This window comes from Liolophura sinensis, chromosome 6 (assembly GCF_032854445.1).
Source record: "Liolophura sinensis isolate JHLJ2023 chromosome 6, CUHK_Ljap_v2, whole genome shotgun sequence".
Taxonomy (NCBI): domain Eukaryota; kingdom Metazoa; phylum Mollusca; class Polyplacophora; order Chitonida; family Chitonidae; genus Liolophura; species Liolophura sinensis.
This window is the reverse complement of record NC_088300.1, coordinates 72,864,398-72,936,486: the sequence shown is the minus strand read 5'-3', so window position 1 is coordinate 72,936,486 and position 72,089 is coordinate 72,864,398. Positions and strand designations below refer to the sequence as shown.

The window sequence follows — 72,089 nt, the reverse complement described above, 5'->3', positions numbered from 1 at the left end:
TAAAAGCCTCGTAAAATGCATTTGAAAAGTTGGATTCTACGGTGGCCTTTTCAGACAATATTGGGACGAGTAACGTCACATCAGATTTTTGCCACTTAAGGCACATAGGCTATGACGTCTGTAATATCGACTGGTACACTACAGATTACCGTAGAATCTGATTTTTAAAACGATTTTACTCGGGTGGAAAACTTTTAAATTATAAATCGAACTATTTTCATGGACAGGGGTTAATGATCTTTCATCTGATATCTACTTCATTTAGTCTTTTCTTTGCCTTAAATATTTATATTCTTATTCGTGAAGCTTGGGCAGTCTGTTATCATTCCTATCAAACCATTATTCCCCTTAGTAACCCTGGTACCAATTACATGGATGAAAATATTTTTCAGTGACTTGCAAAGAGCAATTTGTATTGGTTAAAACATAGGTTTAAACTACTTAAGTCACAAATGAAATATTGAAATCTGCAAGAATGTGCGGCTGAACCCCAACACTTTTCGTTAATATTGTACACGACAAAGAAATTTCAGTTATAGCCTGAATATAGCATGTCTTTTAAGATGTCAGCTTATGAAGTAAAGGCAATTGACATAAACCTTTGTTAGGGAGAGTTATAATGACTGTAATAAGCCATTACAACCTGAATCCTTACCATTCACTCGGCCTTATGGCTATGTCGGTCGTTCACAAAAAGCTTTCGACATCTAACCCGGTGTACATGGTCACATACATATACTTCTGGCAAAATAACACCAATTGCATGTGTACAACTTATATTGTTACATACCATACACAAAAATGATGACAGCTCACCATGAATTTTATTTGATTCGTGTTGTCGATGACTAGCTAAAACGGAAAGGCCCTTCGTATCATCAGCTGTTTTCTTCTGTCGACCTGTCGGAAAAATCGTATTGATCATGTTAAAAGTTTATACTTGAAAGGTTGGACAATCCACATTAGTGGTGTTTACGTGGATATATTCATTTACTTAATTACTATTTCACTTCTGTGTTAGTGGAGAGGAAACCGGCTGCAGTCAATCCTTTTCAATGAGTGCTATGGCCAAGTCTCTATCATCTGCACTAGACGCTGCATCCAGTTCGGTGTCATCCGCAGCCAAGTCGGTGTCCTCTGCAGTCGAGTCAATGGTCGTTCGTCCTTCCTTGAGTTGCAGCCAAGTTTAGGCTTAGAGTTAGTTGCTGCTGCATTTAAAAAAGCTACCTAACCAGCGTTTTGTTGCAAGTTTGGACAGTGGACATCTCTGCTTCAGCAAGTGATTGATTGATTGGTGACATCCTGATTTGAAGCCGCAGTGGAAACAGCGAGAGCTGAATTCAAACACGCGACCCTGGTCAGTTATCGTCACAGCGAACCAGCACCTCACCCAGCTGAGCCAGCGAGACTTGCCATCCTTTAGCCGGTGGCCATTTTTCTTCACCATACGATTACTCATATCGTTTTTGTTTTAAAGGCACATGGGGCTGGCGGCATATCTGGACATCAAGACGCAGTTGACTGTACGTGTAAGCACTTGACATTATAAACACAAAACGAAAACATGGGACTAAACAACCCGGGAAAGGGTAGGGCATCTATCTCACTGATGGTGTTAACTCACTTGAATTCATCACCTATGGCTTTAAAGTCACAGATAGCCGTTGTGCGTTATTTATGGCATAATGTAACCTTTAACTATGTGCCAGAATCACCCTGGTTCCTCACTGTCTTATCTCTTAACATCATTTGACGACGACTATTCTGATCTTAAGTATGGCAATCCATATCGCAGGAGCAATGGATTTATTTATTTGATTTGTGTTTTACGCCATGCTCAAGAACATTTCACTTATACGGCGGCGGCCAGCATTATCTGGAGCAGTGGAGGAACACATGAGCGAGTAAATTATTTTGAAACACGGTGACAATCTAGTCTTGGCATTGTACAGAATTAGTACTCAGGCACATAAACCACCCGGTGAAAGCTATACCAATGTCAGTACCTTTTTCCGACCATACAATTGCACATTCGAATAGGAGCATGGTGGATACAGTGAATAATTGGTTGTTTATTTTCTATACAGAACCTGTCAAAGTATGACCACAAATCAACAAACCCGAATCAATGTTATAAACTTTAAAAGAGATTACAGTATGAGGAATTCAAAGTTAATTTTATACTGCAATTAAAATATCGAAAGGATAGATCATTTGAGTACAAAGAAAATAATTAACTGTGCTGAACTCCTTTAACTTCCGTACGTCTGAAATCAGGGGATACACGGAGGCGGCTCATCCCAATTTATTCTAGGGGAACCAGGAAATTAGGGATGCAAAATACTTTATACAGCTCATATGCAGACCAATTCTTGAACCCATACGCTTACTACTAATTAAAGGTTTAATCCACGCAATTGGAGCGCTTTGCTACTATTTAAAAGAAAAGACAACAAAAGATATAACCAATGCTAGTGTTGTCTTTTCATTGGAATATTTGCCTAAACTTAGAATGAAACGCTAACGTAGGTAAACTGGTATTACTGGACATGCCGTAGTCATTTTCCCAGACCCTAGATGTCAAGATAGACCAGTGGTGTCTAATCACATTTGCCTAATATTACACTGTCGTCGCTGCTTTGGCTTTTTTCTGAGCTGTTGTATTTTATATTGGATGTAGATGGCAAACAATTCTTTACTGTGGGCTTATCGCCGCTAGTGTGCGAATACTTTGCGACGTGACTATGCGTCTAATATTCGCTCAGTAGCAGCCACTTGACACCACGTGCATGCAGGTTAATAAAGCAAACTACAAACACAGTGTATCGAAAGACAATATTGAAAAGAGAAAACCGTCTGCCATTGAAGGGTTTGTAACATCGGAAAGTGATTCAAGGTCGATTGTCATCGAAAATCTGATTGGGTTCCAGTACATTTTAAGAAGGGGTAATTTCGCCATTTATAAGGAAACAACGGAAACCCATCAAAATATGGCTTTCAATACTATAAGCAACGTCTGTAGTTTAAGGAGAGTGGGTGCAGCTATGCAGGCACAAACCAGGGCATTGTATGCTTTTGTAGCGTGGAGATGTGCGTTCACATTCTAGGGGATTACTTTTTACAAGTCTGATTGTTGGCTTCAAGAAAATTTCTTTGGGTTTAGCTTGTGAATAAAGCTAAGGTCAGACAAATAAGATGAAATTGCTGGGACTGGGCATGATCTCATATATGTTCAAAACGAGAGAGTGCCTTCACTCCAAATTTTGCAGTGAGTATTATTTCTTGTAAGTAAATATGCACAGAGCTCTCAGAATCTGTGGTACTCTGCTTCATGATTGTGTCTAATTCCGTTTAACCAGGGACTAGGAGCCGCAGATTCTTCGTGTTGAATTAGATCGCCACTTTGGATATATGCACAGTTGCAATCCAAGCGCAGATGAGATACATATTTAGTTATGGACAACTGATAATCTAGAATGGTACGCGATCTGAACACTGATTTCACTCAGTCGCCTAGAACACACCTTACGTCTTTCCAACATCATTGAAAACTGTTAACTTCTTCTCTTTGCGCGATTCCATCCTACTTTAGTACATTATATACTCTCTTACTTCTTTGGTGGTTTGTGTTATGCGTCGTTTTCGGGAATTGGCCTTGCAATTATTAACCTGGAAGGTTCTTATTGGTTGACGGCTAGTACACGAATGTCTGTTTCCACGCATAGATTAAGAGCTAGCAAATACCTCATCAGATGGTCCCATTGTATTGTTTTAATGCTAGTGTATGTTAAATGTGATGACAACAAGACTAGTTGGAATAAAACCTTAACTAAAGCAGACTGACTAGAGGTCCTATTTCACCGTTAATACCTGTGATGATTTTGATAATTGGTTATACTGACAAGGCCGCCAATGCATATCATGCAAAGGAATGTATCACTAAGGGGGTTAAATTAATTTCAGATTTTAGATACTTGAGCTCATATGAATTAAAGGTAAATCCTACTCATCGGATAACGACTTCTATCTTCGTGACAACAAAATGTCAACAAGAAAATAAAAAAGGGTCAGAAAGAAAGTAGTTGAGCCCAGTTTGAATGTTTCCATGGCGTAAAATCCCTTCCTGTCGAAATCATACGCCCCTATCGGAACAATTGTCTGTCACGAAACTTGTGGCACAGAAAGAGACAACATTCTGAGCTGTTAACCCCCTTCAACTTCATACAGTACTGGGATTGATATTTTAGTTTGTTCATTATATACCTGGGACGCACAGAGCTTTATTAGGCATACCTAAATAGGTGGATGCTCTGAAGAATGACAAGTGACAGAGCAGCTTATTTTGTTACAGCGTTTTTACCTTTCACATCTCAGAACTAACCTCTTATTTTATAAAAATCAACAGCCGGGGATTAATTCCAGCGATCCTAGAACCAAATAAACGTATGATGTGTCAGAGCATAGACCAATGAAAGAAGACACTTGCAGTTTTTTATTTGATTTTCATTAGAGTGGGTGCTTGGGGTTTAACGTCGTACTCAACAATTTTTCAGTCATATGACGACGAAGGAATCAGGGTGCATGTACGTGTAATGTGCCTCCTTGTTGCAGGACGGATTTCCACCGCTCCTTTATTTAGTGCTGCTTCACTGAGACGACTATACCGAAGGAAAGTAAGCCGCCCCGCCCGAGCCATTATACTGATACGGGTCAACCAGTCTTTGCACTATCCCCTTCGTGCTGAACGCCAAGCGAGGAAGTTTCAACTTCCTCTTTTAAAGTCTTCGGTGTGACTCGATCAAGGATTGATCCTGGATCTACCGGTCCCGAAACGGACGCTCTACCAACTGTGCTATCCGGGCCGGTCGATTTGCATTCAAAGCTGTCGGTATGTTTCCTTACTTGTATTCTTGAGAGCACGATTTACGACTAACATTTGTTTAACTCTTAAATCTGACCAAGTGAGTTCTATAACGATTTTCTAATATGCTTCCGCATTAAAATGTAGGCACGGTTGTTCTGCTCCGCGTATATTTTATCAAGCCTGAATAATTGGAACAATGCCAAGATACACGTATTTTATATACTAATTCAATGTGGTTAGCTCCTTCTGTAAGACTACAATTCATCGTCATGAGAGCTAATGTTTTATAGTAAACTAGTGGCGATATTTTGTGGCAGTAGATGTGGAGCCCTTGTCAATGAATTACTTATGGATCTACATTGCTTCCTGATACTATATGACTTGTTCTACACTGCAATGTACTTTAAATGAATGAAGTTTCCGGTAAAAACAATTCAATACCAAGTTTACAACAAGTTTAAAGTAAGATGCGGTAACGGTCTTCCAAACACTTAGCGCTTCTCTATTCATAGTAAAAGAGCTCATTTCATGAATTCTAATTTTGCTTTATTTTTTCATTCAAATCAGACCCAATGTTTTTTAAAGCAAGAACTTTATTTCTCTAATACGCAGGCAGCATACTGAAAGGTGTTCATCCATCACGAAACTAGTTCTCTCTTTGCTTTTAATTTCAAGTTTAAGGCTAAAACAATGATGGGGTGTTTGTAAAGTTTTTATGGAGACGTAAATACCATAAAATTCCACAATTATGATTCCGCCGGGCTAGTTTTGAAAGTGTTACGCTATACCTATCAACAAGTAAGTGACATGTTCGACACATCTGTGATAACCAGATCCAGCCCTGCTGGGTTATTGTTTGGACAATACACTGCAAACAGAGCGTTTAGAAATTAAACGTTCCCTTAACATGTTGTATGTTAAGAAATGCGTCCTTAGCTAAAGCACGACTGACCTAAACATGTTAGATATGGGAACGTGCTTAGTTTCTCTCCTAACCATTCTGACATCCAAACATGTACGTATTTAGAAACTGAACCTATATTTGGCTTCGGGTTTTATCTAAGCGCATGCCTAAACTTGTTGAATGCTATATATGTTCAGGGTTAAATATGTTCACGGACCCTACGACTCGCTACCTACGACTCAATCCTTCATTTCCAAAAAGACCGTAAGGGACATTATATAATCTATCACAACTCGTTGTTAATTGGAACTTAAGGTAAATATGGAATTGTAAATCATCTTAATTTCGCCTGTCAGAAACTAAATAGTATTGTTATAATGCACGAATCACGAAGAAGAAAACAGTGTTTAGTACAGATCTGTCTTTTTAGTTGGTGCTTCAAACAATAATTTCGAGTGTCCGTAAACACTTATATCAAGCAAACCATCACAGTTTTGTTAATCGCCTTTCAAAAATTGGCTGCTTGACGGCGGTTACGAATTTCGGCACCTGCATATGATCAACTCTTCTTTTTCAGTGCTTACTGTTTGGCTTTCTGTCCTTACAGTTGATAAATTACGAACACATTTAGGCTAACAAAAAATATTATTTAAAGGCGTTTGTATTCCATGACCATGCACGTGTGTCAGCTGTCATTACACCTTCACCGGTGGATATATTTTCTATATATGCTGAGCTTACTAAATTAGTTAATAGTTTATAGAAGGGAAATTTGAAAAATTATGATATTAGACTTACTATGGTTGAGCACTCTTCCAGTAGTTTCAGAAGAGTGAAGGACACACTGGTGTTTTCTTGGTAGTCTTAATACATACTTTTGTTAACTAGGATATCAGTTTTAATTGTTGAACTATCCTCACAGATGTCCACTGTTTGCTGTGTCCTATTGATTTTGAATTTTAAGATAAATTACTCTGATACATCAATGCAAGTAGTTAAATATTTAAACATTTACCACAAAGATTAGTGACCTTGACCTTTGCTTTTTGTCTCTGATTTAATAGGAGGATGAAGTGGGAAATGGTCTTGATACGGTAAATATGAGCAAATTCGAGCAGGCCGTGACCGCCGGTGAAGCTCGCCACATAGTGGAAGCAGGAGCCTGAGCTAATGATAGAAGTAGATATAAGTACTGCTTTTTAAGTATGTAAAAATTTCATTGTGTCCCCAATCCTTAATTAGAGTGTCTCATTGTAGTGTTTTCCTTACGTGTTTATGATTTGATATTCTTCTGTTTCTGTAAAAGGATTATATTAATTCTGGCTGATATGATAACTTAAATATTTGTGTTTTTTGTGCACTCACCCATTGCGTTATTTTGTGCCCCCAGGTGAGGAAAGCTGACTTGCAGAGCCGGCAAAAAAGCCATCATGCTATTTTGAAAGGTGGACTCGTGCAACATGATCTGGCATGTAACAATCCATACAGGAAGTAACTTAAGCTTTTCCTTATACCCTTTAATAAGGGAGTATTACCTGTTTCATCTACATCATACCCAAAATGCTACCAGCTCTTTGGTTTTCTACAGATGGCTGTTCTTGATGAAAAATTCTCTTCACTAAGGCTCACTTTTTATTTTTACATGTGTACAAGTATACAGTGACCGGGAAAATGAAATACATAAAAGAATATAGTTTTTTCATGGCTGGTTATTTTAAAATTGACTTGTAGGAATCGCTGTAAGTTATTAATTTAATCAGACATCAGTACCCAAAATTCCATTCCAGCTGTGCATTTATTTCTCTGGTATTGTATGCACTGGGCCATAATCCACTACACTGCCTTCTGTGAGAACTGAATGTTTTTTGTTTAGATTTTGAACTGTTTGTATATCTGAAAAAATGTCACATTTTTAATTAAATACTACGTTTTATGATTACAGTATTTTTTGTTATTGTACTCTGAACTTGTCTTAATGGGTTTCACATTTTGTTAAGCCTGAAAAAAATGTCTGCTTTTACTTTTTTCTTTTTGTTTTTCGTTTAACTAAATGTTCATTTCAACACAGTGTATTAATATAGGCCGCTGTGAACCACAGAGTGTGAATGTGACATGAAAATAAATATATTTCGTTTCCTAATTTTGTCTTCATTGGTCCTCCTTAGATAGACTGGTTTCTTTTGACATGACCAAACATGCTGAGGAGTACAACGTATTAAGGATGCAAACGTGTAAAAAATAACGGACAAAATATGCGCTTAGATTTAGGCTCTAAACGCCGTTTCTGCAGTGTACAAAACAGCTATTTTATAACCAATGAATGCCTCTATTCTATTCTTTAACTACTCTTTGTGGCATGATAGCTCAATCTATAAATTGTATTATTACTGAGATTAGATTGAGATAATTACCTGTAGAATGATCAATTTTCAGTCATCTTGAACCGTTTTAGTCCAGTTATTGCTAGCTAGGAAGCGGTCTTACCTCAGGTGGACTGTGAGGTACTTGGCGAGATGCGTTGGTTTCTCCAATGCTGCCCAGTCTCATCCAGGTCCAGGTCACTTTCATAGAAGTAGATTTTTTCAGCTGCTTCTCTAGAGAGTTCCTTCTAATCTAAGTGTCCAATCCGACATATGTACACCACTCATGACGCATGAAGGGACGATCAAAGTCAGTTGTACCAAAATCTATTTCTAATCCAACCAGTAACACCGGTTCTCAACGGAATAAGTAAGAAATAATATAGGAATGATTGGTAACCTTAAAGTGAGAAACAGTCGATGATTGAAACATGGCGAAAAATCAGAACCAAGATAAACAAAGGCCAGAAGTAGGTCTATACGCTCTATTAAACTAGACTCGAGCTTATGTAATCTGCAACATGAAATATATATAGAAAATCACCAAAAATGTTGTAAAGAAACTCTGAGCTGTCAACTTAACAAGGGCTTAAGAAAAAATAAAGATTTTTTTTTTTTTTTTTTTTTGATTGGTGTTTTACGCCGTACTCAAGAATATTTCACTTATACGACGGCGGCCAGCATTATGGTGGGTGGAAACCGGGCAGAGCCCGGGGGAAACCCACGACCATCCGCAGGTTGCTGGCAGACCTTCCCACTTACGGCCGGAGAGGAAGCCAGCATGAGCTGGACTTGAACTCACAGCGACCGCATTGGTGAGAGGCTCCTGGGTCATTACGCTGCGCTAGCGCGCTAACCGCCTGAGCCACGGAGGCCCCGAAAAAATAAAGAAAGGTCTTCCGAATTAAAATGCTTTGACGCGTTTTAAACTCACGTGGGATAGGTGCCATCGATCCGATCAAGAGAGGCGAATATAAATAATGACATTGTAACAGCTAGTCACAGATTGATCCCTACCAAAAGTAGGGTTAATCAACTGAGGTCAATTAAATCAGTACGACTGCTTTACAGAATAGCGTACGAGCTTGTCTAGAATGAAAGCCTGACAGCTGTAAAATATTAAGTAGTTAGGGAAGTTCCACTTCATAGTCCAGACCGTCACCAGTAAAAGCAGTTTCCAATTCACAGTCCATACCGTCACCAGTAAAAGCAGTTTCCAATTCACAGTCCATACCGTCACCAGTAAAAGCAGTTTGCAATTCACAGTCCATACCGTCACCAGTAAAAGCAGTTTGCAATTCACAGTCCATACCGTCACCAGTAAAAGCAGTTTCCAATTCACAGTCCATACCGTCACCAGTAAAAGCAGTTTCCAATTCACAGTCCATACCGTCACCAGTAAAAGCAGTTTCCAATTTACAGTCCATACCGTCACCAGTAAAAGCAGTTTCCAATTCACAGTCCATACCGTCACCAGTAAAAGCAGTTTCCAATTCACAGTCCATACCGTCACCAGTAAAAGCAGTTTCCAATTCACAGTCCATACCGTCACCAGTAAAAGCAGTTTCCAATTCACAGTCCATACCGTCACCAGTAAAAGCAATATACACTGTCAGATTTCCAAAAACCAGTTTTATTAATAAAATTATCATCACAATGTCTAAAATATGTGTAAAACGATATCAGTAATATAAATTAGTTAAGACGGAAGATAGTTGGAAGTAGAAGTATTAATTTCCGATGTGTCGGAAAGACACGTGTTTAATATCCATACGTCAAATTCAGTGTGTAGACTGCATCACTTTATGTTAGAATAGGAAAAAGTCCATGAATGTATTAATACATAATATCATGCCATAAAGCCAGAAAAAGTACAAAAGTATCTCTGTTACGTTTTTATTGCAAATGTTCATATAAACATCGAGGTAACATCAAAACTCACCCCTAGCCGCCGGTTAAGCGGAATTAGATACATACCTACAACGCGAGGCGCCATAGATCCTTCGCATTGGTAAGAGACTCCTGGGTCATTACGCCGCGCTAGCGCGCTAACCAACTGAGAAACGGAGGACCCTCCAACATCAATGAAGACTGTTGACGGCTTCTCTTTGAATTATTCCTCCCTAATTTTGTACTTCGTATACTTTCTTCGTTCTTTTCATTTGGTGATTTGTGTTAAACGTCGTTTTGGCTACTTACCAGAAATTGGTTGACGGCTGGTATACGAATGTCTGTTTCGATGCATAGATCATTTCATCATTGTCGTTCCAGGAAGGGTTAGTTTTAAACTATGTTCCAAACCCAGTGTTTCTAGAAAATTTAAAAGGCACCGGATGTAACTCGGGGTACATGTGTCTTCTTGAGTTCTCAAATGCAATATTTTTCTTGATTGTCTTGACTCTTTATGTAGTACATTTGTCAACTTCAACCCCTGTATATCGCCTAACTTTCTGGTGGTGTAGTACCATATCATCACGTGCAGTTTGCACAGTCTCTTATAACACCTCAAATATATAATCAGCCTAGCATGACCACCATTCTTGGGATGTTGTTGCTGGAAGTGAAGTCATAGCATTTTGTCATTTTGGTAACTACGAAGCAGTCGCAAACTGCCACTTGCGTAATTTCCATGACAACATACAGTGAAGATATAGGCCACCATGGTAAATGTGCTCGAAGCAACATTGCGATAGCTTTATAGAACAGGCCCTAGAAATGTATAGTCTGTATACAACCTATAATGTGTGGCAGTACTATTCAATCAGTACTCCTTCACATTTCAGTGCGGAGGCAAATGTTAGACTGAAACGCACTAATTGCTTACAATGAAAATAAAACCATGTTACTATCACGTATTTCTGTTGATCATTTGAACACATCGGCAATGCACAATTAGGGGAAATGAGCGCATGGAAGCTCCCACAATGCATTGAAGCGAAATTATCAACTGAAACCACAAATGTAAATACAACGACAACCGAATGCGATTTCCTTTATCATAGCATCAAAATGTGACATTTATTTTGTACTTTACAGCTTAATTTCTTTCAGAAATATAAATCTCTACTACTCCCATTACTAACTTGGAATTCCGTCTTTTCCCAGAAATCAGTGCTTAACATGTCAGAACCGTAGGTTACAAAAACAGATTTTCCACAGCAAAGAGACAAAGACTGACAGCACTCATCCAAAGTTGCCAGACCAATCAACTAACCAAGTAAACTAGGAACAGCCCCCGTTTCAGTATTGTCGTATACATTTCCACGCCACCGGACTTAAGCGTCGTAAACAGCTGCCAGACACTTACGGCCGGAGACGGAGACAGCATGAGCTGGACCGCAGTCGTGAGAGACTCCTGGGTCATTGCGATGTGCTAGCGCGATAACCAACTGAGCCGCGGAGGGCCCCCTTGCAGTTTGACAATTCATATATTGCGTATTCGTGGACGACTGCACCCGTTAATGACATATATCGCGAAGTTCGAACCTCGCTTTTGCAGATTCCGTTGTGGTTAGGGAGTTTGTCAAATATCTGGCGATGGTTGGTAGTTTGATCTACCCATAAAACTCTTTTTTAGTGGCAGGACGGATTTCCACCGCTGGAAAACCATCACTGAGACGCCTTACCGAAGGCCCGAGCCATTATACTGATAAGGGTCAACCAGGCACTAGCCCCTTCATGCTGAAAGCCAAGTTATAACCTCCTCTTTTAAGGGCTTAAGTGTGACTCGATCCAGGATTGACCAGGGATCTACGCTCATATACTGTGAAGTACTTAATTTTCACGTGGAGCTAATTTTCGCGGATTTCCAGCGAAAAAAATATCCAATTTTGCATCATATACTACAGGTAGTAGTAATAATGAAGTAATGAAGTGCCAGGATGACGGAAGTTGCGCTAAGAAAGCCCGACGGGCCAACTAATTTTTTTTTAGCAGCAGGGAAGATAAATTATGGTTTAAATATATACAAACTCTGGTGCTAAGGCTTGGCAGGTATAAGACAAAGTGGGAGTTTATTCGCCTTTAGTTTTTGGTCAATTTGCGCTATGCCCGTAAAGTGAAAGAAAAGCAGATACCAGCACGTGCTGGCTTCTAATGAATGTCGCTCTGATACACGCTATCCCATTCGTTGTGTCTCTGCTGTGGTCCAATGAGTGAGCTTCTAACAAAGTGTGAAGTATGTACAGCAACACAATGGCCTTTTGGCAGTTACGGCAATGTTTGCGGTTTCTGACCTGCTACAGATCACGATTAAAACTGAAAACAATGCAAAACTTACCGTGTTGCTTGATAAAGAATGAGTCACTGGCGCCGATAATGGTAATGTTTGGCATTGAACTTCTTGACACCTGTTTGAGTACTGCTCACTGCCATCCCCCATTGTTTTAATCTCTGATCCAGCTCACGAGGATCAGCGACACCACAGAAAGGAGAAGGCAACATAAAAATGATGCCAAAATCGGATGTGTTACATCCCTGTTAATAACATTATTACACAAAAACAACTTTTCGTACTTTCTCATCTGAACTTCATGTTGTGTTCTGTAATATAGCTTCTGTGTGGAAAACATTTGCCATTGCATTAGCTACTTTCAAGAAATAAGAAATTTTGTGTCTTTTGGATCCTTCTTTCTTGATATCGAGAGGATCATATTTTCTTTGATCGCTTGATGCATCCCACTGCTTGAGAGGGCTAGATGTATGTCTTAATTGATATATTTATGAATATTTGTTTAAGAAATAATGTTCCTATATGGGTATTTAATGGTCGTTTTACGGTCAATATAATGAAAGTGGACGAGGTTATTATTTTAAGTTGAGACCAAAATGATTTAACCTTGTTAAAACTGCCGTTAGACACACCATAGCAGGAACATTATTTCTATTCTCTAACCCTCTTCAAAACGTTTAATGGAGTAAACTAGAGACATGGAGAGATGCCATTCATTAAGCCCGTCCAAGGGCCGTTGGAAGATCTCAAGGAGAGAGTGACAACTGCGGCTACATGTCGTCCGCCACATGCATGCTCACTGGTTAGTATCTACATGTATGATCAATCATTCTGTGACGTCGTGAGGTCAAAATTGCTTTCGCGGTGGTTGGGATTAAAGGTAACGTTGTCAGAAATGGACGTCTGTCGTGTGGCATCTATCCACTGATGTTGTGTCAAAATCGAGCGAACATTCTGCATGCGTGAAATGGAGAGATTTGTAGTCTTTACTCGCCATATTTTTATATAATACCAAAGCGTTATAATACCAAAGATTATAAAATTAAGCACGTCATCTCGCTGATCTGGTTTTACTCTCTGCGCTGTAGTGTTTATATTATATTTCCATTGACTTCTGTGACAAACAAGGTGTTTCTACGACGCATGATGGAAAGTCCAGAAACCCTAGATACATAGGGTTGCGTTTTTAGCCATGAGGCAGCTGTTACACGTTTAAATGTCACTGGTGTTTACCAGTTGTAGAGTTGTACCATAGTGGGCTTGTGGCACGTCACCTGGGTAAGGTATTACAGCTATTTATCATCCGGTGGTAAAACCAAACGGTGTGGCATTTCCCTGAGTAATATTATTACCCAGAAAACAGAGATTTAACACGCCTTTGCTGTATATCTTTGACAAAGCTTACTAATGGGTTGTGTAAAATAACACGACGGTGTCAAATTTAGTTTAGCATTTGTCACGCAGAGTCTAGCGATTAATTACATTCGTTAAATAGATAATTCTAAAACACACCTGTTGAAAAGCTAAAAAAAGACATGAGTCTAAGGACTGAAGTAACTTTAGACTAATGGAATCGGCAGGATGGTACCCACAAATATGTACCAAGTCCTAAAGATTTTCAAAAGTGTGAAAGTGACACAGGAGTGTATATAATATAAAAGACTTAAAGTATAGAGGCTAAAACCAGTGTGCTACGACAGAGTGACAGCTGGCAAATGGCCAGACGTAGCCGGTGAAGTACAGCCACTTGTCAGAATAGCTCAGTTACTGTTTTATTCCAGCTGTCTGGAAATGCCTAAATAGTAGCAAATCACACACCCGTTATCACCATAGCCTATATGACTGTTTGCCTGTCCACTTATTTAAGACTGTATTTATGTATTTGTTTCTATTATTAAGTAGTAATCCTTAAGTTATGAAGAAAAGCCTATTCATTGATCACTCCTCATTGCACATAATATTCCTTGACGGCAACCCGATATTCACGTACAACTCGTCAGCCAAACAGATACTCGCAATACTCATCTCCAAAACAACACAATATACCAGTCTCAAAAGGAATTTGTAAGAACTAATTTTACAAATAGTAAATGAAGCCATTATCGGAAAGACAGAATTACGTACACGTTGTTAATGATGTAACGTGGGCAGTCGATGTTCTAGACATGACTTCCAGTTCTAATCTAAAACTCGTGTATTCCGTGAGGCTTAACGTCAAAATGATATTCCTCTCTCTTTCAGTCTCTCTCCCATCTCTAAGCCCCTAGTGTACACGTCTGCTGAGCTCGCTACCAAAGCTTTCAAAAAACCAAATTCTTGCAAAATAAAACAACTGGACGCGATATTTATTACATAAAATATCATCTACGTAGATTTGGATTGAAGTCTACAGGTGAAACATTCTAATTACCCACAATCATCCCTCAGTTAACCAGTTAAAATGACATACATATCATTGTAATGTACCAAACCGTCTAGAGAATCAGACGTAAAACTATTCATGTAATGACAAATGTAAATGCAGCCCTACCGTCCATTTTTTTTAAACTACCAACGTCATTGGATAGAGGTATCATCAAATCATCACTGCAGGCCCATTTCGCAACATTGAAGCCTGCTGAGGTAAGTTTTAGGATGGCGTAATGTTTTTCTCCCAACTCTATAAATTAAAGCAAATAAAACGTGTAAACCTATTTCGCGGTTACATCGGCTCTGTTGACTCCCATAAGCACATTTACCGCAATGTGTTTACTCCAGTGGCATAATCTGCGAGCTCAGATATCCACTGCCCTCCGAAAAAATCCATCATCTTTCAGGCATGGAGGTACAGAACCATCGTTTGGATCCCAAAGGGCTAGATGAGTTCAGAGATTCTACTGTAACAGGATTTCCATCTTGAAATTTTTACTTTTAGACATTATAGAGTGTAATTAGCTGTTCGCAGTCCCCGAGCGGGGAGTGCGCATTGAGTTGCACATTGAAAGGCGCCATATTTATCCTGGGGATTATGGGGATTTGAACACTGGGATTAGTAGGTTTGCAACAGCCGAAATTCTATAAAGAAAAAACAGTCACTGCTTGCCAAACATCAACACATAGAATCACATTCCGATCTCGGCCCAGGATTGATCTTTGGCTTAAATAAAGATCATCCCATGATGTCTATTGTCATGTCTGTAAAGACATTAAGCACTGCACATGTGTCTCATGACTGAGCAAGTGCATTGTTCTGTTATAAATACACGATGACTCTTTACGATTTACACTATCCAAATCCACCAATTCCACACATAAGCTTTAGATGCGATTTCTTCATTTGTATTAGTTTTCTCGAATGCACGTAAGTGAAATACCAATTTAAAAAAGAAAAGTTATCGTTTTCAAATGTAATATATTACCATCGGACTGGAAGAATAATATTTAAGAGTCTTCAAGAAGAAGACGAATACATGTATTTGTGTACAAATGAAAATATCTGAAAGTGCCCGAAATCGCCTGAACTGAGCTGCATAGAAAATGAAGTGGTCGTTATGCAATATAGTGTATGGGCATGAAGTTACTTTATAATTACTGACATTCAGACTTTCTTATTTATTTATTTATTTATTTGATTGGTGTTTTTCGCAAGAATTTTTCACTCATACGACGGAGAATTTCTTATTGTTTTGCCGAAAACCAACTGCGTATTACACTGATTATTATACTTCAAAATTTTATGATATGAAAAGTCTGCTAGGCGTTTCATTTTATGGCACCCTATATGTATTGAATTCTAAAGACAATTTTAAATATTTCGTTGTCAATATATTTTGACTCCTGTTTTATATATAAGCCATACCATTTACAACGCATCATGCCCAAGACCTTCACGTTCGCCTGATGCAACGGGTTACATTTCACAATTGTTTGCATTAATCTTCGGAATGTTGTCATACCTCTGCTATACAAAAGACAGAACATTGCACATGAAGTAGGTACAAGGGGTAACCAATTTAGGAGTTCTATTAAATAACGAGTTTAACTCCGTAACATATATCAAACCGCTTGCATCATTGCAGAATCTTTCCCATACTGAGCAAATGTTACAGTGCATCTGTCCTCAGGCAATGAAGCTTGTCATCACGATTTTACTCGACCTGAACAACACGTTCAATTATGCATGGCAATATGATTGTGTGTGTATTGAGACGAACGCTTACCAGTCATTCTCCTTGGTGCAAACCACACTAAAGTTAACCGTTAGCTTGGATCGTGATTTTCACACTTCTTCTTTCATTTTCTCTGTACACCGTGTGGCCCTCGTCTTCGTGTGACGATTTGTAACTCTGCCCACGTATGTACAATACAGCGTCCCATTTGGCATTGCCGGGGGACTTCGGATTGTTCGATCCAGTTGGTCAAACAACGTTGATTTCCGGATAAACGGACGGGTATCTTTCGTTTCTAAGTTATTAGTCTTCTGGAGCCGCAGTTGTCACACGAGTTACTAATTGGACTAATGACAATGAGCATAAGGGAAGCCATGTTATACAATCTACTGAATTATTAACCCGTTTTCCGGGAAAGGGGAAATGTCCGCGGTGATTGTTGGTTTGCAGATACAATACCCATTGTGTCCGCATATTTGCCAAACGGTTGTAAACTGGCGAGTTAACAAGATGATCAGCGGATTGCAAATGTGAATCGTACAGTGTGGTTCACGTGTGTATAAATGTATCCAGTATTTTTATGTAATTTACAAAACAAATATTTCTGACTTTTCTGACCTTTTTCACCGACATTTCATCAGAGAAATACGTCATTTATCGTGGTCAATACACTACATCTAAAGTGCACCTTAGAGCTATAACCTAAAATAATCCTCAATTCTGTTTGTTTCGTTTGCTTCAGGATTTACCTCCTTTCAGATTATATCTCTCGCCTATCGACGCTGTGTCTTTGTGATTGAAGTTAGCTGGTTTGAACGCCCTCATGTGCTCATGCCAGAACGGAATAGTATAGTGAAGCAGTGATAGACGGCTTTCTGTTCGTAGTCACTGTGTACTAACATCGACCAGACAATCCATTAAAATGCATTGGATCAGAAAGAGGCAAACCTGACATTGCTATACGAATCTTCCACTTTATAAAGCTCAGAAAAATCACTCTGATCGACGATCACAAGTCTTGTCTCACAAATACAGCAATAGCAATTTCAAATGAACACCTGTAGACCTACAAAGTAAGGCTGGTGATGTATAAAAGAAGATTCTAACGTTTTCCCACCCGACTCTAGACACCTGGTATCACATGCACTAGCTGATGCTGTACAATCTGGACCATAGGCTGAAGGTGCCTTTAAGTGTAATAGTGTAACCTAGACATTCATGTATAAGCTTGGCCTTAATCAGGAAAGGCAAGACCATCATTCAAAAGGACTTATCCCCAAGAACTGAAGAAGGAAAATGAAGTAATTTGACACTTTTCCGCGCAGTCAGAAACAGTGTAGCCAGGGCAAAATTTATGGTGCTTGTCATGAGCTTAAACTGCGTTTGAATAAATGATATACTTAAGGCAATCTAAAGTCAACAAGTTATGACTGTTATGTATCCCATTATGGCCGTTTGTAAGAAATCTGATCTGTAATTGATCAGTTCAAAGGCCCTCGCTGGCCAAGCAGTCTAATGGGTTGTCTACGTGTAGTATTTTCATCATTGCTCTACCCGGTTTAATCTTTCAATAAACCTGGACATCGCATAGAAGCAAATTTGTCATGTCAGTCAAATAAATAAATAAATAAAACACTGCATTCATTTCTGAGCTATTTCAGGCTTTTGTGGTCGCCATTACTTTTATTGTTTTTTTTTTTCATTTTGGTTTTTGAATATTCGTAACGTATTAGTTTCGAGGTGATGTAATGTGATCACTGTCATATCAGCATACCACAATTTACATCAAATAATGTGCTTATTTTCACGAATATCAGATGCTCGCTCATTAATACTACAGCAAATACTTGACTGACAGTGTCACAGTGAATGACATTAATAGAATGAAATATAAAACCGTAGTCAATAAATTTTCCATGCTTGTTACCACAACTATACACAGATATATCTCATATCTGTGCCTGTACATAGAGATAGATGCTTTTTTAAATATTTATATATCATGTTGAAACAGATATAGCACGGGAAGTTGTTGACAAAATGTTGGCTATCTGCACAGAAGACTGTGCAAAGGCTGGCCTTGCTGAGGTATTGTTGTGTGACGTCATATTTAGCGTCATGAATCTATCTCAACTTATTTCACCCTCGCAACTGTGATGAAGTCATTATAATATATATAGTTAATATAAAAACCTGTATCATAGAGAGCAAAACCAGAGCAACCACGACAGTGCAATTATTGCAAAATAGTCAGACGTAACCGGTGAAATACGGCTTAAGCAGGACTAGGTAAAAAATATGCAGACATGTTAATTGAAATATATTAGACCTCACATTTAATACATTGACATACAAATACATTTAAACACATCTTATCAAACAAACAAAAAATAAAAGTCACTGTATACTTTATACTTTAGAGCCCCAACGCACAGTTACTGAAGCTCTGCTCAAATTTATTTTTAGTTGAAAGTTTCATTTAGTATATTTATTTAACGTGTTTATTTATATGATGTGCGTTTTAAGCCGTGCCATGTCACGTCATTTAATATATGATTAGTGTTTAAATGGCGGTGGACAATCCGAGAAGACTGTTGTAAAGGTATCTGCATTCATTCAGCACGTGTACATAACACTGTCTATAAATTATTACAAAATATTGACGTAGTAATACAACGTCAGAGTACTTAAACCACTACGGTTTTTCCCAGAAGTCGTCATATTGCCATTTCAATATTGCAACGTTAGTTTCATGTCATTAACAAGAAAACACATATTACTATACAACAGAATATTTTATAGACACTTCAAGAGAAAAGTACAGCTAACAAATAACACGGAAATTAAAACCAAGATAACCTGAACAAGAATAACTCTTTGGTGGCTTTGATGCTGGAATTAAGTACAGCTGTTTCCAGCCTGATACACTTAAAAAGGAGTTAATTCCAATGCTGTGCTGGGTCAATAATTTTGGTGCTAAGCAGCAAGAACAAATCAAAACTGCTGCTTCAACAACCAAAACGAGTGCTTGGGTAAGTCAAAATCGAATGGAACATTTTCCACTTTTAACGCATCGGACGAAGATTGAATGCTGGGGTAGGGTGACGGGGTAGTGAATCATAAAGGGCTCATACATATTAAACATCTTAAGACTTAAGTTAAAATTCAACAGGGATACAATTAAAATGCTTTATTCTAGGAAGTTGAAAGTTTGTACACCGATTCTTTACTGCAAAACAATGTATCAATCACAATTTGAGTTCTTTTCTGTTCTGAGTTTGGCTTTTAAGCATTTTTCAACGAACGGGAAGTGGGAAGACTTATCGAATGCGTCAAGTAATCAGATTAACGAACGTAACTCAGTCCATGGAAGCTTAATAGTGATCCATGAAAAGGTGTGGTGGGTTATCAAGAGTGTCGGATCCATTCATTGACAATGACATTCATTGTAAGCCATCTTCTACGAAACCTGATATTGAAACGCTAGGTTTAATCAGTGTTTCTTGCTACATTTTGCTAATTATTTTCGAACTATGATGCTATTCTTAACGGGTGAGTTCAAAGAACAACTTAATCATTGTCACGACCAGTGACACACCAACAGACCACAACCCCGATAACAGTTCCGATGCGTGACCAGATTCCACCTCTCACATTCTCTTCGCGGCTTTGTTTTGCTTCGACCCACCAGACAATACAAAAGACTATAATGGATATTAAACGGAGATGGTATACACTGTCAGCCAAAACCTTGCTACACCTCTTTCAACGTTAGTCTCTAAGGTGCAACCGCCAGTGTTTTTATATTTGAGTAAACTAACAATGTCGAATGCTCTTCACTGTGCTGGCATATAGGTGATGTAAACGACGACCAGTCCTGTACGTCGAAAGCAGCTCAGACTGGCTTATGTGCGGTAGTTTACCCTCACACTATACCGAGTTCCTTCCACACACAAGACTGATCATAGCCGTACAACAACATAACACTGAAAACCTCGTAGTAAACATCATGTCCTTTAATGAAGTTAAATAAATAAACGTTTTTCATGTCTTTTATTTATTTAATTTTTTCTGTGATTGTTGATTAACACCATACTTGAAATTTGTCAGCTTATGCGATGGCCCCTTTTGTATTTATGATTAAGAAATGCTCTTGATCTTTAAATTTTTACGCACGTATGTACACCCATTATTCCGATTTATTCAGATGTTTTGAAATGTGATATTGTATATGAATATATTTCATATATTTCATATTCAGTGGAGATATTTCTTAGATCGGTGTGTTACACTGTGCTCAACAATGATGCACTTACATAAAGAGTTTTATGGGTAGATCAAACTACCAACCATCGCCAGATATTTGACAAACCCCCTAACCTCAACGGAATCTGCAAAAGCGAGGTTCGAACCTCGCAATATATGTCATTAACGGGTGCAGTCGTCCACGAAAGAACAATTTACGATATATGAATTGTCAAACTGTAGGGGGGCCTCCGTAGATCAGTTGGTTAGCGTGCTAGCCCAGCGTAATGACCCAGGAGCCTCTCACCAATGCGGTCGCTATGAGTTCAAGTCCAGCTCATGCTGGCTTCCTCCCCGGCTGTACGTGGGAAGGTCTCGCAGCAGGCAGCTGATGGTCGTGGATTTCCCCCGGGTTCCTCCCACCATATCGCTGGCCGCCGTCGCATAAGTGAAATATTCTTGAGTACGGCGTAAAACACCAATCAAATAAATAAATAAATAAATAAATCAAACTGTACAATTCACCAGTGTTTCAGTTGTGTAGTTTCTCTTTACAATGTCTCCACTGTAGTTCAACATAACACATTTCTTTACTAAGATTACGAATTGTTTTGTATATTTTATAACCTTAACACTTCAGAGAAATGTTAAATCGTGGTCCTAAATGCCATTACAGACAATGTATTCCGTTATACAAGAGCGGCCGTATTAAAATTCTCTGGTTGACAGTGAGTCATAAATTGTAGTCTTACATTGCTCTATGGACGTGGGGCCAAGTCTCAATAGATTACACTCTAATTGAGGTAAACTGGCAAGAGGCCATATTTCTCCGGTTGCATGTGACCATTTGCCATTTATCACGCTATAGTGACTGTTCTGATTTTATCCTCTATGCTGTAGTATTTCATATTAAACTTGTTTTCATCACGACGTGTACTAGTTAATTGAAGTATTTTATTTCAGCGAAGCTTCACAGAAAATTTTTTCAGTTTTTGTTTTGTTTTATAAGCAGCGTAGCTTTTTGATAGGATTAGTTACAGTTTTCCCAATGAGAGAATTTATGCTTCCCGGAGATTGCCATCCCTTGGTCCAATCTGGCTCCCTACTGTAGTAACACGCTTTTTCAGTTGATGAGAATGTTTTGGATAAAATCGTGACCTTTCCCGGAGCCCCAAAAATGTACAGTAGATTCTTAAACGCCATTGACAAACCCTAGCCGAAGTGTGCCGTGCGAAATTACCATTTTCATCTCCGATGAAATCAAAACAAATAAATGCTAGCTAGGAGCGAGTAACAGGTGCCCACAGCGAAGAAAGTGTTGCTGGATATACACTTCCCTACGTCCCTGTCCATCATGGAACAAGTATAGACCGCTCATCAGATGTAAAGTATTCTTGAATGCGTGAATAATTGCCTGGTACCACGCCGTGAATCAGCGCTCACTCCATTGCCTGATCACTAACTCGGCGATATCTATCACCGACTAACTCTAAAGCATCACGACATCGCTGAGTTCATATATTCATGTAGGGGGATAATATGGCAAACTATGCTCCTTAAACAGGTTTGTTCCTTTGCTACTAGATAGCATGCCATAAGTCAAGGATTAATAAGTAAGAGTCTAACTTCACTGAAATCCGATCTTATCCAGGTAGCTGTCAACTGCCAGTAGATGACGGATATATAAACCTGTTTTGTAAGCTACTGAGATTGATTGACATTCCTCATTCTGTTTTACCGGCACTCATAGTTGTACGTTAAGCTTGCGCTCCAAGCTCTCGCATTGTCGCCTCGAAATAATTGGTCCCGTAGTAGTCGATCCGTCCGGGCTCACTGATAATTATGTATTCTCAGTTATGACGTTTCCTTGGTCGACCTATCGCAGGCCTCTTTGGACAATGTCAATTGACAGATAAAGCTTGTACACTTCCACCTCGGCTTCAAAACGCCCACGGGATTGCGGTAACCGTGTGTGCTGTCTTTGCCCCACTTCCCATCAGCATGAGAATCTGAGGCCACAATGCTTTTGAAAGGCTCCAGGTTTTGAAAAAAAATCACATATAGAAACTGTTCGTGGTGACGTCGGGAAATATTTAATTACCTTGGGCTTTATATTGGCTTGTGTCACTTGCTTCCATCTCATTCGAGTCGTAACTCCCGGGCCCGCGGTCCTACACCATCGCTTACTTGAACCGGCAACTGCCGAAGAAGGAACACTGAAAAACTTTATACCGCCAAAGAATAATGCATCATCAGAGATTTCTCCTTTTTGGACTTTGGTTTGTGGCTGTGGTCTTATCAAAATCCGAAGGGACAGAAGTGGACGTGGACAAGCGGAGACCGGGATGGGGAAAGCGGGACAATGGTATGTTAGGCACTGCATCGGAGGAAGTGTCTGATTCGTTAGACAAACGCAGTCCTGGATGGGGAAAGAGATATTTTCAAACCGATTTACCAGAAGAAGACAGCTTGGACAAGAGGAGACCGGGTTGGGGCAAACGTTTTAATTCCGAGTCTTTCGAGGATAGTATGGACAAAAGGCGACCTGGCTGGGGTAAAAGGGACCCTATGATGTCCGACTCAGAAGAGATGGAAAAACGGCGACCAGGGTGGGGTAAGAGAATGCTGACACAATCTCTGTCTGAGGAACTTAACAAACGGCGTCCAGGCTGGGGCAAGAGAGCAGACGCCCTGGCTGAGTCTATTTTCAAACGTCGACCAGGGTGGGGAAAACGCGATTCTGACCTCGATAAACGACGACCTGGCTGGGGCAAAAGATCGGAGAACTTTCTGTCAGAGTTAGACAAAAGACGACCTGGCTGGGGAAAACGGTCATCCGGCAAAGATATGTGTCCAGTTCTATCCGACGAAGTCGTGTATTATTTAGAAAGAGCTGTTGAGGTGAGTGAAGCCATACACCTTAATAATGTAAACTACCCTGACTAACATGGTAACATAATACACAGTAATGCTAATAATAATATACTGACAGGTGTGAGGGTTTGAAATGAGGAATGATAAAACTGTGTTAGAGTATAAAACGGGATCGCTATTGGGTAGGAAGAGAAAGTCACCATTGCCCCGTAATCTGTCAGTAGACTTTCTGTTTATATTAACTTTCTTCGAATTACAATATATTATAAAAAAAAGATGATTCTAGTGTGTTATACGCTTGATGCTATATATTATTTATCAAACTAATAATAGTTCCCTTAGTTAGTTACCGTCAAGGTTATCAACCAATCTACGCTCGCTTTCTTTGCCCAGCTATTTTGTATTACGGGCTGTTGTCATTCATGTTGATACCATACACACTTTCCTGGGACATTTAATAGCTCAGTTGGATAGCAAAGAAACTGTGATGACATTTTTAAGTTTTGTTACATTTTTGTTTAATTGGAAAAACTGTAAAGTAGCATAAAAATAATTTCCGACGGTTGCTTCCCCACGCTGGCTGTAAATCAGTATTTAACTGAATTCCGTCCATCGGGACAATTTGCGTAGTTTGGAATTTGGACTAAATGTATGTAATTTTCATAAGTTTTGAGACTGTCAAGTCCTGTATGGAAAATTATTCCTAAAATTTTCACCACAAAAATGCACCCTGATTGGCACTGAATGCGAAACCATATCAGTCATTGGCTGGAATGGAAACATCTTTCGTCTTATTCAGGACCCACCTGGATAAAACTGCACACAAAGTCTGTCCATTGTAATTGCGATTTCCACGGTGTAAACTAACACGATGGCGCTTTAGGAACCATCCGACAGATATAAAAATATCCGTAATCAGTAAGATTGCTAGTCAGAAAACATATGTTTAACTGGTACTAACGGTAACTTAATGTGAATTGAAATGTCTACTCCAATCTAGTCGACTGAGCCCTTAGCAATTGTTAAAAATTTGTTGATCTTTTCCATTTATTTTAGCATATAATAACCTGGGAACAGTGCTTAAGTATAGTTAAATAATAACATAAAAACGTTATGCCAATGAATAATGTACGTATTTTCATTTTTAAACATCCCTGGGCTAAATGTAAGAGTTGTTAAAATGCTATCCTATATAATGTGTTTCCAAAGTACAGGACAAGTTTTTGGACACGACAAGAATATTGTTACCCTAATTTCAAATTTCACATCCTTGTTTTATTGATTGTGTCATGAGCGACTTTAATTTCTTGTCCAAACTAGATGAAAAATGTGGAAACAAAAAACACGTAATTTAGATTTGAGCACACTTAATGCCTCGCCTGATCCCAGATGAGGGGGAATTAATACCGCATTGAACAAAGTCAATATTGTCCATCAGGCAGTGTAGCAGATGAACTGACGGTATAGCCGGTAATCTTATCACGGTGCCTCTAGCTGGTCCGTTTATGTTTGGGATTATATCCTACGATTATAAGTCGCAGCTGCTTCTTGATTTAACTATTATCGGGCCCAACACGATTGACCTCCACTTGATTTTCTGCTCCAATTTGCAGCCCTTGTGTTGACATGATCGTGCTTTTCCATACGCCAATTTATCAATTTTATTTTCACAGGCTCAGTCTAAGCTCTCCCGGTATTGCTGAGAGTGTGTATCTTATTTAAGTGAGGTAAGTACGATTTATAATCTCTACTAATCCGCGGACAACTTGTTGTTATAACAATAGATCTCTCCTCGTTGCTAATCGCCCTAATCCTGCTATATGACCCTGTTGATTCCGAGTCCGCGGCAGCTCTCTTGCTGTAACTTGATTAGGGTATCGATCCCTCATGATCCGCTGTAGTCCACATAATTCCCCACCTGGTAACAATCGTTTCTTCGTCACGACTAAATTAATAACCCTGTGAATATATATATAGCATTTCTCTGCTATGAATGGAATACCTTTTCGTATTAAACATCTGCAAAACCTTAACTTACTACCTAATAGGAGTAGTCATTGTATTGTATCTTCAATAACAAATGACTACGTACCACATACACATTCTACATACAGTGGGAATGTAACAAATGTAAAAGTGCGCTTAATTCGATACTGACCGACTAAAGGCTTAGTACAGTCTAACATCTCTCTTGATGTACTGATTTAAAGACTATTTTTGTCGTGTTCATGACCTACTGTACACCACTAAAATCATGTTTCCTTCCCGGCGTTTCGTAAGGACATTTGTCTAATATGTAGTAAGGTATTGAAAGATGGGAATTATGATATCTGTAATCCACTCTAGCTATTAATTTAAATACCTGATAAATCTCAAAATGTAGCTTTATTCATAGAGAAAGACAAAAGTCTTGTAGGCAAGAACGAAGTAGCAAAGCCAGAGTAACTGGTGTCATCGCAGTAAAACAACTGTCAAGGACGCCAAGCTTAATAGCAAACCCACATTGTGAAAAAACCTAGAAAACAAACCTCAGGTAAATTTGTCTTTTCCTCTTTCGTCTATTTTAAATTTCGAAGGGGATATTTCTTAAGAGAGTATTCCGGAAAGTGTTCATTTGTTACCTTTGATTGTAGTAAACGATTGAAACTGTTTTACCCCTACATTAAATGTTTTAGATACAGTAGTTAGATTGCACAAGCAGATGGGGAAACATATCTTATATATCAAAGACTTTTAAAAACTTCAACAAACTTTAACAGCTGTTGCAATCACATGATAAAGAAACTACAGCAACCATTTATAAATACATTAAACAGACAGCGGCATACTGCTACCATTTTAGCCATGACATTATCCATATCGCTTGGATAAACATCGAGCCGAAGAAAAAATATGAAACATTCATCGAAAATGGCAAACATGGTTTACATCTTTCCGTCAGGTATGGCATTGTTACGCAAGTTACAGTGGTCAGATTTTATGGAGCTGTTTACTCGTCCATGAGGTTCACTGAAGGATTTGCCCTCACTTGTTGTGGTGGAAAGTGTGCTGGTGATAAAGAGGAAACGGCCTTTCATCATGGCTGTTAAAGTACAACCGTTGAAAGATGATCTTAAGGGAGCAACGATGATTACAAATCTGACGCACAGACACACCTATAATTCCAAACTTCTTCGAAAATGCTTTTCGGCGTATTTGGACAGTTTGTATGCACTCGCCTGTCCAGCATTGAGCTGTACACAATCCATTGATTCTGACACCACATGTTGACAATTTGTACGATATTCTGATATCACATGTTGACAGTCTGCATGCACTCGGTTACAGGACACAGATTCTAACATCATATGTTGAAATTTTGTACGCATTCGCTTACATTGCACAGACCCTGACACCATATGTCGAGAGTTTAAATGTACTTGCTTGTCCTGTATTGAGCTGTATACAAGCACTGGTTCTCACACCAAATGTTGACAATTTGTGTGCACTCTCTTGTCGAGCACTGAACTATATAAAGACACTGATTCTGACACAGTATGTTGACAATTTGTATGCACTCGCTAACATGGCAGATTCTGACACCATATATTGACAGTATCTATGCACCCGTTTACAGGACACCAAATGGTAACAGCCTGTATGAACTCGCTTACATGACACAGATCCTGACACCATATGTATGTATGCACACTCTCGTCCTGTATTGAGCTTTATACATGGCACTGATTCTGACACCATATGTGTTGACAGTTCGTGTACACCTGCTTGTCCAGTCATACAAAGGTTAACATGAAATTTACACATACACAAATCACATACACAAATCGTGTACATAAAATGAGCGTAATCAGTAGTACAGGAGAAATCTTGCACGTGAAATGTCTGCTGTCATATACACGCACCAAAGCCTACAGGCCAAGTCAATCACACACACAAATCGTGTTCATTGAGCCTTCATCAGTTGTATAAAAAAATTTGTGCGTGAAATGTCTGCTGCTATATATACCTACAAGTACAAGGCCCAAGGCGTAGACGGTTACACGCACAAATAGTACCCATGCGTGGAATGTCCACAGTCGATGATGTAATCTAATCGTGTGCATGACATGTCCATAATCAGTTCTACAAACACAATCGTTTGTTCAGAGACAAGGTGAACAATTTTCCATAAACCTTTAGGAACAGGAAATTTTGTGAGAAGCCTAAAATGAGATTTACCATTGTTGACAATTTAAACTGTATCCCCAGTAACGTCAATTCCAGCTACGAAGTCAGAGACTGCTCTGAAACAAATATGTATATATGTAAAAATGAAAATTAGTTAAATATTTAATAGCGCACTTAGGGCAGCCATAATACTGTAGCAGGACAATGGGGTGATCAAGCACATTTTTTTTGAAGTTAACGTTTCAAATTGACGTTTACACCAGTTTGATTGAAGATAGGACATTTTTGGCAAAACGACCAGCTTTTCCCATCGTCAGCCATGGCTTTCCATATGGGCATTAACATAATGTTGAGGAACAGTGATGAAGGAGGAGACATAATGTATGACGAACAGTGATGAAGGACGAGACATAATGTATGACGAACAGTGATGAAGGACGAGAAAGGTAGATTTAGTTTATCGATCTTTCGGAATATTATATCGTTAAAGAACTACGTCTAATCCGAAGTAAAATCTCACTCCGCACCCCTGAACCATGGTTCGGCGACATCGTGGCGGATAGTCTGTTTTGTAGCGGTACATATTACAGAGAAATTTATGGCTGAATTTTGATCCCTTTGCTATAAAGTGTATACCGGTGTATGCACATTACAACCCTTGTGTGTATTGGATGCTATTAAAAAAGTCTCGAAAAGCCCTGCTTATTTTAATGCCTCTGGAAATAGAATGTTCCAGGAGCTTGATGCTTTAAAATCCTCTGTATTTAATGTCGTAATTATCGGCTCTGCTTAATCTTTTCTGTTCTTTCAGACATCGTCTGTCGTTCTTTATAGCTGTTGGTTCACAGTTTCTCTCGCGCCAATGCTGTTTTAAGGAAGCGGTTTGCTCCACAGTCTTTTAGTAAATAGAAATATGAGAAATGTCGTTATTACAAAAACACCCGTCCTGGAAACTGTACACATAAAGCCAAAATACAACCGGTTTATTGCGATTTTGCCTCGAGATTTTTATTGCATTTGTGTAGAAGTTACTCCTATAAAGTCTTTATTGCCAGCCGAAGCCCATCTTCAAGAAACGAACGTCTGTGTCGTGTCAGACGCGTGGTCTGATCAACGTTTAAGATGAGCTGCGTGTTCAAAGTGGACGGGAGGGGACCCTTACGACCTTACAGATGGGCATGGCTTCCGTCAAACGTCAGCCTAATCACGATGCATTGCCCTGAATTATCGTCGATTCTCCTATGGGGCGCTAATGTAGACTTCTAATGTTGCTGTATGTAGCTTTACGTCGTGAACAAATCAGCTCCAATCGGAGTGTTATCAGTTGTTAACCTACGTACATGTACCTGTGATTTCTTAGTAATCACAGATGTGCTTATCGCCAGTTTCGATCTGTCACCACGGAATGTGAAAAACGTCAACTATAATGAGCAAAGATAATACCAATTCCATTTTCCCAACGTGTGGCTGACAATGGCAGCGCCATGTTAGTTAGTGTTTTTAAATGCCGTTGTGGCTCTAGTTGCGGTCGTCACATTCGGTGTACATTTTTCATTTCAGTGCCACCTGTAGTAATAGTTGTTAGTATTGCCATCGTCCTGAACATATATGTCATTTATCTAATGTATAACTGACCATAGCAGAGATGTTCATTATGTGATCTCTCTTAAATAGCAACACACTTCAAACACGTTCGAATGTTCTGATTACAAGATTTGACTCAAACTGTCGTGAGGTTGTTGTCGAGAATATGGGATTATACTGGAGTGTTTTTTGTTTAAGTATAGAATTTGGTGTAGACAAGCTGAGCTGGCCCTTACCAGTGTGGCACAAGTTCCGCGCGGTTTTGCTTGTTACAGGGAGGTTACATGTATAATGTAGTTTGGATCAGATAACACATGTCAAAGTGAAACGGGCATTTTCACTTGGCCATAACGACATATCGCTCAGTCATATCTGCAACATGTGTCAATGGGTTCAGTATTACGCTCCACTCTAGCATTGCGCACTCATGAAATTCATGTATTGGTTCACAAACGTTAAGAAGGCTGAGAATAGCGTGGGACGAAGAAAAGACGCACGTTCTTGATTTACTGTCGTGTGCTGTTTTTACTGTTGTTTTAGAGCACAAGTTGGTTTTTTTTTGTCACCAAGTTTTTAGGTAGCCCATTTAATGAGGCCAGTGTAGCTATACTTAGTGTCGGCAGGTGGCTTATCAAAGTAGAGGCACACCGAGAAGGTATCGCTCAGAGATTGTCAGCCAATCATAAGCAACTCCCACTTACGGCGGTCTGTACAGACTGAAATCATACACGTCATCCACCAAGTCTTTTGTTGAGGAACATAAATTAGCCATTAAAATAATAACAATTAATCCATGGCTGACTTCATGTCTTGAGCATTCTGGGATGGAAGAGGCCATATCGGAGGTTAGAAGGAAAACAAATCCATACTTGCTTATCAAATCAAATTTTCTGCGTTTACTAAGAACAGCTCAAATTATTGTCTTTCGGTAAATATCAGACTGGGGCTTGTACTATTGATAGTGTTAAAATGATTGGAAAGTTCGAAAAAAGTATAATGCGACCCGCTTAACAAATTTTAGGAGCATCTTTTGCCGATTTTGAGCCAGGCTGATAATTTAGGCATGGTAATTATTTAGACCATGCTGAAATAATAGCGATAATAGTTTTGAAATAAATATCCAGTATAGAAAGACCAGCTGAGTCAGGCATTTTGTACGAGCAAATGATGTTGACGAGCACGCACATGTTTATGGCCTATGGTGAAGTCACTGTAATTTAACACATGTTGTCCTGAAATGTATATATGGTGAGTAATTGGAGAAGGCGCTTAGGTGTACGGGAATTGTGCACAAATAGATTGTGGGTGAAACGTAAGGTATATCACTCTGGGACAAACTGGATGTGTAAAATTGCTGAGTTTTGTTGAAAAATTGCACAAAATACTAATCTCTGTGACAACAAAGAGCAATGGTTCTATTAACAATCTTCAAAAATCTTTAAGCTGCTTTTAGACAGTTCGTATATCAATGTAATGAAAATGCAACACATAATCATATAGCTAGGTAATCTTTGACAGTTTAAATTGAATTACTTCAGCTTCACTTCAACTGTGAATGCTATCTGGATATAATAGAGATTGGATTGAACGGATATTAATCCGCTGTTAGAAGTAAACAAACTATAAACATTTGTACTTCATAATACTTGGCTCTCTGCTAGGGGCAGGGGTAGGAAGCTAGCGATTCTGTTTGAGTACAATCACCTGCGGAGTTTGCACAAGCCACATGTACCAAAAGCATTTCCCAAACGAAAAGGCGATTAAATAGTTTCAACACCTTTCATGAGCACAGATTACTTATGTTACCATTGAATTACAGGACGCTATGACCGAACTGGGAGAAATCTGCTTTTATTTGACTTTATCATTTCATGTCATACGATAAAAAAAAAACACTTGTCTGTAGTTTCTTCTCACTCAGGTATTGTCAGGTGACACCTGTCCCACGAATTTCTGGATGAAATGACATCCACGCTCCTGTAATCACATCATCTGCTGAGCCGTTGAGTCCATGTATGGCGACAAAGCAGTTGATCCCAGACAGTGACCTACCTCCGGAAGCAGACAGTTGATTACTGAATGTCCATCTCGTCTTACTGAGTTTAAACAAAACCAGAGCCGTGTATCAAAATCTGACCTGCGTAGGAATTATGGTTAGAAATCCATAAAGGTTGCCGCATTTCTGAATTCCCTAAACAAATGCTCGAAATCAGTCAGTTGTATTCGTAAAATAAAAGGGATAAGTAATTGCGACTATGGACCCGGAACGTCCATATAGGTTGACGGCTGGTATACGAATGTCTGTTCCGACGCATAAATGTAATGGTTGATTTCTGCAGTCAACGCTAAGTGATGTGTGGTTAGATCTTATATTCTAGTACACAAACTTGTACGACTCTCAAATTGTGCTTTACCTCGCCAGCAGCACATACAAGGTTCCTGGATCAAGAAGATAAAGGCAGACGGTGAGATACACTCATCTGTCGTGAATGTTGTATTTTTTAGACAAGTACAACAAAAGTACAATTTTCAGATTATCACCAAAAATGTCCACCCGTTAAACATCAGGGGAGAAAGTTTAACACAAAGAAACAAATAGCCATTCCGATATTAGTATATACATTACGACATTAACATTGAGGAACAAAAATATATAACAATAGCCAGGAAGCAATACATTAATAACGAAAATTAGGTTAGCATTCACAATATCCTGGATCAGTGTCAAAACGGGTTATTTTAACAGTTTGTTGTGATGACAGAGCCGAATTATTTTGTGTTTCACACTACATACATGTGTGTAATTCGTTTTTTCGGATTTACTTCTTTTGACTTTAGGGGAAACCATTATAAAACCTGCCCAAACAAGGCGTTAGTAATTGGGTGTATTTGACTTCTATTTTGAAGTTATCTTCACCTTCCGACTTGATTATGATCTTTTTTATTTGCCGTTCTTTTGCTCGAGCCACTAATAACTATATTTAACCCTGCACACTATCGATAATGGACATACAAACCAGCATAATCCCTAAAATCATTGTACCATTGTCTATTTCGTTGTCTATTTAAAGGTGTTATAACGAAATCACGTCCCGTCACAAAACACAAGTTCGTAGTCGTAACTTGAAAACAACGCCCACTTATGGAGTGGTATACGTTTCCAGAGTGGAATTTGTTCATAGCCTTGACCCATTTGAGTACATTCACTACAACACCATTATAATCAGCTATAAACACAATAATCACATTTTCATTACAATTAGTAATTCACAGCCTACGTAGCATTTTGGTCCCGGTGCAAAGCAGATTTTCTCAGTATAAATGTGCGGTGGTACAATGTACCGTCTGGGCTGATCAAAAAGCACCGAGGCTTTATCAATAAGGTCGCTTTGAATTATTTGACTCCTAATTGTCTAGTCTACTTTCTGTACAGAGAACTGTGTCTTCGCTGCACTCTCCCCCAAAACACTCAGTCGCAGAAATAGGAAATATGTCAGACTAGTGCCGTCATAAAATAATAATAATAATGTCGACCATATGGAACAAAATGTGTCAGAATATGCATCGATCTCGGCAAATAAAAATATTTGTCTTCTTCATTTCAACTAAGAGTTGGCCGTGCCTCCAAAAATGACTCAGTATCATTCGTTTATTGGAGCTCCCATAAACTCCCGGAGATTTGACAATAAGACGGTGGGTTCGCACTTTGCACAGGCTGGGGCTTGTTCTCGCTCTTGTTATTTCTTCGTGCAAGCTTTCTGTTCGAACCACTCACATAAATCATGGAGCTTTCTGTTCGAACTACTCACATAAATCATGGAGCTTTCTGTTCGAACCACTCACATAAATCATGGGGCTTTCTGTTCGAACCACTCACATAAACCATGGGGCTTTCTGTTCGAACCACTCACATAAATCATGGGGCTTTCTGTTCGAACCACTCACATAAACCATGGAGCTTTCTGTTCGAACCACTCACATAAATCATGGGGCTTTCTGTTCGAACCACTCACATAAACCATGGGGCTTTCTGTTCGAACCACTCACATCAATCATGGGGCTTTCTGTTCGAACCACTCACATAAACCATGGAGCTTTCTGTTCGAACGACTCACATAAATCATGGAGCTTTCTGTTCGAACTACTCACATAAATCGTGGAGTCATGCAGTTTTTAGAACCGTCCATACTCATAGATCAGTGAGCTTCGTGCTAAAATCTTGACCTCAATTCGCACTTCCGCCGCGGCGTGTCTTTCATTTTGTTTATAACTTTTCTTTATTCTGGAGAGACGTTGGTGTGCGTAGTGGGTGTGACGGTTTTTTTTTGAAGGTTGTGAGCTGTAGGCGAAAATGGTTCTTAGCACTAGTGAGAATTTACACAATGTTAGTGCATAGTTAAGATAATATTCAGTTCAGATTTCTCTGTGACTTGCAGTCTCATGCATCAGTACTCAAAGAGTCCCCCTCTCCTCGGATCACACAAAACAAAATATGTGATTTTCTGCCGTTGAATTATTAAAGATGTAAGCCTTTCACGTTTTTGTACGTCGTGTTTCAGTGGTGTGTCTTAAAAAGACTTAACAAAACATTAACACACAGCTTCCGACAACATGATAAAGTAACTATTTAATAAATTAACGCTTCAAGCCTGGCTGACAATGTAGAATTTCACTGACGTGAGATACACCATGGAGATAAATGTCTGAACCAATCAGATTTATGACGGAAACGTTGCCACCGTCACTAGAGTAATAATACACTGATTATCCACTCGTCGGTGTGTTTATGATCAATTTAATCAATATCATATATAAGTATTTACCTTCTGTGAAGCGTGGCAGAAGTCAACTCTGTAAAATCCCTGGGTGTACACATTTTATTAAGTGTGGAGTAATATTTCATTACTTTCAGTCACAATAGCGTTATAAAGCCATTGATTTCTGGCGTTTTTCAGAATCTGACCTAATGAATCTGGAGAGTCGTGGGATTTATTATGTAATCTTGTCGATTAAATATCCATGCCAATCTTCTGAACTCAAAGTACACTGGTGTGATAAGTTTTTAATTTTGACTTTTATTTCCCCGAAAAGACATGCAAGGACACAGGCGAGGACAAAATGGCGCTCCTGGGTCCTGATCCATGAAGACTACGGTGACTTTATCGACTCGGCATCTGACTAATCCCTCCTGCCTCTCTGAAATCTTCAAAACAGCAACCAACTATCATCAGTCCGTGAACAAACTACTCCTGATAGGTATCTGATCATCACCGGCTCCATTCGTCAGTAACTATGCTTCAGATAACGCTTCGTCGGCTACAGATGTGTAAAGTTTCTCGTCACGTCTCGCCATCAATTCAATTAGATGATGAAATAATTAATGACACTATAAGAGCGTGTGACCATCTTGGCGTCGTCGTCTGTCTTTTAGTGCACCCAGCAATTCCAACCACACTGGGGACTTCGATAAACATCTGTAATATCTTGGACTGTGGCAGAAATACTGGACAGGGCCACGTGCTAGCGTCTGCATTGCCTCCAAGGACCCACCAGATTCCATCCACCTATCACCCCAGGGAATGGCAGATAGAATCTGGATACAGTCGTCACATGTTTTCACAGGCCTGGCAAGTAAAGTCTTGTCTTCTGGCTTTTAACAATATTGTTCGCATGATGTCGATGAAGCCCAAACGTCCCCAGATGAGCCTAGAGGTTTTTAATTTAATAAAGAAGAACAAGAAATATCTGACAGACTTGATTAAAACATATTTCATAGATCAAAGACAGGTTTCATCGTATCCAAATTAAAATGACCTGCAGCTTTTGTAGCAGTTTATAGATATTACAGGGCACCCTGGGCAAGCCCATTTGTAATAACCAGTTGATAGAACATTGCTCCTATCTCGTATGTATTGTTTCATTTGATAGTTTCATGCAGAGGCTATGAATATATTTTTGAACAATCCAGCTACATAGTTATAGACGTATGAAACCTAAGCCCTATCCTGATTAAAATTTGTTGAGAAATATGTCGGACGATTTAAGTTTGTTTTGTTGTTAATTTTGTTTTATGATCATGGTGTGTAGAAATGTTCTTACCATACATTGCTTTTTGACATTTCTGTGTTGTGGGATCATTGTTGTATTAAGTTACGTTCTCACTTGATTCTAAAAATCGATTTATTTTTAACTGTAAATGAATAAATGAAGGACTTTGGAGCACAGTGTTATTGCCTATCTGTCTCTTGTTACAGCATATTTGACTTCAAACGTATATACAGGTTAATGATTTTGCAGACGTAAGTAATATAAAGCAAAATAAAAAGGCCTCTTTCCTACCAGCCCCACAGTGTGCATTTTAATAGAAAGTTAAAAAGAAAAACAACCTTAAATCTTAACTTCGGACGAAACATTGTTCTCTATTGCATTTACGAACAGAACGACGGAGAACACTGTATACATTAGACAACAAAATACAGCTTTGAAACGATGTGCTAAAGCTAGCCAAAGAGTCTAGATGCTTCTTTATCTACTTGTTCTTTTAGAAAATTTTATCAATTTGTTACAGTATTAAATATTTACTCGCAGGACAAGCTAAGAATATCATTCCAAGTTTGAATAGTTAAATATGTCTCTAATCGTCCCACATAAATGAGGCTGAAAACATAAAGTCTCATCAGTACATTCGATGCTCGGTCCACACCCTTATGTTACAGGACCATGGAGGCCTGGCCAGTGAAACTGGACTATCATACACGTTTTACCATGAAAAATATGCTTGAACCAATCTGTCTGGAAATTAAAAGATTTTGTACATATATCAGTCGACAGTTATATTTTCTGCCTTCAACAGCATACATGATCTGAATTATCATTAGACATCAGTATTAATGCCTTGCAAACGACGTTATGTATTTATTTATTTCATTGGTGTTTTACGCCGTACATTATGTGTTTAACAAACTTCATATTCACACAATGGTGGTCTATAAAAATCACAAACACTAAGTTGGCGATTGAAGTTTACGTTGCCTTGTGACAAAATGGTTTCCAAAAGCTTCGCAAGTCATAGTATAAAACAGAGAGCTTCTTAAGTGTCCAAAGCTGTAGGACAGGATACCATTTCCTAAGACAAACGTAAACTTGCATTGTGTTGCCATGGGAATTAGGTATACGTAATCCTACGTGTGCTTTGTTAAATGAGGAAATAAAAGGGCCCCCTGCTATTCTAACACGACAGGCAAAGAGAGAGACAAGGGAAGGTAACCATTGTTCGTTATTATTTATAGGCTTGTTGAACGTAGTTTGCATGAGAGAGTTTTCCAAATGAAGAGCTTTACACAAACGTCAGGGCAAAGTGACTGTGACATTGAAGATTTTGTCCATGCCGTTTGGATACACGCACAACCTGGTATCGCAGCCTGCAAGATGTTAGTTAATTGTGATTTGAGCTCCACACCCCCGCCCTAATGAGTCTATCCTGAGGGTCAAGGAAACACGACAAGGGCACACCAAACCCCGCGTTAATCAGCTTCCCAACGAATGGAATGAATACTTAATAGAATACGTTGTAGCTGCGTAAAGCCAACTGCCGGGCGAAAAGAGGAAGACCCGAATCCGAACCCAGCGCCTCTCAAGACAAACCACTGAGAAAAACGTATCCTGGCTCTCAGCTATTCATGAGCAACGGACATGGAGTTTAATACATTAATAATGTATAACGCCAGCCAATTAGCCGACCTAGCACATGGACACGTGCTTTTCTTTCCCTAGTATTATCATCTGCACCTGACAACGCAACCCTCTAGAGTGTCATTTAGGTCGCTGATTGCAATACTCTCATTATTTTAGGATCTTCTTCAGAACTAACCGAGACAAATTAGAAAACCGCCTTTACATTGCAACAGGTAACGACTGAAGAGTCTTGTAGCAGGTACATTTATGACGTGAGGGGTACCTATTATTACAGGAAAACTTGATGCCATCGAGTTTGGTGCCCAATAATACTAACATTGTAGTATTACTAATAGAGGCTAATGAGACTCGTATGCTAGCTGTAACACTGTTAAAACAGAGGCAACGCTGCAGATGGTGGAAAGAATGTCCTACCATATCTTCTGAAAAAGCGTGCGTGGCTACAATACTGTCAGCATTGGCACGAACATAAACAACGGCATTGACGGTAGGTGTACTTCAAGCAGTACTTACAGGATGATTACTACATTAACGGCATTGACAGTAGGTGTACTTCAGGGAGTACTTACAGGATGATTGCTACATTAACGGCATTGGCAGTAGATGTACTTCAGGGAGTACTTACAGGATGATTGCTACATTAACGGCATTGACAGTAGATGTACTTCAGGGAGTACTTACAGGATGATTGCTACATTAACGGCATTAACAGTAGATGTACTTCAGGGAGTACTTACAGGATGATTGCTACATTAACGGCATTGACAGTAGGTGTACTTCAGGGAGTACTTACAGGATGATTGCTACATTAACGGCATTGACAGTAGGTGTACTTCAGGCAGTACTTACAGGATGATTGCCATATTAACGGCATTGACAGTAGGTGTACTTCAGGTAGTACTTCCCGGATGATTGTCATGTTAAAGGCATTGGCAGTAGATCTACTACAAGGGGTATTTATGCGATGATTGACAGATGTGCACAAAGAGGCGGAACACCACAACCATATTAATTCGCATAGTCAGGTGTTTCATTTTAACAATTTGTATCTAGTCCCGCTAGAAACGATTAAGTCCCAGCTGGGAAGTCTTCTTTGTCTATGATAATCCGTGTGCTATCTACTTGCCTGTATAAATTAAAATATCGGGTATCATTGGAGAACAATGCATAATTAAATTTAAACTTACGTGGTAAGTATTCCGATACTCTGGTTACATTCTTGACATGAGATGATGTAACGCCCAACGATGCAGTGATATTGTCGAACCCCAAATTATCGGTATTTCTGCAGAGTGCAGTTGATAAAAGAGCACCCCCACCACTGCGATTCTGGTCCCAATCTATCGTGAGTCTCATTTGTAGCCAATTCACAATAGCTGTTGTGTTCCGGAAACAATCGATGTCGTCTTACGCCCAGGCTTCTTGTTTACTCTATGAGTAAACGGCTCATATTTAAAGATGTCAATAATCTGACCAACCGACCGATGCACAGACTGACCGACTGACCTATCAGCAGAGTGTTGTTTATGACTTTTTGTCTCACCTAAAGAAGAAAAAACAATGCACCTCTGCGAATAGACTGGGTAATGTCCAACTAAATGATTTTGGCGCCATGTTTTATTTTATGTAGATTTTGAACACATCGTGCACATTTTAACTTTGAAAGACAAAGATGAGAGGTGTGTGTTTCCAGATATGGTTTCACAAGTATTTGGTTTTCCCGAGAATGTCATAAAGTACTAATCACATAATACATATGAGTCTGCAAGTTTAAAGTTTTCATAAAAGAAAGGCGTAATGGACATAGATGTATATTATCTGACCACATTTCGTCGTGGGTTTGGTAATCGCTGTTTGACGCATCTTTCTATATATTGATCTCTGTTACACATTTCGGTGCGTTTTGCCTAAAGATATCCAAGTCTAGTGTTGGTTAATCGCAAAACCTATCTCATCAGTCAAGCTCAAGAGTCGTCATTAATGAAGATTAAGACTACTTAAAGAATGAATTTAATGAAGTTCGCGTAAAACATTTCAGTGGCGGTCTTTAATTTCGAAAATTTGACTTTAAATGGTATCTAAAAGCCAAGTGTATCGGTACAACGCGTTAATCAAGATTATTATCTATTTTTGTAATTACATAGAATATATACATTTGATAGCAATCCTATGAATAGCGGGAGACAGACATGTTCTGACGGGCTCCGGAATTCAACGAACCACTGCATCCCATGGAGAATGGTGTGTGCTCAGGCACACAAGCGAGTCTGCAATAATATCGCCTCAGTGTGATGACTTCATGAAACAGAAAATAGGTATCATGTAGAGAGAGAAAAAACAGCAATCAGCAACAGCAATGTCATTATTGATATTTTCATCTCTGACATTAGGGAAATACATCTGCATTACCGGTGACGAATTTAACACACCAACCATACTGGTGTGATTTTCTGCGTGTCCATAAGATAGGAACATATGTAGTAATAAACACTATCACAAAACAGAGCTAATACCAACAAAAGATTGAGATCACGATGGACTACATGTCAGAAGGAATCACAAATTCCCCTGCTTGCATAGTTCTTGGGGCAGTTTAGTGGAAAGCAGCGATGCACGCCTCGTTCTTGCGTGGTGTTACATGGGATTTGCTCCTGACCGTTTGTCTTCCACCAGTATGGCGTAATTTATACGAGGAAACCTTCGCCAATAAATTGCCAAAGGGCAGTGGTTTATTCTGTGTGCTCTGGTTTCCCCCACCCATAAAACTGGACGGTATATGTAAGTGAAATTGCCTGCAACAACACTTAAATAAATTAAGCATCTGTCCCACCATTTTTCATTGTCGTTTCCCACCAAAAGCAGAATACCCTCTCTTTGCTAAGTCTTTTCACTTCTCAAATGCTTGACATTCAGCAACGGTTTCTACGACTGATTCACTTCGATTTAAGCGCGAATACGAGAGTCGTTTATTCTGCTTTGACTTTTTTGAAAGTCTCAACATTAATCGACTGTCGTAATACTCAAGTCACTTGATGTTGAGACTTTGAAAAACATCCAACTTTCATATATTTATTCATTGTTTGATTGCCAGATGAAACTAACGGGCGTGTCATCAGCAATCGAACCCCCCTTTTGTGTCATCCTGATGTGAACTTGGTGGAAGACAGCTGAACGTATCGTTGTAACACTGTACAAAAGGCCACTTGAGCGCCGTCGACCTCTCATTGACACCAAGTCCTGAGAAACAGTGAGAGCGAGAAAATCTAGGATCCATCTTAAAAGGTCAGGATTCAGACCACTCCTTGTGGTTGAAGTCGTGCATCTTGTCACTGAACCTAGCTCACCCCTGTTAACAGAAAAGAAAACAGTAGCAACAACTATCCCAGAATGAAAAATATTCGTGCATGACACAAATACATTTATTGCAATACCAAACAAGCAAATATCACAGGCCAGATATTAAAGCTATCAGATTGTCTGCCTTGCACACTTGTGGCAGCTGCCATTGCGTTAGGCCTGAGCTCTCTAATGAGCAAGGTAATCAAATGGGTGGTTCAAAATACTCGCAAGAGGCAACAGCCGACTCGAGCTATGGTGCGGACGAATATGGCATTAACCGTGATATGTCGGTCTTCATACCCGGTCTGCCATACCAAAGCTTATTATTTCAAAAACCCATTTAACTTCATCACTGGTCTTACGAAAAATATGTTCCCTTATAGATATGCATGTATACCTGAATAAAGCAACATTCTCACAAAGCAAAAATGCGAAAAATGTAAAGTTAAAGGGACACCGGTTCGTTTCTGACTGGCTGGTTTGGTCTAGGCTATGCCCACCCTAGGCTGAATTTTAGGTATGACAGATTTGCGCAAGCTTGACCTAAGCTGAAGGATTTATTCCATGAAACCCCATGCCCACTATCAGCCGATTAGCCTCGATTCTGTATGCCTTTACATTAACACTAATTCAGAGGTAGTATATAAATATCAGTTAATTCTGTGCATTTAGTTATTGTATAGGTAAAGAAAGAAAAACGCTATTTTTTGCAAACTCCAACTTAGAAGACCAAATAATGATATATTTCTTTATTATACTGTTTTTCAGGTCTGTTCATATAGAAATGTATTTCTCCCCAAATCGTGAATTTCAGTACTTTGCGCCCAGTCAGTAAGTTTTTCATAATGTGCCAGAAAGGTGTACAGGCTTAGTAGTGTCTTCTATGGAAGTGCGACGATATCGACTGTTTTAGCATTAAATCACAAAGGAAATGTGTGTAAGATATTCGGTAACACAAGAACACAATGAAGGGGATATTGTTCTTTATCCTTTGTCGTAAGCAACATATCCTACTACACGGCTTATTCATATATGTGAATGTTGTTCACTTCATTGCTACAGACTAAAAAACCAACGAACACATATAAAGTTATTATCGAGATGAGCTGTTGAATTATTTTAGCTACCTTCTTTCTTGCCGTATATTTCTGTAATAAAGAACGAAATGGTGTTTGAGTTTTTGCCTGTCTCGTGACGGCAGGTTGTTATCACTAGACTGACAATTTCAGAGCTGATTCAGAGCTAATGAATACCTAGCCCACTTCTTGTGAGGGTAAATCAAACAGTGAACAATTAGTTATAACAATATTCTTGAGTACGGCGTAAAACACCAATCCCAAAAAAATTAGTTATAACAAATTGAAACATGTGACATTCTCTTTTTTTCTTACTTTTTCAATTTTTCTTGTAATAAGTATTTCACCTCTGTCTTGTGGTTTTAACTACAATGCCCGTAAACACGTCAAACCATACACACGTAGAAGTGCCAAAAATTGATGCAGTAACAGTTAACAGATTTGTCTCTTTCTGCTGACAATGATTATATGTCGCCTTCGTTACGTTAAATTGTATTTAGGGCAATAAAGGCCCAACCGACACTTTAAACCAAACTGACTGAGAGTTGAGCAAAATTCATCGATTTTGGGTTGTGAGTTTTGTTTTGGAAGCTTGTAAAGTTAGTTAAGCATCATTATACAGACTTGTGCGTTTGATTTATTTCTATCCATTTCTTTTTATTATATTCTTGTCTCGGTGTATTTGTCTCTTGTCATTAGCCTATCTATATAAATGTACCTCTGAAACTGAAAACTGCTGCAGGAAGTTGTATAAATTAACTTGGTTATCGGATTTGCCAGCTGTGTCGATGTCAGAGAAACAAGCCACAGGAAAATGTCAGAAGGTTCACTTAAAGGCATCGTGTATAGAACAGTTCGGTGGTGGGGAGCTGCCATCGAGAGGGATTCCAGCACGCCACACAAGTCCTGGTCGCCCGCATCTTTTCGAATCGATGAGGTTTTCCGGTATGAGATCAAGTCAACACTTAAAGCCCGGGGCTTGAGTTTCCGACCGGCGCGCAGGCGTTTACACAAAAGCGGTTAAGACGAGATAATCATCTTCAATGGATCTTACAAGTCGGCAAAAAAAAAAAAACCATCGCCCATGCTAACATTTTTGTGCACATTTGTTTAAACTAGAATGTTGCACGGACAATGTGTCCCTAGTACCAGGTCATGCGACAACAGTTAATGTGTTCTCTTCTACACGATGGATGCTGACAAGGTAACGTCTTTACTTCTTCCGGGCCAACATCTTAGCAGAGACAATGTGCCACATGTTGACGATTTTTACACACTGACCAATGTAATTGATGCGGAGATGCCGGCAAAAAACACTTACTAAAATTCGTAAATAGAAGACTTACGAAGAACATATCCACGTGATGAAGGTGCATTTGTTTCAGTTCTGCACAAATTATATCAGTAGACTTGCATAATCCGAAGCTTATTGTAATCTGAGTATTCAAATAGACGCATGGTTGGTTTCCTTTAATTTAACTCCTGGTTTACGCAGGGCTATGCTACAGGCAAGGGTTTGCATACTGCCAATCGCTGTGAGACAAGTCACTTCTGGAATTACACATTACCTGTTGCACATCTTCAACCGTAACAAATGAGAAGAAAGCGAAAACTGCATTGCTGTTTTGTAAACCCTCGTGAATAACGTAAGCGTGTGGAAAACTTTTGTACTCGCGTCGTTAAATCTTTCCTCAGCTCACAGAATGAGTTTATGTGTTAAACTATAATTATATTTCATTTTGCTTCTCCAACGGTTTGGATTCAAGGATATATACAGCTGCTGGTATGGCTCATTTTTTGGAGGCAATCATAAATCACAAAATAACTTTCTTTTAATAAGTTACCTTAGCGTTACCACTGATTTCCTTCAACAGTTGTGCCATGTTTTTCTCTTTCTTTTCATTTCTCGCTCTACTCCCACTAATTATGTTCGCATTCGGACAATTTCACTTTTAGGTAAGCGGTGTGATGTTTCAATAGGTCTCCCAACACCCGTTTCAGGAATGGTTTCTAATAATATATGACGTCAATAGACGATACATTTTATGTACTGCGTTTTTGTTGGGCGTTGTCGCTGTTGTTGTTGAGTTTCTGTTCATGGCCATGGGGTAAAATGACGAAAACAATAGTCATTGACCTATATATTAGCAACCATTTGTTTCAGTTCGTTTATTTCTTTATTTGGTTGTTGTCAAGAACAATACTCAAGAAGATTTCATATAAAATGGAGGAAATGTGAGTGTCCCTGGCATAAACTTCCGACATTTGGGAAGTTATTGACGATCTCACCAGAGCCGTCCACCGCTTATTGTCACTAAGACATCAAGTATAATGAGTGAATGTACAAATTGCCCTTTCAATCCCAAGATTGCAGCAGCATTTCGTTTACCTCTTGGTGGAAGTTTTATATCTAACAACTAAGGCATGTCCTGGAGATATATGCACCTAACATATTTATGACGCCTTCCTATCAGTGTTGATGGCTGGAAATCTCATCGGTTAAATTCTCTCTGTTGACCTTTACTAATATTTAATAAGGACTCATATTAAGTTTCATTTATCATTTCTCTACATTCATATTACCACAGCTATCTGCCTTGGAGACATACTTACCATCCAATTATTTTTCTGTCAGTGGCAGATCATACATGTGCGTCGTGGTTTGACCAGCAATTGGATATCTTAATGTTCCAGCTACTACCTTTTAAAATGTTTATGGGATTATCCTGCAGAGCGTGGTAACGGCAACTACAGCTACATAAGGCCATTGACCTATTGCCATAACCACAATTACAGCTCGAACAAGTTGTTCACCATATAACTCATATACACGTATATGACAAAAACAACAAGCAGAACTGCTACAGGTTGTTCCATACTGTCACGTGGAGATTACAGGCACCAACTCAGCCACAACAATCCGTTATCAACCCCACATCGCAACCATACTAAAACGTTTACCTACGCCACGTGACAGGCAAAACCACATGAATGTAATCAGTTTTTTGCTAGTTTAGCGACACGAAGGACAGGAAATAAAGGCGATACTAAACAACAAAAATCACACCCATTATGTGTCGTTGACCATTATTTTTGGGTTGTTGTCCGTTGTCGTACGGAGTTGCGTTGGGAACAGCATGTGAAGAGCGATATTCCTGCTCCATGCTAACCATAATTAACGTATTAAAAAAAGCTTGAACCAATTCTGAATTTAGCGTTGTATATACTTTCTAACGTTGAATAATGCATGTTCTCACTGTGCAGCCCAGTGTGTTTTAGACATTGAATACAGACTTCTTTAGTATGTAAGGAAATCTGAACAATCCCAATTGCCAAATGTAGTAAATCATTCCGGTTTCTGTGTACTTTTCTCCCACACTTCTTTTGCACCTTTGAATAATAAATTGACGAGAAACACCTACAGCAGTTGCACCTACAGAATATCTATTATCTCATCCCAACACTCTCCTTGGACTCAGCACAAATGAAATGCTTCTCTTTGTATATAAAGAGTAAGACAACAATGACTTTCTTTTATTAATTCATTATTTACTTTCCATTAAGTAAATAGAAGAATAAGTAGACGCTTCTGGGAACCCATTGTCAGCTGGACACGTTGCGTCAGATAAATTTATTGAAACGGATAGGCTTCCAAGAGTAAACGATGAGCAAAGCCTTCATTTATTTATTGACCCAAATTCTTCACTGCGCACATATCAACCATATTTCCCTGCGGTCAACAGGTCATCCCAAAGGGACAGTGCTAAAAACGATCCTGCGGACAAGTTCCAGTTTAAAATTAATGATGATAAATTCTGACAAAAAAAAGAACACAACAAACAATAACAGTGTCTTCGTTTAACGAAACGTGTTTCTTTTAACTGACTGGCAGTTTTCTCCCGCTGCTTTTTTTTTTATTTTTTTTGTCAAAGAAATTTTTTACCAAACAAATCTAGCAGCCTGAAAGAATAAATTGGTGGCAATAGACATTCAAACGTCGTCCTGTCATTCTGGGCGTCACATCCGACAGACACATCATATGATGTCACATCCGACAGATAGCCTCATCATATATATACCACACATGCTAAACAGAAAATAATATCTGGTTTAATATACATGTCAATTGTAGAGTAGAATAATTTATAATTTCTATAAAACGAGTATGTACGTTGTTCTGATGTGGAATTTACATGACAATGTGTTCAGTGACGTTCTCATGAGTAATTGATAAGTTAGGTTTAGCACGTGACTCCCTAGGCCGGTGTGTCGCCTACAGAACGACAAAATTCTCTCCAGATGACATATGGCATATGATAATGATATGACATTTTGGATTTCTGACCAAAAGGATACCATCCTGTGACAGGAAAGTCATATCATATTAATTCATGTCAGTAGATATCTGTGACAAAAACTGATACAATATTTGTTGACAATGTCTATAAAAATGCTGCTCGTTGCCGTCGCCATTGCCCTGGTGAGGAATAGAATGATCCCAGCTCTAGGCAGTTGCACAAAACAAGAGGCAATATCTGCCTGGAAAACTCGGCAACTCCTGTTCCTTGGATACGGCGCTGTTTTTCTCAAGGCTTCCTCATTTTCCCGCTCGTTACTGCGTGTTAGATAAACTGGTCCGATAAAAGACGAATGGCAGTGATATTAATTATCGTTTTTGTTGCGATATTTTGCGCGCACATCGCAGCATGGCCATAGTATCGTGACGATGCTATTGCTTTGCTCAAATTATTATTTCTAGAATGTCAACTTTGTGTATGTGGCAGTATTAAAATTTACTGGCTGTTTCTCTTGTTATATAGAGAAAGACGGGTTATGCATTTTTTCTGTCTTTATTTATTTATTTGTTTGTTTGTTTTATTGAGGTTTAGACCACAATATTCAAACTAGACATCGTCATTTCCATGACGTCGATTAGGAAGATGCTGTGAAAATCAAAACAGTATAAGGCAGGTCTGGATACAAAAGACCGCAGTGCTTATTTCAACAAATTCACCTGCTTTGGTGATCAATTTCCCATCAGTACTATCCTGTTATGTTCAGTGAATGTCTTCATGGAAGGCATATATTGACGCGTATACAGTATTACATTTCATTATTTAAAAGTGGGCCCTTCAGAAAATCAAAGGAAAACACATTCTAGCATTAGATGGGTCTTACTATAAAACAAATACAATATTCTGTGTGTTGGTCTCCCTGGCGCCAGCATTACCCCTTGTGTGTCGGTCTCTCTTGTACCGGTATTTCCCCTTGTGTGACGGTCTCCATTGTACCAATATTTTCCCCTGTGTGTCAGTCTTCCTTGTGCCAGTATTTCTCCTTGTGTGCTTGTCTCCTGTGTACCAGTATTACCCTATTGGTGTCGATATCACCTGTACCAGTATTACCACCTGTATGTTGGTGTTCTTGTGCCAGTATTTCCCCTTGAGTATTTGTCTCCCTTGAACCAGTATTACCCTTGTCTGTCTTCCTTGTACCAGTATTACCCACTGTGTGTCGGCCTTCCTTGTGCCAGTATATCCCCTGTGTGTCGGTCTCCTTTGTACCAGTCTCCTTTGTAATAGAATTTTCTCCTAGACGTCGGCCTCTCTTGTTCCAGTATTTTCTCCTATGTGTGGGCCTCCCTTGCACCTGTATTACCCCCTTGTGTGTCGGTCTCCTTTGTAATAGCATTTTCTCCTAGACGTCGGCCTCTCTTGTTCCAGTATTTTCTCCTATGTGTGGGCCTCCCTTGTGCCAGTATTACCCCCTTGTGTGTCGGTCTCCTTTGTAATAGCATTTTCTCCTAGACGTCGGCCTCTCTTGTTCCAGTATTTTCTCCTATGTGTGGGCCTCCCTTGTGCCAGTATTATCCCCTATGTGTCCGTCTCCTTTGTAATAGAATTTTCTCCTAGATGTCGGCCTCTCTTGGTCCAGTATTTTCTCCTATGTGTCGGTTTTCCTTGCACCAGTATTATCCCCTATGTGTCAGTCTCCTTTGTACCATATTTCCCCCTATGTTTCGGTCACAATTGAAACTGTAGTGTCCATTGTGAGTCGATCACACTTGTTTCAGTTTAACCCATTGTGTGTCGTTCACACTTGAACCCGTAATTTCTCTTATGCGTCGGTCTCCCTTTTGCCAGGATTACCCATTATGTACCATCTCCGTTGTACCAGTATTTTTCTGTGTGCGTCGGCCTTCCTTGTGCTAGTATTTTCCCTTGTGAGTCGGTCGTTGTTTCACCGTGATTTGCCCTGTGTCTCGGCCTCCCTTGTGCCAGTATTACTCCCTGTGTGTCTTGTCACCCTTTATCAGTATTACCCCCTGTGTGTCTTGTCGCCCTTGTACCAGTATTTTCCTTTATGTGTCTGTCTCCCTTGCACCAGTATACCCCACCGGTGTCGTTTTCCCTTGTACCAGTATTTTCCTCTATGTGTCGGCCTCCATTGTGCCAGTATTACCCAATGTGTGTCGGTCTCCCTTTGTGCCTTGTTTCCCTTTTCCACTTTGAGGTACATCCGAGCAAGTATTTCCCGTCGTCTCCATGTCGGTCACACATGAGCCAGTATTCCCCCTGTGTGTCAGATTTCAAAGGTGTGAAGAAGTGATTAAATTGTATCAGTTATCCTTTACAGGACAGCGGTTTGATATCACCCGATTGAAATACAGATAGTTCAACTCACCACGATGATCAAGTCAAATAAACATGTGGAATTGCAATGTATTGTATTGAATCCTTTACGCGGCTTGGCGCAGCATCTACTTCCTTGTCGTGGGCACCTCTGGCAGAAATTTGCATTGGAAAAATAAGTAGGACATGGATTAGAATTAATTTAAATGAATCTGATATTTTTTCCGACGTATGATGAATTAAATACAGTATAAAAATAATGCTATTCTATAATCCAATCACTAATGTCGAAAATGAACATGAATAACAAGCCTGCATGTCACGAGACATTTAGCTACTAGCATCATTATTGTCCTGTCAGACACAAAGGCATTCACTTCAGATGGCTAATCACAAATATTGATAAGCACGATACTGGTTCATTAAACTGATGCTGAAGTATATAATCCACTAATGTCGCACGTTTTTGACAAAAACCACCTATTGTATCATTCAGATCTTAGAACTGCACAAAATGTTCCGAATGTTCCTTGTGACATTATCTTTCCGTGCTAAAGTGTATTCCGTGTTAAGGCTCTTAGTTTTTTTTTTACCATCGTTGTTCGCTCAGCGTTACGAACAGGCTATAGTTCGTTCTCAGCCGCGTTTGGCTTTAATAGCAGTAAATGAATTAATTGTTTTTGAAAAACTATGGCGCTACTTGTATTACTGGAATTTATCCGATAGGCTGCAGAGTCTCCGGGGTTCATTTGCACGAGAAAACTTTAGTCTCTGATCACATTAACTGTCATAGCGACGCATTTATTTAAAACGTTTTACAGGTATTACCAACATGTCTGATTACCTTAGGCAAAAGAGCTTAATTCTGCGGCATTGGGAGCTTCAAGAGCGTGTGCTTTTTCTAAAGGTATCTTTACAAAACAGTGCCCTGGCAACTCTCACTGAAACACATTTATGTCAGCCTAAGTCATAGTCATTTACATTTACTAGCATGATGACGTTTAACACAAATTAGTTAAGAAGATTGTAGTTTATGTTCGTGTATTTGTTAAATTGGGCTTCGTTGTTTTCCACATATATGTATTTTTATCAAATTACCAATGAATTAATTTTAACACCACACTGACACCATTTGCGACACTGGGAAATCACGACGCGCTCTTATTTTAATTAACCATTTATTTATTTAGTTGGTTGTTAATTTAAGTTATATACATGAATTTTTAAGGCAGGAGGAAACCAGAGTGCGCTGGGGTAAACCATCGGCCTTTGACAATTTCCGTCCGATCTCGCCGCGTGTGACGCACAGATTTGTACACCACAGTTAATAAACCAACTGTATACTGTAAACGACATCATGAGCATCGTCGACCGCTTATTTTGACACAGGCCTAACGAACGTTGAGGCAGGATGAATCTCCAAAATCCCTGTGCAAAGCCGGGAATGACCATCCCCTCCCCCTCCCTCCCCCTTCCGCGTGTCCCCTAGCTATTAAAAGGCAAGCGCCGCAACTACTTTGCCACTGCCCGCTTCCATCTCGCAGACCCATCACGTTATTGTAATACGGAAACGGACCAGTCCTTTATGTATTCATTATCTAGCCATTAGCCCCTGAAAGTCAGGTCACTGGGTTTTATCCAGCTGCTGCTTTACATTAGAAGGATTTCGCATACATGCATTGTAAGGTGCGGTGGAACGTCATGGTTCGCGTCTGTTAACTTACTACCTGACAAGTGACCACATTATAGGTCTTAAGTACGGCTTAAATCATCAGATAACCAACTGAAGTACCAATATAAGGTCACGGACAGGACCCGCCCGGACAATGACTTGAGCACCAACCCTCTGGCTGTTGCAGAAATGCAGCTATCGTAGTTTAGAAGAACCATGCTGCTCGCAGGGGAAGTTTCTGACCAAAGCGCTGTCAAGGTCTCTTACATCGTAAATTAGCTGGTGTGCATATTTGCGTGGGTATGTTCAGATTTATTAATCCTTATTTTCCGTTGTATGCTGTCTATCAAATTTTTTATGTTTGGTTTTCCGTGCCAAACATGCATTTTGTGCACATGGGCTGGGATAAAGGGCTGGATATTTATTAATATAATCTGTCAACCCTGTACACTTTATGCAGTGAAAAATCATAGTGCGATGAAGAACGCCTCATATGTCCGCGACTGCATATAGAACAGCGCGCACATTACATGCTAAGAATCGGTTTTGGCTTCAGGCTAGAATAAATCCCTGGTCATTGTTTTATGATGGCTAACGGATGTGGATATTATAATAAGCACCATCGTTGGAAATGAAGCACAAATAAACAGTTTAGAACATGGCTCTGGGCACGTGTGCTTTGTCTTGGAGCCTGGGAACATCTACAGCATACTCGTAAGATCTGGGATGGGAATTTACATGTACATCAACAAGCGGTCGTCTTCATAGGAAGGCCTGCAAAAAAAAAAAAAACAAAGACATTGTTATTTATTACAGATTAAATTAATATTCAAACACATAACAGGAGATTTGAAGTCGAATAGGGATGTAGGTGGATGAACTATAATTCACTGATGCACAATGGGATGTTGTTCAAACTGGTGCTGGGTCTAGTAAAAACTACGCCCTGGCCTTAAAGATATAGGACAAAAAAGCGTTGCAGGCCACTTTTCCCTTACCAGACACCAGCGAATAAGGCAAAGCTTTTGGACCTTCCCCAAGGCATTTTGACACAGCGCTCAAAACTGATAATCGTGGATAAGAAATGTAAATTTATATTTATACAAGAATCCAAAGTGCGAAATGTAAGATCTACATGTATTATATCAAGAGAGACAATTTTACCCAAGCAAGTGTAAAACTGTTTTGAAGAATCCATAATCGAATATGGATTATATGCCTTAAACTTCAATGGTGTCATACTAAAAAAGCAGTTATATTTAGTTCAGCATTGAAGTTGAGGTTTTTAGACAGCATTGAAGTGATTAATAACGCCCGTGTAGAGTCACCGGGTATAAATTCTCGTGTCTGGTATACAGTCTGGTATAAATGGTACCTGGTATAAATGTATTTGCATTTGCCAAAGAACAGTACCTGTATCAAACCGACCACTTAATAATACCTCGATAGTAACTTCATACTACATCGATGTCATGTACATCTGAGACCTTTCGTTAATTGACTAGCCAGGAAGGACAAAACCGACCCACGGACAGGCATGCAGGTTTACAAAGTTGTTTTTTTGGAAAACATACATTTATGCTTTATTCGTTTCGTATGCCCTGTGGAAACCCTGTGCAATAAGTAGGTATTATTATGTAGGAGCTGTAAAAATACATGTGGCGACTGGCAAGATCCATGGCTGTCAGTTCTTCCATCAGAAGGCAGTAAATCTTCACGTGACGACAAAGGCCGCCCGACGACCTTTGTTACACAGCGCTGGTGAATCTTCATCTGCTGACTGACAAGTTCCAGGGTAATCTGGTTACTATTGGAGGTTTCCTGCAGAGACCTTGTCAGTAGACCATGTGCTGACTGACAAGGTCCATGATCGCCTAGACTTGTAAATTCTATGTAATAAATCAGGGATTTACAGTAACCATCGAAATAAGGCGTGAAATCAAACGAGACAAAGTGGGTATTTATTCTGTGTCGTCATTTTCTCATCTGCAGAGAAAGACCTTGAAGGAACATCAAAACTTGTAAACTCAGCTCCAACAGCAACCTCTTTTCACTACGCACTATCAATATCTCTTTTAGGCTTGGAAGGTATGTATGTATACCTGGGGTACGTCGTACTTAACAATTTTTCAGTCATTTGGCGACGAGGAGTCATTAGATGTGTGTACATATACTGTGTCTTCTTATGGCAGGGCGAGTTCATGCCGTCATTGTGCTACCGCCACTGAAGTATGCTGCCGAAGGCACCAGACATGACAGCCCGCCCAGTGACATTATACTGACATTGCTCAGAGCCAAGCAAGGCAGCAATAAGTACCATTTTTAAAGTTTTGGTATGACCTGACCCGGCCGGTGCTTATATATGGACTGTAGGTGTGGATAACAGCGATTTTGCTATACAAGCCACTGACCTTCGCTTTCTGATATTTAAAATGCAAAACCATATGACCTTCTTCCCTTATGGAAGCATTTACGCTTTATGCAAACTGCTGACACCTGCTGACACCTTGCTCCGACACCGCCATTTGTTTGTCTATGGCTGGAAATAAACCCAATGCAAATCTAAGCGTCAAGCCCGACACTCATGTATCACTCGTAAACCATGAAGGAGCATTTCAGGTAGCAAGACTGGTTTCTAAAACAAGCTTAAGCACCAGTTCCTATTGGAATATGTTAGAAATAGTACATGAATAGTGAGTATAGCCGGTAACAAAGCTATTGGACATAATCGAGCATTTAACGGCTCTCAGTCATGCTAAAGGAAAACAGCCGATATTATAAGCATGGCATCCAATTTAAATTTCAAACTTGTAGCCTGAGGATAATTTCCAGACCGAATACACATACGGATATCATTATTTCATTGCAACTGTTCATAAGAACCATGTTGATATAATAAACATGAATGCGTATACACGCCCTTGCCTTATGCTACTCGCGACTTGTGAGACGAACGCCAAACTGTGTGATGTTGTTCATTGCGGCTGTCTAGGTGGCTTCTGTATAATATGCTTTACTTTGCCAGTGTGAATATATGAAATGAACAGATTATACTCTTGCAACGAGGACAACGTTCTTACACATTGTTGGTTTGTCCCACATTACCAACTGGACGGACTCACTCCTGCAAACGCTTGTCCCACTTTTTAAAGCTTTAATCTTGAAAATTCCCGAGGGGCGATAAACAGAGACCTGATCATCGTCCCTTTAATTTTCCGTTTTGAATGGGGTAATTTTGCACATCAGATTTGCAAAGGGAAACTGTCGTTTTGTGATGCTGAGGTTGGCGCCAGCACCCTCGTATTGCACAATAACTGCTCAGCGATGGAGGCCAATGGGGTGTTCGAGCATGGTATCGCCGATTGCTGCAAGCCTTTCTCTAATTGTTTCATGCGGCAGTGTGCGCAAAGTGTAAATGCTCGTGTAAGGAGAAAAGGATGCGTTGCAGATTACAGAGTTTCGCATTTTAAATACCTGAAAGAGGAGGTCATATAGCTTGGCATTTTGCAAGATCTCTTTTTAAAAGCCCCTTTTAACTTTTCATCTGCTCCACTATTCCTGATTTAGACTTTACTGTGGTTAATTTGCCAAAGTCCTCCCAACTTGTTTCCCCATTTTCGATATAAAATAACTAAAAGCCACACCGTTACGGACTAGACAGTCGGCGTTTATGCATCGATCTTTCCCGTCACGCGGTCGACATGTGTGGTCAAGGAAAACATGTAATATTCTCGCAAGCAATTAAACGGATAGGAAGGCAATAATGATGATTTTGAACGCCGAGTGTTTATTTACTAAATTATTCAACACATTTACGTTAAGAGTATTGTGTGATTGTGAAATATGTAACTCTCTGGAGGGCTTCAAAAATCGCTATAGGGCGCATAATCTCTGGGGCTACGCCATTTAAGTACATTCTTCAGACGCAGACTTCAACATGTGAAACAGACAGATCGAGTGCCCTGAACATGAAAAATGAACCAAGAGCATTGCCTGGACAAAATGGGTTGATTGAACCTCAAACAAAGAAGCAATGTCTCGCGGTAACGACTTGGTAAGGAACTCACAGGAATTATCTTTCCTGGAGGCGCTATATCGGCAGGTTCTTTCGGCACATAGCCCTCTGTATCCACGCAGCTTCAGTATGAGTGATTCTGAAGGAGACTAGAGATAACGAAGTTTCTCACGATCAATAGCTGTTTGCAATAATCCATGATTTTTGCCATTACCTGGAGAAACCCATTGGTGCATGTTTTATTCCCACTCATATTGACTGTGAAGATATCCCACTGGAGGCAATGATTTCATACAGCTTGAAGGAAAATCATACTAACTTCTCTCCCATGATTCCACATGTCCACGCAACATAATATCAATACATACAGCGTCTAGACACCATACTCCGGGATGTCTTCGCCACTAAGATGTTGGGACATAATACACAGTGCCCGTACATAGCCTCTGTACGCCCTGTGTGTCTAACAAAATTCGATAAATGTTGTGTATGATTGCAATTAACTTTCATTACAAAGTGTGCATCAACCATTAGTTCTATTGTAACGTTTGAAACCTTTTGCCATAGCTTACTACTAAACAACTTTTACACGTTGTCATATTTGCAGCCTTTTCTCCCAGCAGCAGAAGTTGGAATCACTAGTGAGGTGCTAGAGAGTAAAGTATCTGACAGCAGACACCAAACGTTCCATCGTGGGCTAGCAACGTACAATATGCGGGCGAATTTGAATAGTCCTTCTGGCAACACCATTCGTGTTTTGTTATTTCAAGGTTTGCCTGTCCGAAACCGTAATGTACAAAGTTCATGTTTTACCCATGCTTCAAAGACCCAGACTGCAGGGAGCCGACAATGTGACTAATGAATGTGCTGAAAGTGAAACTTTTTACATTTATGTTACTTGTGATTTCTCAGGTCATGTAGTCGGTGTCTTCATCATAGTTATAGGATGGGTTCTAAAATATCAATTCACGTCTTCAGCCAAAATCTGTGTTTTAAATGAATTCCCCAAACTCTCGTCTCTTGAATAAAAATGAAATATACATCTACAGATAAAAATTAAACTCAGAGAAAATTTTCCAATACTAATGTGATATGCGTCAAATTCATTACCGATACTCAAATCTCTGTATCATTGCCTGTCTTATAGCACCAAATATATGATATCATTTAATGCGTGAGTTAAGTTGGAGTCACAAACAGGGTTGATATTAAAATTGTTCGTTATTCATATAATCGGTATCCTCAAGATATTTTACATTGCAATAAACAAAAGCCTATAAAAACAGTGGGAAAAGCTGCTGAAGATAGGGGCATATTGATAAAACTTGACTTCTTGATAGCCACGTTACAGATATGAACAGTTCCCATCAAAGCGCCATAGTTATATTTAATTATCGATAACTTAAAGCATGGTACAAGATTTGGAGATCTAATTAATTAGCCTGGAAATTTTCTCTCTCCTTTCCATGATCATTGAAAACTGTTGACTACTTCTCTTTGGTGATGTCGTACATACCAATTAGCCTCTCACCAACGAGGTCGGTGTGAATTAAAGTACAGAATAAGCTGTCCTCCTCTCCGGTCATACGTGGGAAGGTCTTTCTGCAACACGCAGATGGTCGTGGATTTCCGCCGGAAAGTAGGATGCATTCATACACGCGAAGAGAAGTGTTAAACAGTTGAGACGGAAAGACACAAGGAATGTCTAGGCGTTTGAATTAAATGTGTTTTAACCTAGTCTGGGATTTCTCCCGAGTTTCCTCACCAATCAATCAAGTAAACAGATTCCATAACAAGTTCCTTATTTATAAACTTTTAGTGATTTGCTGGTATGTGTTTAGTGTTGTTATGGACATTTGGTCTTTTTTTGTTTATGTTGACCGTACATTTTTGCTGGCGGCTGATATATGAATATTTGTTTTAACGCCTCGATATATTTATTTTCTTTTGATTGTTGTTTCAAATATAACTGATGGAGTCTATACGCATGTATGCGGCTTTAAGGCAGACAAAGGATTCGTTCCTTGGTAAGAATATTTTTCCTGTGCCTATAGAGAGGAGCAGGGCTTCAAATTTCAAGCTGACAATACGCAACGGTCATATCCCAGCCTATACACCCGAATTCCAAATTCCAAATCCGTGCAATTTTGACAACTTCCAGTTCCCATCTTTTGTTAAAATTATCTGTATTTTTAAGACATCATGATGTTAATTTTACTCGTGAAACGGGCTTTTGGGTTTACCTCTGGATGTGGTTTTACCGGCTGACGGTAAGTTCGGGTTTGAATCGTCAACTCGTATGTCATACCAGTTACCTCCTAATCAGTTAAGAAGAAAGAATTAATTTACTTTGGAGCGGTTAACCCATAACCAATTAAAACTTGAGCTCTTTTAGTACTTGGATCCCTTGGTATTGTTCTACTGTTACTACTTTTTTAAGTGTGAGAACACGGGATTTTAAATAATTATAGATAAGTGACATCTAATAAATGGCTATAAACACACCAGTGCCAACGCGGTGCAGTGATCGGCGGAGCTTCTCACCAAAGAGTCCAGCTTTTGATGGCTTGCCAGCGGCCTGTGGATGATCATGGTTTTCCTCCGGGCCCTCCCCCACCATAATGCTGGCCGCTGTCTTATAAGTGAACAATTCTTGAGTACAGCGTAAAACAAGAATCAGATAAAATAAAGAAATTAAGCCATTGTGCCAGGTTCGTGTTAGTTGCTACTACAGTATTTAAGCATTTTTATAAATACTTAGAAATAAAACTTTGGTAAAGTCGCAAAAAGTTTAATTTCACCAGTAATGTGTAAACATTTGCCAACTATCATACTGTTAATCGATAATCTGGTTTTTACTCGGTGTGTTACATTCTTGGATATCGGATTTCGCTGTACAGTGCTTCACACCTCGCTCTCCCATCCCCTACAGACCATCTTTGTTATAACTTGCCATTTAAACCTCTCAAGACACTTCGCTAAGGCTTCACCACAGAAAAAAGGACATAGTTGACATTGCAGACCAGGCATGTACTGCCTAATTTTGTGGGGTCCTCGGCGACCAAGGTTGTCAGCAGGCCACTGCGGCAATGACCCAGAAGCCTCCCACCAATGCGGTCGTTCTGAGTACAAGTCCAGCTCGTGCTGGCTTCCTCTCCGGTCGTAACTGGGAAGGTTCACCTGATCATGTGTTCCCCTTGGCTCTGCTCAATAACCCAACCCCCACCCAACCCACCCTCAACAATAATGCTGACCGCCGTCGTGTATGAGAAATGTTCTTGAGTACGGCGTGAAACACCAATCAAATAAATAAATGAATAAATTAAATTGTGTGCAATCAAACTCTTTGTACTTGAGTTACATGCACCTTTAGTACCAGTATTTTGCACCAATGCGCGGTTTCCTGCCATCATAACGCTGTGCGCCGTCATATAAGTGAACGATTCTTGAGTACGGCATAAAATACCAATCGAGCTAGTGATTGTCCGAGTATTCCCCGATACTGGGATGCTGTTCATATTTATATTTGATCTGCATAGTATAATGTACTGCTAGTCAAACATTTATTATTCATGATGACCAAAATATTTTCCTTTGGTTGCACACTTACTTTGGCCGTACCTGCAGCCTCTCTGTTTATGTTTAGTTCTTCCACTGATTTTTTGGAATTTGCGATAAATGTTGTTTACATGTGTCTTTCACCCCATAAGGATGGCCGTAAGTCCTATATCCTGAAATTCACTCTTAATAACGGTTAAATCTGTACGTATGTTTGCATTATGTATAGCTGCAAAGAGGAACACATCAATATGTGGAGTTTTAACTACATTTACAAAGACTAAGTGGTTGTAAAGTCGAATAATAACGGTTCACAATGTAAGTATGTAAATGATAACGGTGAAGTAACGTTTTCAAAGTTGAGTATCCCAGTGCAAAGTGTTCACGATGACTCCGGAAGTTGTTAAACCCAAATGACATGGGGTACACTTTTAGCGAATTCAGAGGGAGTAAAATGACAAAAGTGCAGCAATACATTCTGTATGTAATCTCCATCCAACTAGCCGTCTCTTTTTATAATTATATGAGGTTAGGTAATGGGCGTGCGGGGAGAGGAGCGGGAGTGGGAGTGGGAGTGCAAAGATATCCTTACTGGGGAAAGGGGCATTTGGTTATAACGGTTGAGTGGTTATAGATGCCAATTTTGTAACGATTCATTTTGTGAAGATCTGAATGAAAAAGGTATGATATGTAAAGATATGAGTTATAGCAACTGACTGGGCAAAAATGCCAAATGTATCGTTTTAATATAAACATAGGATATAAAATACAACAGAGAAATGGGGAAAAGATGCTAAAATGGTTACGGTTGATTACACACAGCTGTGAATAATAGCCGTAAAGTGGGTAGAGATGCCAAAAATACAGGTTTAATATGTAAAGGTGTGAATAATAAGGGTAAACCTGGTAAAGATGCGAAACGTAACTGTTCAGTATGTAAAAATGTCTGTTGCTCTTGTTAAGTGAGTATATGCAGTAAGAAACTCTTCAATGTGTAAATGATTGCGTTGACCATTCGGGGTAAAGCTAGTAATGATCAATTTTATCCTTACTGGAGAGGTTGTATACGGCTAAATCAAAATGAAAATTTATTATCGACCATGGATATTAAAATTGATCAAGGGAATGATTCTCTACGCAATCCGTTTTTTTTTTAACTGAAATGCAGCATTTTCACACAGCCTTCTTTTTTGACATGTCTTTGTGTTAAATTTGGCGTGGGATGATGAGCTGTTTAACTGAAAAAAAATGCACAGGGTTCCCGGGAAGTTTTCAGTTTGTTAACTATAGTGGAACCCGATGGATTACCAAGGGAGCTGTGGACAAATTTACTAGGATAAATTGGATGGGGAAGAAAGTATCTTATGGTTTGTTTGATAATTGTATGGACTCGTGAAGACTTACAAGGTGTAATTTGCCAGGGCCGCAGCTCTGAATACTGGCTCTCTTTGCCATTTCTGTTAGAATGCCATGGCTTTCTAAAAACCCGTAAATCTTCACAGAGAATATTAACGCCCACGAACTAAGAAACTCCTTTAATTAATGGATTATATTTTTCAACGAACGCATCGTGGTCTAAGAGCAAAATATATATATATATATATATATATATACAAAACGTACTGACTAATTCAGAATCAGATCCGACCTTTCCGCATTTGGAATAAAACCCCGCAGCCCGGGGAGTCTTTGTGAGAATAGCCGCAGGCCTAGGCTGAAGTTACGCCCAGGTAGTAGTACGCTACATACACGTTGTTATGTTAGCAAAACTAAACGTAAACATGCAGTCCACAAAAATAGAAACACTTCCGTGGAATATAGGTTAAACCAGTCTTTTGCTGGAGAAGTGGTTGGTGGTGGTAGCAAGGGTCAGGAGACGAAATTGAATGAGATAATAATTGTCACACAATAGCTGTAAGAATTATTCCCAACCAACGAAGTTTGTCATTAACGTTGATTTTGGCGTAGAAACACTATGAGGTCAAAGTGCAGTAAATCCTGAAACAAACGCATTGATATAAGATTCGATAATTTATTTATTTGATTAGTGTTTTACGCCGTAGTCATGAACATTTCACTTATACGATGGCGGTCAGCATTATGGTGGTAGGAAACCAGGTAGAGCCCAGGGGGAAACCTACGATCCTTCGCAGGTTGCTGACAGACCACACTCTATTCAGTTGAAACACGTGGTAAACTTATATACCCTAGCGATATGTATGTATGTTTGCGATTTTACGTTGTAAACAATCAATGAAGTGTCTTACAGAACACACCAGATATGTCAACCCGTCCCCGACACCGGCCCAACCAGTTGTGCTTCTTTCTCAAGCCTCTCAGTGCTTAGCGCCAAGCTAGCACCAACAACTACTATTTTTAAAGTTTTTGGTAATGCCCGACCCTGGTTTGATCCAGGGTCTCCCGATTGCGAGGCGGGCGCTCTACTCATTAGAGGTTTCACAGTGTTATAAGTGCGGAAGGATGATTGTATTTAAGTATTTTGCTTACCTTATCGTTTAGTCTATATTTACTCCATCACAATACGTATTGATTAGAAGATAACCTAACGGTGTTGATAGACAGCAAAAACACCTGGATACACAAATTGCCTATGATAATTTTGGAAAATGTACCAGGATCATTTAGTTCTATAAGATGGCCGTGGGTTTCCCACGGGCTCTGCCCGGTTTCCACCTACCATAATGCTGGCCGCCGTCGTATAAGTGAAATATTCTTGAGTACGGCGTAAAACACCAATCAAATAAATAAATAAATAGTTCTATAAGAAGTGCCAGACTCTAAAAATCAATATGCAAACTTAATTCCAGGTAGGTTTTATTGCACCGTTGATTGCCAGTAATTTTCAAAATGCATGTACATTCCTCTTGATTCCTTACTCTTGTAGGAAATAGATTCTCATTTTCAATTCTCAATATTACTGAAAGATACACATAAAATTCGTCCACGGTTTAGACATGTAGTGTTTGTGTTTTACCACATTTTACCGGGGCAAGAGGGCAAGATCAGCCGACTGGTCAATATGTTTGTACTTCAGACCGGCGCTTTAGGGCACACAAGATGTTGGTTCAATACCAGCAGTTGCCAGGGAATCGGCAAATTTGCCTTTGTTGTCCGGGTTTTTATTTAGGTAAAGTCGAGAGCACCCAGCGCTTTGTCGTTTAGGTGGTCTTTAGACATCACCCACGTTCCTCTAAAACGACATATTAGTACATATTGGGCTCACCTTGCCTGTACAAATCTGTGCCCCACGTGCATGTGGGAAAGGTCGATAGTTACATGTACTTGCCATAAGCCGGTGGTTTACCATGGGCATAAATATGAGGAGAAATAATATCTACATAATGCAGGCTAGGCAAACATTTTGTTCACAAAAATTAACCCAAGTTACCTATTGTGGGATATCTAGAATTAGATAATTAGGTAATTTGTGACAGAAGTCTAGTGTATGGAGAAGTGCTGAACATTGTTAAAGGTCACCCGAACTCTACTACCAAAACTTCGCTGTAACCGAAAACAAAGCAATGCTTTCAGAAATACAAATGTACATGTATGTCTACAGTGACCGTTTATCGGCAAGACTGGTACATATTTGTCTGGTAATTGTCCATGGACAAGACTGTCATCTAGCAGAGTGCGCTAGCTTATCGTGCATGATCAATCTGCCACTGACAGGGTCTTCGACTTATATTCCTTTACTCAAGATAAATACATATACATAAGCAAATCTGATCAAGAAATTTAATACTATCTATGAATGAAGACAAAAATAAATTTTAAAAAAATCAAAAAGATTAATATGAAATAGAGAAAGTCTAAGACCGAACGTAGTGCATAGGACTACATGTTGATATACATTATACAGTGTATTAGGCCAATTAATAACTACATTTACACACTGGCTCCATACCGGTTTGCTAACGGATCACAGGTGTTCAAGTGACGTGTACCGGATAATCACAGTGACGTGTACCAGGTGTTCAAGTGACGTACTAATTTCACAGATTCCATTTAAAAAATTGACTGTTTCGCTGATAGGGATTTGAAATCGGATCTCATGACCGTAGTCGAGCTGTGTACCATCTGAGCTATTGGGTACTTCTCGTTTGCTACTGCTAGTATAAGCACTAGAAAACTGGGCCCGTTACACCCTTCTGTGAAAGCCGAATAAGGCCATCATCATAACATCACACTATCTTTCCTCGGCACTGACACTTTTCAACAACAACAACAACTCCGCGTCCAGCATATCGGCCATTGACCCAACTATTCATAACCATTAAAGGTAAACACATTTCCAGTTTCAGTATAGCGGATTAAATTTAACGTTATACTGGATTTATTTTTTCAAGCAAATTTATTATTTGCAATAATCAGAAAGTATCTATTGAAGCTTCAAAATGAATCATGTATCTGCACAAAATTATTTATTTAAACGGTACATGCTACATTGCCGGGGATTTTTGTGGTGTTTGTTCAGAGAAATTATCGAAAAAAGTACTCAATTGGTTTATGCAAACATAAACGATAGTAAAGTAAGTATAGAAGTATAGTGGTAAACCTATGTGGTAAACGTATGTAGTTTGTTACGGCATCATCTGTAATGGATTACATCTGAAGATCTTCATATAAATCCAGGGGGCAGAGCCTTCGGTGCTTCAGTCCACTTTAATCGTTTTTCTCGACTAATTAATTATGTCCTAGAATCCAATCTCGCGTTCGCGACTGGGTGATCATCTGGCCTGAACACCTCAACCTCAGGCGGGAGCTGTAACGTCATATATTATCTTCTACGATAAGCCATTTATATAGAAGCTGAAAAGAGTAAACAGAGAAAATATATATTTGTGTGGTTGCATGTGGTGAATTACTCCATTATACATGTAATAATCTTGTAGTTGGCCCTTCCATCAGTCGGATGCCCTCCTACAAAAGGGATCAATAACATGGAGTAGACTGGGAAAAATATTTAATGAATTTGAAAATAGAAACGAATCATTGATCAGTATGAGTTGCTACATTTTAAGTACATGTGACATAAATGAAATAAATACAGTGAGCACATTGGTTCTATCATAATTCGAAATCAGACTTTGTTGCAGGCTGTGAACCCATGTTAAATTACCACCTCCTATAGATCTCCCATGTATCTATAGGCTTAGCCATATTTCTTAAACTATTAAGACTGACGTTTAACACACAATCAGTGATTACCGTCTATGTTTGTAAGCGAGCAGCAAAATGTGATATCATGTGCACGTTAAGATTCACTTTACAATACAGAGGGTATACATGTTGAATTGGTTCAATTCACCCCAGGGCTCTGCCCGGTTTTCCTCCCTCCATGAGTTAAAATTGTTCGAGTTAGCATAAAACAACTGAATAAATTGCAAAAGAGCTTAACAAGAGGTACCACATAATTAGCTCTATGTGCAAAAGTTATGCATTTAACAGAAGTTTGAAGTATTTATAGTGAGGATGCTGCAGTCTCAGACTATACTGACAGTGTGGCATATACATCAGATATTACAGGTATATACACATCATAAAGAATTATTTTAATGTATCCACTGTATTGTATAATTATTTGTTATTTCTTTCTAAAATATGCCATGTATATGGCTAATAAAATTAAAATTAAAGAAAAAAAAAACAGGATCTAGGAGATGAAAACAACAGTTTGTAAGGAAATGGAATACATCTATTAATAATGATTACATAGTGAATTTAGACATCAAAATCTCTTTCATGAACCGCATTTCTCTCCCTGCTTGAAATATATTTCCAGATTCTATTAACATTTGACTTCGTGCACGGCGCCATGCATTATTCGTTATATATATATATTACTCAAGTGTGATGTAATAAAAAAAGATTTGCTAATGAAATATGCCAGGTTAATTGAAAACACTTCGTACTAAAAGTGAAAACACACTGAGTTCGGTTTTTGTATCTTTCTACCATCGCTGTTCTGAGCGTGCGGCCGATGCCGTTTTTACCTCAGTACAAAAAAAAGAGCAGAATGAAAAGAGCAATGCTTGTGAATAATAAGTATTGAGTAAAGTATCTGGCAAGTGCCAAGAGAACACTTTCCACTGAAAGATATCAATTTACATGTTCTTTCAATCAAGTAATGTGAAAGCGTGAATAGTCCGTTGGAGCTAGCATACAGCATGAGCCGATCGCTCATTTGCGATAGCTCAAAGCTGAACTTCGTCGAGAAATCGTCTTTGAGCTCTTACGCGAACTACGGTAGGAGTCACACAGAAAAGGCTGTTGAAAAGATAAATGTTGATTATGTGCCATCAGGCAGTGCGTCCATCGCAGACATATTTTAGAATCTGGGGCGGTTAACACTTTTTGGTATTTTTCCTATCATGCTTTCAACATGGCCGCCTTCGCAAAATTCAGTGGCCATATTTACCGTGTCTCATGAATAAGACGGGTATTCAAATGAATTAAACTTGCACGATACCAACAGGCCGCTCTTCGCTTGGCCCGGCCTTAACCTCGCCTCACTACGTTCAGTTTTATAGATTTAATAACTCCAGTATTTTTCAAAATAATTGTTGTAAAACTGTTTTACTTATATGATTTTAGTGTGCTAATTAAGAGGTTTACACGTTTTGGTTAATTATTTTATTTTATTTATTTATTTGATTGATGTTTTTACTCAAGAATATTTCACCTGTACGACGGGGCAAGCATTATGAAACCGGCAGAGCCTGGTGGAAACCCACGAACATCCCAGGTTGCTGACAGACCTTCCCACGTACTTGGGTAATTGTAGATTTAGTCATACGATAGCTTCAGGAAAAATACACAGTGCGTAGGCCTAATGCATGGGTTTGTGAATGCTTTGCACGGCTTTTCAATACATAATACTGGCCGGTCTTCATGGCAAGACGTCATCCGATCAGAGGGCTCCGCGGCCGAGAAGATAATATTAAAATAATATTAAAATTAAAATAATATTTTTTAAAATGCAGTTTACATACTAACATAGCAAAAATATTTTGTATAGGGAGCATTAAGTAAGAAAATAAAGGCGTTGGGGGTTCTCCTGTAACAATTTTTCAGTTACACAACGAGGAGGAGTCATTATGCGTGCTTACATATACTGTCTTGTTGTGCCAGGGTGAATCCATGCCGTCAAATTGTCGAAGACAGCAGACATGACACCCCACACAGTCACTTTATACTGACACCGGGCCAACCTATATGTAGTCTTGTTTTCGTTGCTTCAATCTATCACAGTTGACCGCCAAGCGAGGCAGCAACACGTACTATTTTTAAAGTCTCTGGTATGACCTGACCCGCGTTAAATTACGGGTCTCCCAACTTTGAGGCGGGACACTCTAACCATTAGGCCACCGAAGCGTTCTGAAACTGGTTTTAAACCAGAAACGCCTGGTTTCTTGATACACCATTGAGAATTGCCCCGTCTATGGACTAAATGCCATTGTCGGGTGAATGTTTCAGCTATGTCAGTGGAAATAATAAACTTTAAATCCACATAAAGGTTATGACCAATTCATGGCAATTATGAAAAAAGCATTTTGTCCTGCGTTTGTTCCACTGTGTATAAAGGAAATATACTGTTTATTTCCAATCGCTAGCAATCAGACCCCTCTCACTATTTCTGGGTGAGCACAAAGCAGAATCCTAGCAGGTTTCATTTCGCTGACGTAATAGCCTTCACAAATAGAATGACCAAATAGATAAATAAATTGAATGGACATTATCTATCGTTTTGAGCTCGTAGCTTATGGTTGAAACGGTTGTTGCTAAAATTAGGGCCATCTAAGTTAATTTCACTTTGTGATAAGGTCTGAATCTGGAAACTGACACCCTTACCAATGCTAGAATCAATGCACATGCGTATATAGATCTGATAGTTCCCATGCGACGAAACCAACTCGACAATATAATATTATACGAACTGTCCTGCGGGTAAGTGTGTGTGGATTATTAACACAAGCTTCTGCAAACATGTCCATATGTGTTCATAGCAGGGGCTACAAACACTAAAGATTTATTTGTACCTTGATAGCACATATTAAAGGGCGATAATGCTGTATAAGGCTTTTAGCACCTTCTTACCACTCATCAGATGAGCAAACAGGCAGGGATACCACACGCTCAAAAACGTGCTCATCGGAAGCATGTCTGAGTTATCAGAAATTTACGTGTAGACACAAATATTGTCACTATCATTCTGGTAAACTTCGGAATTTATTTGCCCGGGTATTTTTCTATGTTGCCACCAATTAGCGGACGTAGGAAGTGGTGTATTTACATGTGTAGTTAATGGAAGGTGATAGGTGCAGTGTTCCATTAGGCGAGCTAACGATATACGAAGATTTGTTTAAGCAATACACAGACGTGGCTCCAGTTCCATGCACAATATATTTCATTTGTTCAGCCATAACTAGTTACCGAAAATCATACCTTTTAATTGATTTGTAATCGAAGTTTTAACCAATTCCACTGATTTGTCCGTGTTAATGTTCTCATCTTTCCTTCTCTGTTTGTCTTGTAGAATTACTCCAGCACCGTTAAACGAAGGTTGCGGAGGGTAGGCGGACGACAGTTAGATGCAAGCGGACAACATCAAACTCTACGGCGGCTCACCGGTCTTTAACAGAATGATTCCTCGCACTGTATCATTTACTCACCATTGACATCTTTATAATAACTCGCTGTTGTACATTTTATTGCCTGAGTGACAATGCCAAGAGAGAACATTCCTGCCTTAGATTGTCTTATGGACATAAAGTTGTGTTAAGTTCAACATCATCATTGCTTGAAAACCAACTGTGGGTAACTCAGCAAGGTGCTTATGTATTGGGAACATCTTTCAAAACAGAATCTTTAAGTTCTGGTAGGACGCCATGTGGTACTCTATTTTCTTAATTTATCTGATGGCGGTAGATTTTTGTCAAAATTTCTCTCTTTTACTCTTGCTTGAAGATTTCATTTTGATTTGACAATTGATGTCAGGAAAAGTCAAAGTCACTAATATGACTGTTCTGTCTGTTGTACATCAGTCAAGCTGTAGGCCTACTGTACTGTGACAAGCGGTCATACATCATCAGCGTACGACAAAGTAGCCTAAGAGAACACACCAAAGACAGTGATCGTGTTGTTCGGTAAAGCGAAAAACCGATAAGTCAAACCATACAGTTCGTTTGGTCATGCATGCGGTATTTGAATCAGGTGCAAAGCGCAAGTTATAAATAATTGCGAATTTCTATTTTCCTGTCGGCCAGTAGGGCGTTTCGTGGAGCACGCTAAGTTGGTGACAGTATTGACACTGTCAGGTAGGACCAGCCTGTAAGTGTTTGTCGTTATCAGTGTGTTTGTTGACTTAGCACAAGAGAATATTGTGATTGAAGGCATGGTATTCACGTCGCCTATCACGTGAAAGGCTTTTTCCATAAAAACAACTGAGCGTGTAGAAATGCGTTTGTCTCAATAAGCGTGTACTACTTGTATGATTTATTAGCATACGACGACAGAAAAAGGCCTTTGGACGTAAATTCAGAAATATTCGACTTAATAGGCGGAACTTGCCTTTTTTTTATTTTCAAGGTGCCTGACAGCGTTGCTAGTTCTTTGTCTATGACGGATGTATTTTTACCATGAACGAGACTGACGGGATTTTTCCTAAGAGTAGATGTGGGGAGTTTCCATGTTAATGACTGAAATGTGGCACATTTCTTATCCTGTTCTATAGAAACTGTTGACCTATAGAAACGGCATAAGATACACGAATAATCACAACATGCACGTTATATACTGAAGTACAAAATCTTGTTACCCTTTCTGATACTGAGATTGCGACATTACACGCGAAACACAAGCAATTCTTGTTGGATTTATGTATTTTTTTGACTCGTGATTTACGCCATACTCAAGAATATTTCACTTTTACTTGAGTTTGTCATATGTCACCATATGGTTAGAGATTTTGATGAGTACAAATGAGATCTCTACTATATAAACGACACCAACATTTTGGCCCTTGAGTTTTTTTTCGTTCAAAACGAGCAGCTGCCTCTAGGCTCGTATGACTTACACATACCGCTTAGTACAGTAGATTTAATTTACTCATCCTGTGGGTATATTTGATTACGTGTCATTATCCCTAAACAATAAAGACTATGTACCTTTGCAATGAACATAAACGTGACCAACGTAACAACTAGTACAGCATCCAGACTTTGAAAATCACCTTACTGCAGTTCTCGTGCAGAAGGCTGCTCTTCCCAAAATTAAGATCATCTTTCCTAATTGTCGCGTTTGCTCATTATTAAAACAATATCTCAAGTTAACACTTCCAAGCACATTGTCTATCGCGCACATCCTCTGGTTTTCAGTCCAGTTCAGTTCCACGAGTTTGTCTATCTTAACCGGACGATACGGAGTGCGGCCGAAAATTGCAACTTGTTGATGTCTTCTGGATGTCCCAGTTACATCTATCTTTTATAGCGTACAGCTTTGTCATACCTGAGGACAGCACATTGGAAAGGACCAAGTTACAGGTTAGTGTATGCAAGAATAAAGATCAGTATTTCTGAATGTTAAACTGGGAAGAATGAAACAAATCTCACATCTAGCAATAGCAAATAAACCTGAAAACTTTCATATTCATTTAAAGTTTTAAGAGCTAAATGCAAAGTGCAAAACCTGAATGATTTTGAATCCTGTGCACGCATGATTTGAATGTATGGTGGATACATAAGGTGGATTTGAAGCCCTCAAGCATATCATTGTTCCAACTTAAGGTGAAACATGTGAGTTTACAAATAAATGACGAATGATGTGTATTTGGCATTCATTAAGGTGTGGAAATTATTAAGTTTACATCAAGTACCGATTTTTCTGGTCGTTAACGATTTATCTGTGGCTGTGGAGAAGACGCTTAATACGCTTAATTTAACAGAATGAACAGTAGACCTATAATCAAACAAATTTCCAGAATAAATGAACTGGGAAACCGTATACAAGACTGACAACCTTCAGGCACTGATTTTCTTACATGGATGTATTTTAGTCTGTATATTATTCGGGCTGCTTTAGGCCTGCATCCCTGTATTGAGGTTTATAGTGAAGACCAAGAGACAAACATGACACATAGGTAAATCCCCTGCAATCACACAATTTAACAGTCCATTTACTTGAAGTAGGCACTTCAGACATACAGCTTTTTCCCCGGACAGACAGCTCCACAAATCGTGTTGTCTGTCGGTCGGTCGGTTGGTGGGTCGGCCGGTCGGTTAGTCATATTTTCACCTCTTATTTTCTAACAAACAAATAGTGTTGGATAATTTATATACACTTCTGCATAAACAAGAAATGAACAGTTCATTTGAATTGCCACCTAGAAGCCTAAACTATTCTCTATCAGTGGATCGATTTATTTTTTTATTTATATGATTGGTGTTTTCCGCCGCACTGAAGAATATTTCACTTATACGATGTCGGCCAGATTGTTTGGGGGTTTAGGGGAAACCGGGCAGAGCCTGGGGAACGAGCAAAGGAACTGACACCTTTGTCAAAATAATTATGGGACAATGGCATGTAAAGCATCAAATCAAAGCTTCACACTTCTGAGCCTTGTTCTGAGGAACACGATGTTGCAATCCTTACCACCTTAAAAACTTTGGGATACGAAATCTCAAATGGAAACATTTTATATTTATTACAGTTTTCCCTACTTTCTAAGTGACGTTTTATACGTTTCAAACGTATCTAAGGTAGATCTACTTTTTCTTCTTCGTTTCTTGCACTTGTCCATAATTAATAGTCAACGTATTACTCACGTGAGGTAACCATGATGGCTGACATTTGTTCACGCGTTGGAAAAACAAACAAGTCGTGCTACGATTTCAATCACCTATTGTTAGTGGGACCTTGACAAAGGTCGATGGCATAGTCCTAGGTCTTGAGTACGACATTAATTTAACATTCAACCATTCAATCAATCAGTCTTGCAATCACCCGTTATCGTTGGACTCGACAAGTTGGTACTAAATACAGTGGAGATCGTCAGTAACGAAGAAGGGAACATTCTGGATTTCTTCGGGCTCTATCGCTTTTCATCCACACAAAAATATATGACTTCAGGTGGAGTATTCTTGAACACAGTAAACAGAATGAAGAAAGTAGGTTAGTAGCCAACATCATGGAAACACAAAAGGACTAAACATAGCTGTGTGAATTAAGTAACGAGGTGCGCTAGACAAAATAACGGATGTCTGCTCGCAGAAAGAAAAGGAAATTTCGTGCCGTGAATTTGTATCAGGTTAATTGGTATACGTCAGGCCGAGAAGATATGAATAAAGAATAGCATTGAATGAAAAGACAGCAAAGCGGACATAATCGCACAGATGCAAGAGAATTAATAACTTTGTTAAAAAAATTATCCGTTGTGATTATTATTATTGCAGTTATTAGTTTAAACTTCCCGTTAATTCTGAGGGCTGGCATTCCTTGATTGTAAATCCAGCCATTATTTTTATTTGTCAGCTGAGCAAATAAAACACTTTTGTGGAAGGACTAGTCCTTGTAAAGCGATTATAGCATAACGATAGTTAGGCATGAAGGTTATTCCATAACTTAGGCATGCTTATTCCGCAACAGTGGTCGGTCTCAGAAAAACACGACATGTGTCAACTACATGGAAAACCATTAATAAACATGTGCACGATTCTCGAAATTGTTCGAGAAGAGGTTATCAGACATCATGGGTAAGAGGGTCAACTGCAGACTTGAAGTGAGGCTGTGTAAGCATGTCAGGTTCAGCACGGTCTTCCAAGATCATGATTGTTCTCGCAGGGTACTAATCACGCCATTGGCGTAATATCGTATATCTTTAGATTGTAAACTTGTAATCAATCAAAGTCTATGCACCCAATCAAGGGTTGTTGAATCGAGACGTTGTTATAGCAAATCACAGTGTTGATATAACGAATTTTACAAGTACACGATCTAAGTGTCAGACAGGTTCCACAAGTAAAAATGTGTTCAACTGGTTTCGAATCCGACACAATGTCCAAATAAAGAAATTGGGGAAATGACCGATTACGTTATGGCTGGTTTCATTTCATGACATCAGTTTTCAGTATACTTGTTTACTGATTTATTTATTTGATTAGTATTTTGCGCTGTACTTAAGAATATTTATCGTATACGACTCCGGCCAGCATTATGGTGGGAGGAAAAAGACCAAAGTCAAACCATCTCGGCCACGGAGGCCCCAGTATAAGGTATACTGCTAGGAACCGGTATGTATATTTGTCATTTTGGATATATGAACAATTGCAATCACAGCCCAACAGAGATACATATTCTGATTAACGACAACTTCTTATCTAAGTTACACAATTCGGATAACGATTTTGTTCATTTACTTAGATAATTCCATGTGTCTGTTATAATTATGTCTCTGAAAACTGTTGACTGTTTCTCTTTGTAGGATTCCACCTTCTCTTCATACCTATATATACTTTCTTTGTTCTTTGGTGATATTGTTGAACATTGTTCGGAAATTAATGAATTAATCCTTGGAGCGTAACTGAACAATTTTTCAGTCATATGACGACAATGCGCCATTGTGTGTATGTACATATACTGTGTCTTCTTGTGGCAGGGCGTGCTGACGCCACTAAAGTATCATGTCGAAGACACCACACATGACATCCCGCCCAGACATGTCACATTATACTGACTCCGAGTCAACCAGTCGTGTTTCCTTGATGTAACCTTTCAATGCTCAGCCCCAAGTGAGGCAACAACAAGTACCACTTTTAAATTCTTTGGTGTGACTCGACCCAGGTTTTTATCCCGGGTCTCCCGACTTCGAAGCGGACGTTCTAACCATTAGGCCACCGAAGAATCCCGTTGTGTTGGGAACTGGCCTCGCGAGTATTTACCTGGAACGGGCATTTTGGCCGACGGCAGGTATAAAAATGTGTGTCTAGACGCCACGAGTACAGTAGCTTCATGTTCATGATGTAGGATGCAATCACCGATGCGATCACTGAAGTATAAGGGCATTTGTTAAATTTTTGCTTTATTCAAGGTTAGATATGGCATTACTTCAACCTCATGTCTTTTGCATGATACGGTCATGATTTGTAAAATGTTATGAACAGACACACCTGTGAAGAAATCTTATGGCTTGAGTTTTGTGTATGTGAATCACAGAAGCCTAATTCTCTTCCCTTGGCCGTCATATGTTGCCTTTCTCTTTGACATCATGGAGTCTTTGGATGCAAACCTTGGAACAAACAAGCAATAAAGAATAACCAGATAATTTACCATCAATTAGCTTTTCTCTTTTCGCAAGCTACACTTCTCGTATCACTGGCAATGTACATAACAAAAAGCACAGAATGATACTTTTATCCTAGGGGGCCAGAAAACGCTGAGCTGCCCTCTGAAGGTCTCAGTTTATCTGCTGCGCATGTGAACTGTTTAGCTTCACAAATGTCCTTGAGTCAAGCTAATATATAGAAGTGGATACCCTATATAACGGCTAACATTTCACCGTCTGGAAGTTTTCTATGCAACTTGGGTGACATCCGTGTATTGTGGCGATGACACATATCGGCTGTCACGTGTGGCGCCTATTAGTGGTCAAAGTGAGGAAATACAGGTGGCGGCAAAGTACTAGTCAGACCACTATTATATTTGCTGT

The 72,089-nt window shown here is 39.3% G+C and overlaps 1 protein-coding gene across 2 annotated transcripts; it reads left to right on the top strand.

The window, feature by feature from the left end:
• Positions 1 to 22,852: 22,852 nt before the first annotated feature.
• LOC135468555 (APGW-amide-related neuropeptide-like) lies at positions 22,853 to 66,045 on the top strand. Of its 2 annotated transcripts, none has more exons than XM_064746874.1 (3): positions 22,853 to 23,653; positions 25,300 to 25,353; positions 65,925 to 66,045. In XM_064746874.1, the coding sequence occupies exons 1-2, from the start codon at positions 22,997 to 22,999 to the stop codon at positions 25,327 to 25,329; spliced, it is 687 nt and encodes a 228-aa protein (XP_064602944.1). In that variant the 5' UTR covers positions 22,853 to 22,996; the 3' UTR covers positions 25,330 to 25,353; positions 65,925 to 66,045. The 2 variants fall into 2 exon arrangements, with proteins under 2 accessions (XP_064602944.1, XP_064602943.1); XM_064746873.1 differs by lacking the exon at positions 65,925 to 66,045 and adding an exon at positions 34,469 to 36,063.
• The last annotated feature ends 6,044 nt before the right edge of the window (positions 66,046 to 72,089 follow it).

Coding starts and splice junctions, on each gene's coding strand:
- LOC135468555 (XM_064746874.1), top strand. CDS start 22,997: ATGCATCATCAGAGATTTCTCCTTTTTGGACTTTGGTTTGTGGCTGTG. Junction 23,654..25,299: donor ATTTAGAAAGAGCTGTTGAG/GTGAGTGAAGCC, acceptor TTATTTTCACAG/GCTCAGTCTAAGCTCTCCCG.